Raw genomic sequence first — 64,256 nt, forward strand, 5'->3', positions numbered from 1 at the left:
CCAGTGTCCTCTCCACCCACTGATGAGTGGCAGAAACAAACCAACAAGCAAAAAAAGCACATCTGGAGTTCCTGTCATGGTGCAGTGGAAACGAATCTGACGAGGACCCATCAGGTTGCGAGTTTAATCCCTGATCTTGCTCAGTGGGTTAGGGATCGGGCGTTGCCATGAGCTGTGGTGTAGGTCACAGACACGGCTCGGATCTGGCGTTGCTGTGGCTGTGGCGTGGGCCGGCAGCAATAGCTCTAATTAGACCCCTAGCCTGGGAACCTCCATATGCCACAGGTGCAGCCCTAAAAAGACAAAAACCAAAAAAAAAAGCACATCTGCTTTAAGGACCTGACAATAATTTTCAATAATGTTTGTGGTGAAAATTAACAAATCAATGGCCCCCTCACTAAGACCATAAAAAACAAATTCTCAAACACTGTATCATTGAACAGGAGGTTCAGAATGCCGGCCTTCTGTTGCACTCCACCTCTCCCTATTTTGATACCTGGGGAGAGTCACCTAACCCGTTTTTGACCTTGGCTTTCTTGCCTGTACAGTGGACACTTATAATGCTGCCTGTACTTGCCCCACCAGGATATGGAAACAGAAATCAAAAGATGTGGAACTTCTGGCTCCAGGGAAGCAGCAGCCTCCATGGAAGGGGTCATCAGGTAGTGGCTGTCGTTCCGGGATGAATGGCAACTTTTGGCATTTATCCCAGGATGTGTGGGATAAATGCAGCCCAGCTCAAGGATGACTCAGGTGCTCCAAATGGAGGGTCAGGCAGGCTTCTGAAGTGGTTTATTTAGATGGGAATGTCAAGAAAATGTAACACTTAGAGGGAGCTTCCCAATGATGAAGGATTCGTCCAGGGGAACCAAGGGGACCTTCCTTCCTCTTTCCGTGTCAAATATCTGGAGAAGGATTCTGTCGGCAGGCCCAGGATGGAGGCGCTGCATGCGTGCTTGATTCGTATTAACTGGGGATCAGCTGGAAGCGTTAAGGACCAGCATGGAACAGATTAGCATGCAGGGAGCAACCCAACACATCTCCCCACTTCATGCATCAGGAACCCAGCTTTGCAACCACATGTCCACCACACCAAGGACTTTGCTATAAGAAGTGCCAGCGTGGTCACACGAAATATCTTTCTAGGACATGAATTAAGCATGTGTTTCTGCCAGGTCTGGCAGTTTGCTGCAATCCTGCAAAGAAAGAGCTGAACTGGCTTTGTTCTCTTTAATGGAGGAAAGATCTGTGAGCAGAAGGCATTTTAGGAAGAAAGAGGCTCCCAATTGGCCACTAGGTGGCGGAAGAGTTCTACCAATGAGCCCACAGCTGGCGATGGACCGTTTAGGGAAATTCTGGAAAGGAATTTGAAGCATCTGAGAATTTCAAAGAAGAATTGGGCCTTAGATATCTTCTAGTCCAGCCCTATCATTTTGCTGCCAGGTAAGTGGAGCTCAGAGAGATGAAAGATCTTGCCTGGTGTAAACAACAAGTTAGTGCAAAACTGGGCATAGAAAAGCAGGTGTACTCCCTCTGGGTTAGTTCAGTCGAGCCACCATGCTTTCCTTTCTCTCCTTAATGTGTGTCTAGGTCATTACTAAAGCCGGAAGTGGCTTTGGCGTTGAGGAATAAACACAGGAAGGACAGGAAGGAAACTGGAGTTGCCGGGTCTCTTCCCCAGCAGCGTGCTGTGGGCCTCTCAGCTGCCCACGAGCCTGGGCCACGAAGTACAGAGAATCCTCCTGTGGTCCTACCCACGCAGGCTCAGTCCTGCCCTGGGCTGTCATGGATCAGATCGTGAAGCTCAAAGGCAGATGGGATCCAGCACATAGACTGCGATGCTAGGTCCCCTCTGCCCTCACTCGATAAACGCAAGTCCCTGTCCTAAGACTTGGGTTTAGCTACTAGGGCAACATGACAAATGGAGGGTGAGCTCTGTCACTACATTTCCATCCAAAGACCGGGGGCATCCAGAAAGTGAACCTGCCCTTGCTTTTATTTTTCTACATCCTTTATTATTTTACCCATGTCCTACCATGTTCCAGAAAGGAATGAAAGTACAACTCAATAGTAAGCATGTTTCACAGAGACCAAGAAATATTTGATGATAATGATGATTCATTCGACAGAATCTATCCAAAAATATTTCATGGATGCCAAGCTTGTTTTTAGATATGTCTACTTTATTTGACAGTCCATCAACCAGAAATCACATGGATCTGGCACATCTGCACTTTTTCTGCCAAATATTAATTCATATTTATAATAAACATGGCATTTACACTAGCGGAGAGGTTTGGGGTTCTGGTTTGCGCTTTCTACCACTTCTGCCCTGTGTAATATTGGGCCATCACGTTATCTAGTATAGGGGATGTATATGGGCAATCCCTATACTCCTCATCTCTAAAACCAGAGTCATGTTTTCACTCTAAAGTGTCTTACAATGATAGGTAATTCTACCTAGTATCCAGATTTTCTCGTCTATGTACCTTTCTCCATTAAAAAGAACCAGGGCTCCTTTGGGAAAGTGGTTACAATAGGACTGAGGTAGGGAAAACCCAGGATAAATCTGGAACACCTTGGTGGTCCAAGCAAGTAAGAAAGTACCCCCCAAAGGACAATAGCATGTCAAAAGTTCACAGGAGCTAATCGGAAAGGGCTGCCAATGCCAGAACTAGAACAATCTGAACAGAAAAAGAAATATAAATAGTATTGGATTTTAATGTATAGATTAAAATCTATTCCTGAGTCAATACTGACAGAAATAAATTGCCAAATGAATAAATAAATGGAAGAGAAGGAACAACTCTTCTTTATAAGAGGAATTAAAATTAATAAATGAGGGAGTGGGGTTTGGGATGGAAATGATCTAAAATTAGGCTGTGATGATGGTTGTACAACTATAAATATAATAAAATGCATTGAATTATTAAAAAATAAATAAATGAGGGAGTGAGACACAACACAGATAAAAATGACCTCTAGAGCACCACAGGTGGAGTGCCGGCCTTGGCTCGGTGGTAAAGAGCTCAGACTAGTATCCATAAGGATGCAGGTTTGAACCCTGGCCTCACTCAGTGGGTTAAAGATCCCACATTGGCACGAGCTATGGTGTAGGTCACAGTCACGGTTTGGATCCAGTGTTGCTGTGGCTATGGTGTAGGCCAGCAGCTGCAGCTTCAATTCGACCCCTAGCCTGGGAATTTGTGCAGCAGGTGCAGCCCTAAAAAGCAAAAAAAAAAAAAAAAAAGGAAAAAAAAGAGAGAACACAGGAGGCAAGATCCACAGATGGACACTAAAATTTGTGGCAGAAGTTTGAAGGAAAACAGTTTATTTAAATAGTTTGGAAGTATTTCCCCCAAGTCACATTAATTACAAAGGGAAAAATAATACCTTGAGAGTGGGGAAACCCCACGGACACCGTTTGCACCAAATGTTCATGGTCAGCATCTCCAGTAATGAGACACGCTGGTGTCATGGACCCCTGGGAATGACGGACTGAAAAGGGCACTTCACTTCTATGCACTCGTGATAAAAACCCAGGGCCTTTGCTGTAATCATCAGAAAACATCAAACCCAGAGTTCCATTGTGGCTCAGTGGGAATGAACTGGACTAGTATCCATGAGGTTGTGGTATCAATCCCTGGCCTTACTCAATGGGTTAAGGATCTGGCATTGCTGTGACTGTGGTGTAGGCCAGCAGCTGCAGCTCTGATTTGACCCTAGCCTGGGAATTTCCTTATGCTGCAGATGTGGCCCTAAAAAAAAAGACCAACAAAGACAACATCAAAGCCAATTTGAGGGGTATGCTATAAAAATAACCAACCAGAAGTTCTCCTGTGGTGCAGCACGTTTAGGATCCAACATTGTCACTGAAGCAACTAGGGTCACTGCTGTGACTTAGGTTCAATCCCTCGTCTGGGAACTTCCACATGCCATGGGTATGGCAAAAAAAAAAAAAAAAAAAACCAAAACCAAGCAAACAAAAAACCTGACCAGAATGCTCCAAAATCATCAAGGTGATGAAAGACCAGGAAAGACAGAGGAGCTGTCACAGATGAGAGGAGACTAAAGATATGTCCATGAGATGGTATGTAGGGTCCTGGATCCAGCCTGGGACAGGACACTGGTGTTCCTGATGGAGGGGACATCACAAGATGTAGCCCCTGAGCCCTGTGGCAGGAAGGGGCCTGGATTGGCCTCTATTACTCTGCTGTACAAATCTTACCACTGTTTACGTGTGCCACGATGGGAAAGAAGTCAGGCGGCACTCAGGTTGAAGACCAGACCCTTCCCATTCCCTCTCCTGCTTCCACCATGCTGATCAGCAAAGGGCCAAGAGCAGCCTCTGAAATCAGTGACCACCCCTCCCCCGACCCCCAGGCTGGGGTTGGTGTGTCCTGGGCAGACCCCTACATCTCCAGGCTCCAGTTTGAGCCTCGTGTTATTTTCTGGAGACAGTCCAACATTTGCTAAAACATATAATGTACTAGAATAAGGTCTGGGATAAAACGCACCTGGGTTTAAACCCCACTCACAGCTGTGTGATTTGGGGTAAGTATTACTTAACCTCTCTGGTTCTTGGCTTCCTCATCCATCAAGGGAGGATTAATAATGGCACTTACATGGAGTTCCCGTCGTGGCGCAGTGGTTAACGAATCCGACTAGGAACCATGAGGTTGCAGGTTCGGTCCCTGCCCTTGCTCAGTGGGTTAACGATCTGGCGTTGCCGTGAGCTGTGGTGTAGGTTGCAGACACGGCTCGGATCCCGCGTTGCTGTGGCTCTGGCGTAGGCCGGTGGCTACAGCTCCGATTCAACCCCTAGCCTGGGAACCTCCATATGCCGCGGGAGCGGCCCAAGAAATAGCAACAACAACAACAAAAAAAGACAAAAAAAAAAAAAAATAATAATGGCACTTACCCTTAAGTGTTGATTGCAAGGATTAAAGAAGACAGGTAAAGACTCAGTTAATAAATAGGTTGTTTGCCTCCTTCTTTACTTGTGCCTTTGGTTCTGCTGGCAAATTAATGGCAGGTGAGCCTGGAGGCATTAGGCTTCTGTTTAAAGTGAGAGAGAGTGAGTTCCTGTCGTGGCACAGTGGAAATGAGTCCGACTAGGAACCATGAGGTTGTGGGTTCAAGGCCTTGATGACACTCAAACTGCCAAACTAGGCCCAGACTACTTACCTCCCAACTTCATGTTTATTACACATTATTCCCAATATGTTAATAGCAGCCAATGGAAATTCCTAACTGATAAAAGATTACGGGAAAAAGACGTGAGATAAAAGAAAATTTGATGGGAGTTCCCACAGTGGCTCAGCAGATTAAGAACCCAAGAATATAGGTTTGATCTCAGGCCTTGCTCAGTGGGTTAAGGATCTGGTGTTGTTGCAAGCTGAGGGGCAGGTCGCAGATGAAGCTCAGATCCTGAGTTGCCATGATTGTGATATAGGCTGGCAGCTGCAGCTCCTATTTGACCCCTACCCTGGGAATTTCCATATGTGGCAGGTGTGGCCTTAAGAAAAAAGAATTGAGGAGTTCCCATCGTGGCTCAGTGGTTAACGAATCTGACTAGGAACCATGAGGTTGCGGGTTCGATCCTTGGCCTTGCTCAGTGGGTTAAGGATCCGGTGTTGCCGTGAGCTGTGGTGTAGGTTGCAGATGTGGCTCGGATCCCGAGTTGATGTGGCTGTGGTATAGGCCGGTGGCTGCAGCTCCTATTCAACCCCTAGCCTGGGAACCTCCATATGCTATAGGAGCGGCCCAAGAAATGGCAAAAAGAAAAAAAAAAAAGAAAGAAAGAAAGAAAAAAGAATTGATGATTGATGCCGATCATCACCACGATAAGAAGAAATCCCTTTGCTGGTCTTGACCTGTAAATTTTCAATGCATAAAGAAGAACTCTTCTAGGTAAGAATCAATGGAAAACATACACACACACACACACACACACACACTGATTCACTTGCACAGCTGTGGGATTGAAGGCTCTGCAGGAGAAGAGCAAGTGATATTGGTGATATTGCCTGGTCTAATTGTTAAGAAGCATGGTGGGAGTATCTTATTCTTCTCCTCAATCCTGGTTCAACATCTATTTCCAAATCTAGTTATCTCATTAGCAAATATAAGAGAATGACTATAGCTACCCAGACATCAGATTATCTTGGTTATTATAAACAATTTGGGAGGAGTTGGACCTAATAAAAACATCACTTTTTCTTTTAAGCAATTTTCTTAAAACTCCTCTGTGAAAGTCATCTCTTTCCTCTTGGAAAAGTCTATAAAGATCTTACCACATATTTAGATGTTTTATCAAAGCAACAGACAGGTTGGCTCATGCTGGGCTGGGAGAACATGCAAATGCATTCTTAACCCAGATAGAAACATCGCTGGGTAGGCTGTAAAACATCATTAGTTAGGGTTTTAATCATAAATGCCAAAGTCCCATGAAAGTGTGATTCCAATTTTCATTTTTTTGTATTATACAGAACAAGAGGTTACCAGACCATGTAAGAAGAGATTCTGCATTGTCTCTGGGGTTAGTTCACTTATCCAGCCATCGATCCCATCTATTTATCTACCAACCATCAACCCACCCAAGCATCCATATTCATCCATCCAACTGTCTACTCACCTATTCACCCAGTCATACCCATTTATCCATCCATCACATCCATCTACCTACCCATTCAACAACCCATCCAACCATTCATATCCATCCAGCCATCTACCCAGGAACACCTACTCAGGACACTCTGTGCCAGGCATAGAGCTTACTAATGAATGAGACACATCCCCTTGCTTTGAGGAGCTCCTGGAACAGGAGCTCAAATAAGGATATAAACTACTCAACAATGTAGTTGAGCCTATGAGACTTTACCTCATTTCCCAGCACAAGCATAAATTGGTTAACAGATATTGAAAAGTAGGAAGTTAAAATGCAAATAATAGTAGACCCTTGGGGTTCTTGCCATGGCAGAGTGGGTTAAGAATCTGATTGCAGCAGCTCAGGTCACTGCAAAGGCATGGGTGGGATCCCTGGCCTGGCGCAGTGGGTTATAAAGGATCCAGCGTTGCAGTCACTCTGGCATAGGTCACGGCTATGGCTCAGATTCAATCCCTGGGCCTCAAACTGCCATATCGTGGGTGGAGTCATAAAGAAAAAAAAGTAGATCCTTATTTTCCCTAGGCATTAGTAATAATTATCATAGTTTCTTATTTATAGAATGATAACTTTGTGCCAGGCACTGGACATGCACTATCTCAGTTCATCATTACAATGATTTCTTGAGATAGGAATTTGTGTCAGTTAGAATGGCTTAACGGTGGCCTAAACCATGGAGTCATTTAACCATCGCACCAAACAGAGAGATGAGCAGTTCCAGAGAAGGTCAGCAGCTCAAGGAAGTCACCATGGGAACTCCCTATAGAGGGAAACTTCCCAGGCTCTCTGGCAGCCCTCCACTTGCAGCCCATTGGCCAGAACTGTGTCGCCTCAAGCCCCAAAGGAGAATGGGAAAGCACGTGTCTGTTACTCTCCACTTCTAGTGTGAGGCAGTCAAGGAAGACAGGGTGGGGCATGTAGCATTGTTGTTTTTTTTTTAATAGACAAAGAAGCTGAGACACGGGGAGGTTGCATGTCTACTTGCCCAAGTCACGCAGTTGGAAATGGCAGAATTCAGATTAAAATTCAGGAAGGTCTGATCTTGGACCCAGACTCAGTCACTGGATACTTCCCTCATCTGCTGTACAAGACTGTGTCAAAGTTAACCACTTGCCCATTCGTCATATTTTCCCACTCTTCTCGTTAACCTTACCCTGAGGTCCAGTGTTGTAAATTTTTTCTATAAGGCAAAGAGGCATGTGTGATGTCTCCCCAGCATAGTGAGGGAACCGAAGCGACCACTGAAATAATAAAACTCCAAGGATGGGAGCAGCTGAACTGAGTGATAATGAAGGCATGTATGTGGACTAAGACGATGCAGTGAAACAGTAAGTTCAGCACAGTGGCTGGAAAACTATGCTTCAGATTGGAATGGTGGATAGATGTTTGCTGTCCACACATTTGTACCTCAGTCAACAGCTTTAAGGTGAAGGGCAGGTCTCGGCCACCTAGCGACCTTACCACATTTTATCCCTTGAACAGGGCACCGTTTTGATGATTTCGCTCCATGATTTTTAACACTGCTTCCATTGGAAAATGCATTTTAATTTCTGCCAGGGTATGTCAAGACTCCAGTGGCCCTCTGCATCATGATGATTCAAGGCTTCTTCTAGTGAGTGGATGAGGAACCATGGGTGGGAGAAATGACTTCTTAACTCCGAGGTTGTCAAGTTCAGGTGAACCACAAACCTGAGGCATAACAGAGAAGAATTACCGCAATTGCATGGGTACCGGCAGAGAGGGTATGAGCTCCAGGTGAACTGGGTACCTATAAGGGGCTAGAAGTGCCAGGCTGCCCAGGAGCTACAGCTCAGACCCAGATGGGTGAAGCAGGTGGAGTAAAGCATGCTAGCTGCAGAACCCAACTGATACAGAGTGCCAGCTGCGCAATCCCTAGACCCCTCTGGCCCAGCTTCACCCTGACTCCTGAACTGCAGCTCCCAGGACAGCCTGGCACCTCTGCCACTCTGGCTGCTGAGGTTAGATCACAGGGAGACGTTGGAGGCAGGATAACACCTCCTCAGAGACATCCAATCCTCGCCCCAGGAATTCATAAATATGTTCCCTCACGTGACAAAAGGACCTAGCAGACATGATTAAATTAAGGAACTTAAAATGGAGGGATTATTCCAGATTATTCAAGGATCCCCCATGTAATTGCCAGGATCCTCATGTGGGCAAAAGGGAGGCAGAACATCAGAGAGAAATTTGAAGATGCCGTATACTGCTGACTTTGAGGATGGAGGGAGAGACATGAGCCAAAACATGGAGGCGAGTCCCAGGAGCTGAACAAAGATGAGAAAGGATTTTTCCCTTAGAACCTCCAAAAGGGACGCAGCCCTGCCCGCACCTTCATTCAAGCTGCGTATGACCCATTTTGGACTCCCGTCCTTCAGCATCACTGTAAGAGAATACATGTGTTTTGATTTAAGCCACCCAGTTTGGTGGTTAGTTACAGCAGCCATAGGAAACAAATACAGGGGCAAAAGTAGAGGCAGGCACCCTCTTGAATGCCTGCAGAAAAGGAAGAGGTGGTCGAGATGAGGGGAACGCGGGCAGGGAAAGCGGAGGGGGGTTGAGTGAGGACCCAGCCTCAGCCTGCCCGTGCTTTCCCTCCACTGCCATCTCCCTTAGTAAACTCTCCTCATCCCCCACCCCAGACCCCTTCCCAAAGTAGGTGGGAGAGTCACCCACCTCTGGCATCTGTGCTAGAAACACAACAGAAACCTTCTTTCAGGGCTGAAGGGCTGATGGCAGCCTTTGAATTCAGCAGCTCCTGCCCATTTCCTGGGCCACACTGACTTATCCCATTGTGTTTCTCTTCCAAAGTATTTTCCTTGCTAGAGTTTTTGAGGATCTGGCTGATGGGACTGCTCTTGGCGGCTTCTCTGGGGGTCTTGGTTCATTAGAGCCTCCCGGGTTCTTCCCAGCAGGAGCTTTTCAAAAGCATCATTCACATGGCAGCTTCCTTCCCTCTGGGAGCGCTGGCATCCTGGTTCTGCTCTGGTCCTGTCACCACCACCCCCAACCCAGTCCCCTGGCACTGCAGACATCCCAGGCGGCCTCTCCCTTCCAGTTGGAGAAACCATGTGCCCTAGGGTTTTATACAGATTGCATTCCTTCGTAGTGGATGGTCTGGGTTTGGGAAGGAAATTACTTTCAGAGTCTATGAAGAAAGTGAAAAAATACCTCGAGTGAGTAAAACCTGGTTCAACCTTAACTCATGAGGTTTCCTCGTTTTATCTGAGTTGACTGAGATCACAGTGCCCTGCATGGGCCACCGACTTGGGTTAGGACCTGTCACAAGCTTCAGTCACAAATTTCTTCACCGTGGTTTTGCTTTATTTTTTTTCAAGAACATTTTGCTCTCCAAAACTGCTGGTTGAAAATCAGATTGAGCTTCACTCTTAAGCCTCCAGAGCACGTTCTTAATTGAATGTGGAAGACGGCATTAGATGGGATTAGATGTGCAGACAAGCAGCAGCATTTGAGGTGCAGAACACTGCAAACTAAGATTCCACATCATAATAATGCCTCAGTAATTTCAAATATCAGTGGAAGGTGTTTAATCCAGTTGCATTTTGTTCTTAAGATCTTTTTCTCATTATTTACCTAGAGCTGCAAAAGATACACGTGGACACCTCCACGAGTCAAATTCGGATGGAGTCAAATGGAAGGCAACAGACAGCTGGGGGAGTTCCCTGGTGGCCTCGCACTTAAGGATCTGGTATTGTCACTGCTGTGGCTCAGGTCACTGCTGAGGTGTGGGTTCAATCCCTGACCTGGGAACTAACTTGTGCTGATAATGACAGAGAACACATTTACACTGACCGAAAATAAACAGCCAGGGCTATGTTATATTAACAACAACAAAAAGTCACTCCCTTTGGAAGCTTCTAGTGAAATAATGGGAAAATGGCCTGCACGCTGTCACCTCTTTCCTGTGACAGCTGCAGATCACATTAATGAACCACCATACCTTTCCTGCTAGACCAAAATGTTGCATTAAACTCTTTCTCTGCATAGTCAGACAACAGGGTTTGGCATGCAAGATAAAACTCATACAAGCATGCAAATTAGAGTCAGCATTGGCAATTTCATTCAAAATCCCTTCTGTTGCTGAGGATTCAGCTCACTCGGATCCTATGCGTCTAGGGTGATGTGTTCAGCACAGGGAGAAAAGAGATGCAGTGGCTGTTATACACTCCCGGCACACCCCAGGGCACAGAAAGATAAGGCGAAGCAGGGGAGGGGTGGGTGTGAGGTTAGCAGAACAGTCTTTCCTTGAAGAGCCTTGAATGCCACACTAGGAGTTTTCTGCAGTGAATGGAGAGGTGATGAGAGCTTGTGAAGAGTGGCCCCAGGCTCTCCATGTTTCAGAAGGATCCCTCTTTCAGCAGCACACAGAAGGTTTGCACAAGGGTGAGCCCAAAGAGTCAATTATCTTAAGGGAGAGAACACCATCCTTTCCTCCCTGCCACGTCAGAGAGCAGAGCCTTATGCTCAGCTCATGTCCCAACTGACAACCTTCACATTGACCTTGATGTCTCTTCCTGAATGTGGGAGTCCCTCTCCTGTTGCCATTCTCCCCAAAGTCAGGAGGCCTCTAGGGACCTGTCCCACTCAACCTCTAGACTGCAGGCTCCCTGAGGGCAGAGACCAGGGAGAATCCCCCTCAGTGTTCCAGTACCAGCCTATTCTCAACCCACAGCAGGTGCCCACAGATGTTTGTTGAACTAATGCATTGTAGGAGGTTCCTCTTTTTATTAAATGTACCTCTACTGCATGTTCCGCCCCAGCTGAGCAGATCTTGGTATTTTCCAAGCAGGAAAGATTTTCCCCAGCCTCCTTTCTTTGAAGGAAGAAGAATCCTTCACTTGAAGAAAAAGGCTTCTCTCCTCCATTCCCACCAAACCCCATTCACGCTCATCCCTTCAAAGAAGTCCATTGTGAATAATAGTCAGACCTGCCCATCATTTCAGAACCTGGTCTCTGTAGGTCTGTGGGGCGTGCACTCATTATATGCCCCTGCCTCCAGGGAAAGCTTTACTGCCCCTTTTGTCTCCAGGGGCTTTGTAAGCTCAGACTCATGAAATGCTATAGCTGGAAGCAACTGTACACAGGCAACTTTGCCATCTTGTGGTGGAGGAAACGAAGCCCTCCTTTACCCAGCTTGTGAGCGGTGGAGTCAGGATTAACTCAGTCCTCTGACCTCGCCATCGCCCACAAAAACTCACAGCTGCCTCTTCTATTCACTGGGTGCAGGATCCATGAACTCTCCGCAAATGGTTGTTAATGGATATGACAACCATACAGAGATTACTGACTTTGAAAGGAACAACATTTTTTTTTTCAAGTAAAATCCATTTCACACTACAATGGCATGGAACATGATTTTTAGGGGATGGTGTCAAGTGCCCTAGAGGACATTTGACGGTCTTGTCTTATGGTGTTTGCATAAATTCCAGTTGACTGGAGGGCAGAGCTGGTAGACTGAATGAAGTAACAGTTACAAAACACCTGCTATGGCTGGTCCTTACTTGGGTCTCAGACTGGTTATTATGTTGTTGTTGATGTTTCCAGATGCTACAGCTCAGGCCTGGAATGCTGCCATTCACCCCTGAAGGATCCAGCAGAAAGCTGCCAGGGGGAATGGGGGCTGGACTGATGGCTGAAGGGGAGAACTATCATTTAAGTCCAGCTTGGGGTCAGGACCAGTGCCAGGAACTCACATGTCTCACTGATTCCTCTCAAACCCAGAGAGGCAGGCATGTCATTGCAGTGGACTTCGTTATATAACACACAGCACCTCAGCCTAGATGTCAGTTACACTCTGCTGCCAGGAAACTGCTATAAATTGTATGTTGTATTCACTTGTTTATCTTTGCATTATGCACACCGTTTCAGAAGATAAATCATTTACATTAATAGGTTTCCTTTCTGTAAAAGGGATTAATAATAGTTTCTACTTAATGGTATGTTCATATGTGTAAATGCTCTGAACAGTGTCTAACACACAACACCCACTCCGTTCCTTTTTAAATTGTAATTACTATAATGATGATGATTGATATTGTTTTGGTTTATTTAGTGTTACATGTTGTTTCCCTTTCCAAATGAAGTTAATTTCTTTTCAAAGTAGTATAGAAACAACAAAAAATAGGGAATAGCTATAAATAATATTAAGCACTTTTAATACATATGCACATAAGACAACTACACACACACACACACACACACAAATCTGTTTCCAAAACCCATTTTAAGCTATTGAGAATTTAACCCAAATAGCAGTCATTCATTGAATCATTCACTCACTTATCCAATAAAAATTATTGAGAACTGATGACTGTGCCAGAACTGCTAAGACTGGCTGAAGTGTTGAGCAAGGCCGTGCTGCCTTTTCTGAGCTCTCCGACACTTTTCACAGCTTGAAATTAGTGACTTTGAGAAGCGGGCAGGATTTCTGTAGGAGAAACAAACCTGGCTGGCTGACATAGAACAGTCTCCTGGGGTCCCTCATCTGATACTCTTTTCTCAAACACCTTGATGGCATTCAGACCTTGGCCCTCCCCACTCCTACCCCCTCTTCCTCCCCAACCTGGGCCAAGGAGGTGGGAACATCCATGGCTCCGTTGGACTTTGTAAGGAAATTTGGGGATTGTGTGAAAACCAGGATCTTACCTTCTAAAGGACAACACGATGGTTTCAGCAAAAAGCTCATTCACTGATTAAATATGAGAAAAGCACTAGGTGGACTATTAACCGTTGACAATTAATCAGACTTCATCCATCTGGTGGCCAAGGCCAGCACTTGTACCCAGCCATGACCAGGGAACAATTCGGTGCCTCTGAGCCACCGCAAGGCCTGCCAGCAAGCTCTGCCCAGATTGCCGGGGAAGGAGTTGTGGGTGTGTATTATTTATGTTTCCTTTCAAAACAAACCCAACAAAAGAACAAAGCTCCCCTTCTGCTGGCAACGTTCACGGCCCCGACATATGGTGCTGCCGGCTTCTTTCTGCTGAGGAGTGGGCGTCCAGGTTGTGCAAAGGTACTGCCTGCAACCATCTGCTGAGTGCCAGCTCTTTTCACTCACAGCTGAGTTCTGACTGTGAGACAGGGAACGAGGGGAGGGAGAGGAGAAAGGCTTGGGAAGAAGACAGGATTTTGTGACAGAGGGGATATGCCCGGCCAGATTATTATACACCTGGTCCAAGACCATCTCTGAAGCCTGAGATCGTGTGTGTGTGTGTGTGTGTGTGTGTGTGTGTGAGAGAGAGAGAGAGAGAGAGAATAAAGAGGAAGGGCAGGGGTCTAAAGAGAAGAGGGGAGGGGAGCAGGGTACCTGGAAGCCTAGACCTACAGTCAGAGCTCTTTGCAGTCTCCTGATCATAATTTAACTCTAAAAGATATGTTGATATTTCTAGCCTCTCACATGCTTATGAAAACAGTTACAGTGAAAACACCCACAGTGGGTGAAAACAGTTTTCAAGAATAACTTGGGTCACAAGATTGATGTTTAGCAAAACGTGGCATAACCATAAGCCTTTTGTGCTCATGTGTTCTGAAATGAAAGACGTGGAGAACCCTAGAAGGGCTTGTGCCAAGAGTTTGGCCCTTTGGAGGCAGTAAACTTTGCCTCTATGCACCTGTAATCTGGCACACGGTAGGGTAGGAGGGAGTAGTTGAAGTCACAGAGAACTGAGCTGGTGTGTGTGTGTGTATTTGTGTTATGTGCTTGAACGTGTACACAACATGGGAAAAATTCCTTGAAGCAATTAAATATACATACAATGTATGTGGGGCGTTGTTTTATTTGCTTTGTTTGTTTTTGGTCTTTTTGGCCGTACCTGTGGCAAATGGAAGTTCCTAGGTTTAAGGGTCGAATCAGAGCTGCAGCTACCAGGCCCCACCACAACCACAGCAACGCTGGATCCTTAACCCCCTTGAGGCAGGCCAGAGATAGAACCTGCATCCTCATGGATACTAGTCAGATTCTTAACCTGCTGAGCCACAGGGGGAATTCCCAATGTGTGTTTTTTAATGTTATATACTGCATGCTGTAGTGTCCAAAGTGACCCATCATACTCTGGGAAAGACACAAACATATATAGATGGATTTTTTTAATTTATTTATATAGAATTTAAAAATAATACAAATGGAGTTCCCATTGTAGTGCAGTGGAAACAAATCCGACTAGTATCCATGAGGATGCAGGTTTGATCCCAGCGTTGCCCTGAGCTGTGGTGTAGCTCGCAGACGCGGCTCGGATCTGGCATTGCCGTGGCTGTGGTGTAGCCCGGCAGCTGTAGCTCTAATTAGACCCCTAGCCTGGGAACCTCCATATGCCACAGGTGTCTCCCTAAAAAGCGAAAACAAAAGCAAACAACCAAAAAACTTAAAAGATAATACAAATGAATCTATATACAGAACAGAAACAGGCTCACAGACATAGAAATTAAACTTGTAATTACATAGATACATATTTTAAAAACCAACTTGAAACATTCATCCTCAGAGATCATGAAATCCCCTAAAGACAGCTGTAGCCTTGGCTCAAACTCCAAGCAGTTGGAATTTATTGCCTTAAGCTAAGCTTAACTGGGCTGTCAGGGTTTCCTCCCCCTTTGCTTCTCCTCCCTGAAAGCAGCACCTCTCACCTGGGACTGTCACAAGATGAGCCCTTTTCTTCTTGCCCCCAGCATGCTCGGGGACCAGAGCCTTTCAAGGGTTGATAATCCCTCTGCAAAGGCAGAACAGGTGCAGATAGTATTTCTCTAAGCTAAGATTCTTTTACCCTTATACTTGAAAAAAAAAAAAAAATGAAGAAATGTGAACACTTTCATTTTCTTAAGGGCATTACTCCTTTCAAGTAAAAATAACAGAACAGTCTCTGGCCTTTGTCCCTACCATCTTCTCTGGGGGGACTCTGAAGTGTGGTTCAGGGGTCACCGACCCTCGGCTTCTGGATCCCCTGGGAAGTGTTCCCGGGCAGTGATGTGAGAAGTTACCTGGGTGACTGTGACACGCCCTGCTCCTGCTGTTTGCCTGCTGGAGCTCATTGAATTGTCTTTCTCCCCAGCCAAGGAATAAAATCTGAAAGTATAACATTCAGTTTTGGAAGAAAGAGGAAATCCAGCACATGTATCTGAAAACAAGCACGGCCTCCTTGCTGAGTCCAGATGTATTTCCAGAGACCGCATTGTCTCCTGCAAGGATGCTCCATCGCCCTGGGAAGTGGCTTTGCTACCGAGCAGCTTGGATGGAGGCCTCATAGCAACGTGAGCATGTGCAGATCCCAGGACCTCAGAGTTGTGGGAGAACCACCCCTTAAGAGCAGGGATGGGACCCAGACCCGCCAGCAGGCACTGCAAGCTTCCAGTTCGAGAGGCAAAACTGAGCAACCGTCCTCACTGAAAAGCTAATAGAACTCCTTTTTACACTTTAAAACACTAAAAATCATTCTTAGCTCCCAGGCTGTACAAAACGAGCGTCAGGCCGCCGTTTGTAGTATCCTCAGCAGCCTCCCCGCGTGACACTATCCAGACATTGCTTAAACAGCTTCTCAGCCACAGGATGCTCACCACCTCTCAAAGGCACCAGATCTGTTCAGGAGCAGCAAAAATGGTGAGCACACACTTCTTTCGCCTAAGCTACCATTTGTCTCCTGTCATCTTGCTACCGAAGCATGACTTTCAGAACTGATTTTGATCATTTGAAGAACTGACTTAAATTTCTAGCAATGTTTTTTTTTTTTTTCCCCCAGTGGAAATCATCCTCTATGACCTATTTCCTTTTGCCTGGCAGCCACGGAGGAAACTTTTCTGTGATGGTTCTATGGAAATAAATGTCTGCATCGGCGCTATAAGGCAGAGGAGCCCCGAGGACCTGCTGGAGTCTGCAGAGTTCTTGGCCCTTAAGCTAAGTGGGCCTGCACCCCAGTGTTCTGTGAATTCTGGTTTCTTTTTTCAGTTTTTCATCCTGATTCCTATTACAGAGACATCACCCCTGTCCTTTCTCACTGTCATCTGCTGCTACTGAAGCAGTTCTCTCCTTCTAATTAGCTGCTTCTAATCTTCCAGGGGACTAAAAATGAGCCCACCATGAGGGGGCAGACGCCAGGACCTCTGGGACCTTGGTATGTGACTTAAAGTACTTTTTTTTTTGCTTTTTAGGGCTGCGCCCACAGCGTATGAAGATTCCCTGGCTAAGAGTCAGATGGGAGCTACAGCTGCCAGCCTATGCCACAGCCACAGCAACACTGGATCCATGCTGGTCTGCGACCTACACCACAGCTTAAGGCAACGCCAGATCCTTAGCCCACTGAGTGAGGCCAGGGATCGAACCCACATCCTAATGGATACTAGTCAGATGCGTTTCTGCTGAGCCACAGCGGGAACTCCAGACTCAAGTACTTTCATCAATGAAGTAGCTAAACCACTCTGAGGTAAAGTTTCCTCTTTCTCTCTCCCTCTCTCCTACCTCCCCATTCTTTTAATACCAAGTAGGTTCTTGAGTAAATGGTAAAATTTGCCAAAAGCCTTTATTACAGTTTGTGTAGTTTACTGATTATAAATTCCTGGAGAGGGGTGACTTTCTTCCTGAACCTTGTAGCCTTAGATCCCAGCCTAGTGCTTCCTATACAGTAAGAGCTAAGTGTTTCTGAAAGACTGAAAGAATGGGAGGTTTGAGGAGAGTGCTGGGTTAATTTGTTTCAACCTACTTTAATTTTTTTTTCCATTTTAGTGATGTACCTGCACTAGATGGAAGTTCCCAGGCCAGGAGTCAAATCAGAGATACAGCCGCCAGCCTACACCACAGTCATAGCCACAACAACACTGGATCCAAGCTGCATCTGCGACCTACATGGCAGCCCATAGCATCACTGGTTCCTTAAGCCACTGAGCGAGGTCAGGGATCAAATCTGCATCCCCAAGGATGCTATGTCTGGTTCTTAACCTGCTGAGCCCAACGAGAACTCCCCTACTTTAATTTTTAGTTGAAGATTTTTTTGTTTGTTGTTTAATTAATAGTAAGATTGAGACTATTGTATAGTATGGCTTAGGGACCCACAGAAATCAACCCTTAGGGGTATAATTTGATATCAGCAGAGATGGCCAAAAAAAAAAAAATACAAACTAGAGGTTGGCAAGGGTGAGGAGGGAAGATAGGGGTAGGGAATTAAGAGGTATAAACTACTGTGCATAAAATAAGCTATAAGAATATATGGCACAGCAAAGGGAATATAGATAATATTTTATGAGAACCTTACATGGCATACAATCTATAAAAACATGGAATCACTATGTTATATACCTGAATCTGATATAACATTGTGAATCAACTGTACTTCAATTAAAGAAGTAGAGATAGCCAAACGTATGCTGAGTATGCTGTCTGTTTCCGCAGACCTGACATTGACTGTCATTAAACACAGATCTGTGGGATTTATGTAAATGTGAGCAGCTGTGTTGGTCCTGTTGCTGAGTAAGTTCAGGGCTCTTGGCTTGGCGTGTGGAAGCAGAGAAGTGGGCTCTGTTTGTAGTTCCGGATGCTGGGAGGCAACAGTGAGCTTTAACTAATTACACCTCGCATCACCCCCAGGAGTTAGGTAATGATTATAGACGTGCTTGGCTGAAGTAACTCAGAATGTCTTAATAATCACTTAATAGAATCTTATCATGAGAAGCAAATTGCATTAAATGGGCAAATGAAGTTGACTGTGAGAAGCAGAGTTGGGAAATAAAATGCTATGGGGGGCTTTACAGGGGAAAAATCCAATTAACACCTTTTAAAAAGAGTTGGCCCGTGGCTTTTTCATATCCCTTTCAGTGCCTATCACAGGGTTCTGCCCTGAATAAACACTTTTGCGATCGATGTGAAAGAAATTATAGGTAAAAATAAATGATGTGGCGGGATACATGGGGGGTGGGGTGGCGAGCACAGGGAGGCAGACGTAGTAGCCATCTGATAGCACAATCCACTCAGAAGCAAAATGCCAAACAATCTGATCGTGGATCTACTGTGGCAGGGTTTACAATAAGGACACTTTTCCCCCTTATTCTTATTTTAATTCTGGGAGGCCATGCCTGTGGCATGTCGAAGTTCCCTGGGTCAGGGATCAAACCTGTGCCACAGCAGTAACCCAAGCCACAGCAGTGGCAGTGCTGGACCCTTGAACCGCCAAGCCACGAGGGAACTCCTTGTTTTCCTTATTTTATTCTTAAATAAAATGGCTGTTTTGGCCTGTCATGGCTCAGCAGAAACAAATCAGACTAGTATCCATCAGGACAGAGGTTCCATCCCTGGCCTTGCTCAGTGGGTTAAGGGTCCGGCATTGCCACGAGCTGTGGTGTAGGTCGCAGACGCAGCTCAGATCTGGCATTGCTGTGGCTTTGGTGTAGGCCAGTGGCTACAGCTCTGATTCAACCCCTGGCCTGGGAACCTTCACATGCCATGGGTGTAGCCCTAAAAAGACAAAAAAAAAAAAAAAAAAAAAAAAAAAAAAAAGTAAAAATAAATAAAGAAAGGCTGTCTTTATATAAAATGTCAACCAAATAGATTGTGTGTGTAATGGATGAGCCCCCCATTTATTCAGTTTGGGGAACCCTAGTGTTCAAAGAGTCAAGCCTGATGTTAAAGCAGCAAGATAACAAATTTGGTGAAAGGAGAGGAGAGTTCAGGACAGGTAGGGTCCATATAGATACCCTAGGGAAGGCAGCTGGAATTTGGGTCACACGTAAAGATAAGGACACTCCATGGAAGCCTCTGGGGGAGCCTTGGGACTTTGAAAGTAAAGGAGGGGTGGATTTTACTCAGGAGAAATGATTCTGGTCAGCATCAGAGCTGGCTGTTAAAAAGAACCAGAGGTGGCAGAAAGGCGTGGACAAAATCCAGACTGTGTGTCCAGGATACACAGATCCAACAGGCAAGAAGCAGGGGCATCGTATGTAGGGAAGCCTGCTGGACTGGCAGTGGGGATGTGGATGAGATTCTGGGGGCAGCAAAACAGGACCAGATCAAGGAGGCTGTACGTGAGACCACATTAAAGCCTCAACAAAAACTGTGCTCTGGAAATTGCACAAGATCATAGAGTCCAAAAGTTGAATCGTATGCCTTAGTTGTCTGTCTCTTTCTCTCTCACACATACACACACACATAATACACACTGAAAATACACCAAACTGCTCCAAGAGGACCTCCTAAGGAGAGATGAGTAAAAAGGGGTAAGAGAGATGAGAAAACTTTTGTTTTTCTATGTACAGTTCTGTGTTATTTGATTTGCTTCCCTTTTATAAGGGACATGGATTCGGATAAAACCACCACCACTTTTTACTACTTAAAAAAATAAAATGCAGAGTTCCTGTTGTGGCTCAGTGGTAACAAACCCAACTAATATCCATGAGGATGTGGGTTTGATCCCTGGCCTCCCTAAGTGGGTTAAGGATCTGGGGTTGCCCTGAGCTGTGGGGTAGGTCACAGACACGGCTTGGATCCTGCGTTGCTGTGGCTGTGGTGTAGGCCGGCAGCTGCAGCTCTGATTTGACCACTAGCCTGGCAATTTCCATGTGCCACAGGTGAAGCCCTAACAAGACAATAAATAAATAAAAATGGGAGGCGGTGGAAGCAAGTACCCCTTTCCAGAAAGGGCACTCCCTTTTCTGGGAGAAATTCCTTCCCTAATTTTTACTCAAAGGACAACATGGCCCCTAAAGTTGTGTATACTGCTTAAGAGGGTGCCAGATCTATTTTTCCTCACAATGCAAATGACTTCACCTTCTTCGCAGGAGCTCTGGCAGCTCTGTCAATCCCAGCAGCTTTTTTGTAATCCCTATTTGCCTGCATTTCCTTTACTTAACGCTTCCATTTGCCTGCCCTACAGGCATACCCTGTGCAGCCTCCCTAAATCATCCCACTTTCTGTGTCTTGAGACTGAGGCAGGGGCCCTGCCATTCCCAACTAAAGGCATGTCTGCTCTTATGTCTACTGTCTGCAATGGACTGACCTCAGGGATGCATTTTTGTGTCATTCTAATTGAGCACGGAACATTGTTCTTCTGTCCAGTAGGGGCGACTAATGAGAGAAAACAAGCAGGTGCTATGGGCAATCAGGTTCACTTTTCTCGAACCCAGGGCGAACAGCGATGGAGAAGTGAGATAGAGAATGGGGAGACAAAGTCAGCTTTTCCAGCGTCACTCTAAGACGTGAGCTGCCTGCTGCAGCTTCCAGGCCAACGTGAATTGTCCTCAGTGGCTCAGCAGCAACACCCTAAAGTGTTTTAAGACCTTGTGAAGTGATCAGGTGGGAATTACCCATGCTTCCAGAATGCAGGTATGTCTCTCAATATGCAGATTCCTACTGACTCCTTGGGGAATTTTAATAACAATTCATTTAACCAATTAGAAGGTGAAGCAAATTAAATATGGTAAGTCAAAGCAAAGCTTGAAAAACAAAGTAAAAGCAAGCAGACTTTGAAAGCGTGCAGATTTGGAAATGTAAGGTTTCCAAATGATTAGCAAAAAAGGGAAAAGTTACCATAGTAACGCCCAAAGCTGGCCTAGCTAGCTGCCTCAACACGCCTTCAAAATGTCCTGCTTTGTGGAGAAGCAGAGGTGGGAGACATTTGAGGGCAGTTTGGGGATTTTTTTTTTCTTTTCTTTTCTTTTTTTATTTTTTGGCCTAGCCCTGGGCATGTGGAAGTTCCCAGACACCACAGTGGTGACCTGAGCCATAACAATGACAATGCAGTTTCCTTAACCCACTGAGCCACCACAGAACTTGGATTTTTTTTGTTTTTGTTTTTGTATTTGCTTTTTGCTTTTTAGGGCCGCACCCATGGCATATGGAGGTTCCCAGGCTAGGGATCAAATTGGAGCTACAGCTGCCAGCCTATACCACAGCCACAGCAAGGAGGTGTCTGCGACCTACACCACAGCTCATAGCAATGCCCGTTCCTTAACCCACTGAGCAGGGCCAGGGATCGAACCCGAAACCTCAAGGTTCCTAGCTGGATTCGTTTCCGCTGAGCCACAACAGGAACTCGTGGATTTTTTAATAGAGAAAAGAAAAAGTAGTTCTCGTTGTTGCTCAGCGGAAACAAATCTGCCTGGCATTCATGAGGACTAGGTTCAATCCTTGACCTCGCTCAGTGGTTCGGGGATCTGGCATTGCCAGTGAGCTGTAATGTAGGTTGCAGACATGGTTCGGATCTGGCCTTGCTGTGGTGGTGTGGATCAACGGCTACAGCTCAGATTTGACCCCTAACCTGGGAACTGGGAACCTTCTTGTGCCGAGTATGCGACCATAAAAGGACCAAAAAAAAAAAAAAAAAAAAAAAAAAAAAAGCAAAGAGGAAAGAGAGAAAGGAAGAAGGAAGGGGGGGAAAGAGAAAGAAAGAGGGAGAGAGAGAGAGAGAGAGAAAGAGAAAGAAAGCTAGCTAGTTTAGTGGATTGTGATTCACCTTTAAATACCCTGAACAGCCCAGTACTGCCGAGATTTCTGGAAAGGAACAGATGCCTTTGGAAATAGTGCATGTCCGCTTGGTGGCGCTGTTGTTCTACTGCTGCGTTCTGCACAGGCCTTTCCTGCGCTGGTGGAAGACTGTCTTCGCAAGTGGGTGCTGTTTCTGTGAGCCACCCTTAGCATTCATTTATTCAGAAAATATAAAGTATCTACCATGTGGGGCTCTGGGAATAAACTGGTGAACAGAACAGTTTGTGGAGCTCCTAGTCTGGCAAGAGAAACAAGCAATCAAGTGAAATATTTATGCATTGTGATTAAGTCTGTGAAGGAAAAGATGGGAATCCTGTGACAGAAATAATGGCCAGCAACTGTCTTTATGCAAGACAGTCAGGGAAAAGCTTTCTGATGAGATTTTAGGCTGCACCCCTCAACCCTCATTCCACCAAGGGATGGAGGAAGAGCGTACCAGCACAGGGATGGTAGGGGACCACCTTGGCTGGGGCACGGCAAGAAAAACAGGAGTGTGGGGAAGCCAGGCCATGCAGAAACCTTTCAACTTGGTAAGACCTCAGTTCACATTTTATCCTTAAGGCAAAGAGAAGCCTTTGAAGAGTTTCATCAGTAAAGTGAGATTATTCAACTTAAAGGGTTTGCTTTTCACACTGTCTTGTAATTCCTGTTTTAACAACTCCAACTTTAGATAGATGAAAATACTTTGAAAAAACTGTATTCGGTATTATAACAATTTTACATTTTTGCACTGCTATGGTTTTTGTAATACAAACTGTAGGATATAAACCTTAACAAAAATTTTGCTGGGGGAACAGAGTTTAAGAAGTTTGAGAGATGTAGACAAAATGTATGGTGAGAGAGAGCACTAGATTACAGTGACAGTCAGCAAACGGTCAGCTGCCTTGCCTCTTAGCACTTCGCATACTGTGTTGTCATTACTCTCTACTTTGTTGTCTGCCCCACAAGACTCTGGAATTCAGAGGCAGGGACTGTCTAATTCACCTTAGTAACCATAGTGATTCGCAAAGGATCACAGTAGAATCTCAGTAAGTGCTGGATGGGTGGACAGAGGAATGGGCGAATGGCTGGGGGGATGGAGGGAGGAAGGGAGGGGTGGATGGAGGGATGGATACATGGATGGATGCAGGAATAGAAGAATGGAGGAATGGATGGGGAAACAGAAGGTAAGAGGTGTGGGAATATCAATGCTGGATAAATGAGTCTTTACAGAATTTTAGTGACACTTTCTCAAAGGTAAATCATTCTCAGCTTCCAGGTATTTCTCTGGCCTTCTTGTGTACATACTATATATCAATCATGCACCTGCTATATGCAAGGTACCATGCTAGATCAGGGACGCAAAATGAGTAGACATTGTAACAGTCCTCAAGCTACTTACAGTCAGTAAAGGAGATAAGGTCAAATCACAACTTATACACCGTTTAGAGAAGTGTTACGTGTACAAAGTGAGATGTGGGTTTAGTGCTGCAGATGTGGAGAAGAGGGAAAGAGGACTTTGAACTGTAGGAGGTAAAGGAAAGTTTCATGAAAGTGACATTTGAGTTTCATCTCAAAGGAAGGGCAGTGTTCTTCTATGAGCTAAGAGCTGGGAGAGGTCGCTTGTTCCTGATGGTGCTTTGCTAACAGGGAAGAATTCAAAGCCCTCTCCCATCCCTACTCATCTTGTGAGCACAGGGTGCTGCCGCCTTAGTGCATCCAGACAGCCCAGCTTCCCAGACTGTGAGCTGTAGGCCACGGTTGATGAGGACACTCTGGGGGTGGATGTTCTGGATCACAACTTTCCCAAGCAGTCTTTGTGGCTTCCTACTGGGGACCTTTTTTTTTTTTTTTTTTTTTTTTTGCTCTTTAGGGCCATACTTGCAGCATATGGAAGTTCCCAGGTAGGGGTCTAATCAGAGCTGTAGACACCGGCCTAAACCACAGACACAGCAACTCGGGATCTGAGCTTCATCTGCAACCTACACCACAGCTCATAGCAATGCTGGATCCTTAACCCACTGAGTGAGGCCAGAGATTGAACCTGTATCCTCATGGATACTAGTCAGGTTCATTAACCACTGAGCCACGATGGGAGCTCCTGGGGACGTTTTTCATTTTGCTACTGCAGTATTTTTCCAAGTGTCGACCACAGTCCATTAGTGTGTCAGGTAATCAACAGTGAATGTGACCAGCGTTTTGAAAGATGGAGTAGCATTGAATGGAAACTATTAAGGTATCCTGCATAGTAAGGGAAATCTCATTTGGGGAAAGATTTTTAAGTTAAATGTAACATGTCAATGGTGGCAGCCCTGAGAGGTGATCCTTTTCTTTTCTTTTTTTTTTTTTTTTTTTTTTTTTGTCTTTTTGCCTTTTCCAGGGCCTCTCCCATGGCATATATTGGTTCCCAGGCTAGGGGTCTAATCGGAGCTGTAGCTGCCAGCCTACACCAGAGCCACAGCAACGCCAGATCCAAGCCGTGTCTGCAACCTACACCACAGCTCACAGCAACGCCGGGTCCTTAACCCACTAAACAAGGCCAGGGATCGAACCTGCAACCTCATGGTTCCTAGTCGGATTCGTTAACCACTGAGCCACAGTGGGAACTCCAAGGTGAGCCTTTTCTTTAAGGCTCTAGAGGGACAAACTTCCCTGGCAGAATATTGGTATCATACTTGCATGGTGATTACACCTTTCACAGAACCAGGAAAGAGCTCCTAATGAAACTTAGATCTCCATTAATGTCAATGCCTGCCATCATTTAGAGGAATCAGAATACATGTTTGTGCCAAACAGAAACATTTTTGGAAAACAGATGTCTTTTTTTGGAGCGCCATTAAAATATTCTCAATTTCCTATCCCGTGCGTGTGTGCACACACAGCCTCCCACGACTGGCCAAAGAAGTTCTGGGTCAACGTTCTGAGCATCATGCCTCACTGGGCAGGGAAATACAAGTCAAAGTACCACAAAACGTTTGTGCCAGGAAGTCAGCCAGCACCTCACAAGGCATGATGCCTTTTAACATACCTCCCTTTTGTCAGAATTGTTTGCAAATCTGTGATTTCTGCCACTAACAGATGTTGCAATCCATAAACTACTGTTTTCTATGTCATTAATGTCTCTTAGAAGCCTTCAATTGCAAGCCGTGGAAGCACAATTCAATTTGGATGGAACCAAGTAATGTCGTCGGTTGACTAATCCTTTGATTCAAAAGAGTTACAAGGGTCCAGTAAGGGCAAAGCACTTTGGGGGTCCCTTGAGAGACAGGCCCATTCGCTGCCCTCAGCAAGCTCAAGTCACATGGAGAATTCCGCAAGTCACTGTGGTTCTCTTTCTTTTCGGAATGGAAATACAGAGAAGAATACATTTGGAGCAAAGAATGGACTGCATCCTTTACGAAACAAATGAAGGCACCTGAATAATTGCATTGCAGCCTCAGCAGTGCAAGTGGTACCATATGGCCGTTTTAAAGTGGTGGGCCCTCCTTTATAGAAGATCCAAACCCACTTCAGGACTTAAAAAGCAAAAGTGCATTATCTACGGTGCAAAAGGCCACAAAAGAATATGAAATGCAGGCAAGCCTCCCGCAAGCCCAGCTGCTGTCTGCTCCACCTTCCTAAATGCTCATGGGCTGAGTTGACCTAGAGATGACCACTCTTCTGTCATCGCCCATCTGGTTCTGCCCACGGGAGTGCTTGATGCTGCCTGGTCTCAGCAGATAAGATGACCTGACTTGGTCATTCTACACCGTCTTGCATCCGAAAAGCTGGGGAGGGTGAGTGTGAGCAGTGGGGCAGCCTGTGTCCTGCCTCCTGGAAGGACTAGTTTTCTTGTCGCTGATGAATAAGATCATCTGTGTACACACTGGGGACTGAAGCTGTAGATAACTGAGCAGAGCTGACCTGCCTGACAGCCTTGTCCCTGACCACGACAAACTCTGACGTTCCAGTATATGTATGTCAGGAAAGACAAAATGTTTCTGCCACAGAGTTTAAGCTGAGTGAATAAAAATGGAGTGAGCAGAGGATGGATGAAGGTAAAAGAACCACATGACTTCAGTGTGTTGTGACACTTCATGTGTGAATGTCCCCAAACGCTTCTTTGAAATTCGCCAGATATTAAGGGATTAATAAATTATCTGGGGACATGGTGTCTGTGGGAAAGGAGGAACTCATAAGGGCCTGATGCACCCTATCGCTTGATAGGAAAGGAGGGGTGTGTCCTGTATACCACCATCAACATACACCGCACCTTTCCTCCTCCCTTTGCGGTGTCAGTGTGGGATAGACAAATCTGAGCTTGTAAACAACTGCAGCCTTTGTTTCGGGGACTCTGGACCTTTCCAGTATTTTTGCTCCTTAGGTCAGGCTGCTGACCTGGGCAATGGGTGGGGCTGGGTGCCTCCAGATGGCAGCTGCTGACAGCGTCTGCCCCAGACTGCGTGGCCGGCTGTGCCAGATCCCATAGAGCTGCAGGTTAAGCCAAGCAGATTCCCAGGCTCCACCCAGACCTGCCCCACCATGGATTCTTATTCCAGCTGAAATGTGCAAACTATTGTCTGATGAGAAACCAACATCAAAATTATCTGGTGAGATTTGAAAATTACTGGTTCCCAGAACAATTGATCATAATTCCGCAGGAATCTGAGATTCTAATTTGCAGCCAGAGTTGAGAATGGAGCAGTTCATGACAACAAGCAGTAAGTCTTCTCCAGGCGCTTTAGGGGAGTAAGCTTGGGAGATACTCCAGGTCCCTTTCCTGGTTCCTCCCTTAGGCCCTGAGGCAGATTTGGGACAGGACCCTGGACTTCTTGTGACCCAATGTGGGGCCTAGCCAGGCATGGCATGACAAAGCCACAGGGTTCTTTCTGGGAATGTCTGGTTTCTTCCCTGGGGTCTGGAGAGGGTTTTCCAGCTACCAAGGACTTTCTCACTGGATGGAGGAAAAGTGGCGAGGCTTCTAACTTCCTCACATGGCTGGAGAGCAAGGAGACCAGTGAGAATTAAGTTTCTGGGAAGATGTGTGAACTGAATTTGAATAATAGCATTGGGATGCAGAATTTGTTTTTAACCAAAGTAAATTTTTTCTTTTGTCTTGCCTGCCTGAAGTATAATAGCAGGAATAAATTCTTTCACAGAAAGGAAAATTAAAAGACTTTGATTTCGAAAGTAAATGCAAGTGGTAAACGTAAAGTGTCAGTCCCAGAGAGACTCACCTTTGGAATCATTATCTTTGACGTTTAAAACCCTGATATTCTGGGAGTTCCTGTCGTGGCGCAGTGGTTAACCAATCCGACTAGGAACCATGAGATTGCGGGTTCTATCCCTGGCCTTGCTCAGTGGGTTAAGGACCCAGCGTTGCCGTGAGCTGTGGTGTAGGTCACAGACGCGGCTCAGATCTCGCATTGTTGTGGCTCTGGCGTAGGCCAGCAGCTACAGCTCCAATTCGACCCCTAGCCTGGGAACCTCCCATATGCTGCGGGAGCGGCCCAAGAAATGGCAAAAAGACAAAACAACAACAACAACAACAAAAAACCGTGATATTCTCTTAAGAGTTCACAGAGTCCAGCATCGATTGGGTTACACGAGGTGCTTCTCTAATACATCTCCTTCAAGTATCTCCATACCTATTACCTATCAAATACTTGTTGAGCACTGACTGAATCCCAAGCACTGTGCCGGCTTGGGAATACAAAAGGAGCAGGACAAGATCTTGGTCCTAAACAGAATGGGGGCTGTAGATAAGTGACAAATAAGTACAAAGCAAGGTGACGTTATCACTTAACATGAACAAATATTAGTTGCTATAGAAGTCGAAGGAACTGTTAATGCATGCCTGTCTGAAATGGTCAATATGAGCTGGGTTTTGAAGGGTGAGTAGGAGTTTTCCAAGTACACCTAACAGGGCATGCCAGACAGAGAAAGTAATACATGCAAGAAGGGTGGTTGAGCAGGTCATCTTTGGAAAACTGTGTGCATTTGTTTTCTATTCCTGCTATTAAAAATTACCATAAACTTAGCAGCATAAAACAACAGGCTTATTATTTTACCATTCTGGAGGTTAGGAATCTAATGTTAGCTTAAATCAAGTTGTTTGCATTTCTTTCTAGAAGTGCAAGGGGAGAGTCTGCTTCTTTGGTTTATCAACTTCTAGACACTCTGCCACATTCCTTAGCTCATGGCCCCCTCCTCCATCCACAGGACCAACAATGGCAGGTCAAGTCCTTCTTACACGACATCTCTCTGACCCTTCTCCCACCATCACAGCTCTCTCTGACCACAGTTGAAAAAAGCCCTCTGGCTTCAATGGTTCATGTGATTAGGTTGGGCTCATATGAATAATTGAGGACAACCTTCCCATCCCAAGGGCCATAACTTCAATCACGCTTCTGAAGTCCCCTTTGCCATGGAATGTACCATGTTCACAAGTTCTGTGGATTAGGTTGTGCACATATTTGGGGGGCATTATTCTGCTACCATACGATGCATCAATTTTCTGAATGACTTCTATGAGCCATCATGATGAGAAAGGGGAAGTTGGAGCCAAATAATAAAGGCCCTTATATGTCAGGTTAAGGATTATTCAGTTAGGTGACCAAGAGTCACTGAAGTTTTAAGCAGGGGATTTCTCTCTTAGAGATCAATTGGCTGGACTGGCTGATCAAGAGTCTCAATGTGTGTTGGGGGGTGGGGTTGCTTGTTACTAGGATTGACATGCAGGCTTAGAGATTCTGATTTAGTAGGTCCAGGAACATATTTATGACCAGTCAGGTTACCAATGCAGCACTAGAGAAGTTGGTTGAGAATACGGCAAGGCTGGAAGCAGGGAGACCAGGGCAGAATCCTGTTGAGAACTAACAAATGAGTAAGATAAGGTAGGGAACATCTCTGCAGATGGAGCCCAGTAGGAGGGTTTTAGCAATACTTAATAGGAAAATTGGGCAGAACTATTGGTGGTTTATTGAATGCAGCCCTGGCGAGTGGAAAATACATATTTTTTAAGAGTCAGATGGATGTAAGTTCGAATCCTATCCCCACCTGCCTCTTATTAGCAGTAGCTGAAGTAATTAATGTCATTGCTGAAATAATGACTCTGAACCTGAGTGAGGGTCTTGGACCATTTTTTTTTTTTTTTTTTTTTTTTGTCTTTTTGCCTTTTCTAGGGCTGCTTCTGCGGCATTTGGAGGTTCCCAGGCTAGGGGTCCAATCGGAGCTGTAGCCACTGGCTTGCACCACAGCCACAGCAACACAGGATCCGAGCCGCGTCTGCAACCTACACCACAGCTCAGGGCAATGCTGGATCCTTAACCCACTGAGCAAGGCCAGGGATCAAACCCTCAACTCCATGGTTCCTAGTCAGATTGGCTAACCCACCATTGGAAACTCCTGTCTTTGACTACTAAATAAGGACAATAGTATACACTTTGTAGATTTTGTAAGGATTAGCAATAATATAAATGGGATGCCTAAAGTATAATAGGGACTCAGAAATGATCACCGATATTATTATTATTGTTTTGCTAGTGGTTGATGTTACATGAATGTAAAGGGTGATGATGGTAGGAGATGGGACAAAAAAGAGAAGAATGACGATGACTCCCAAAGTATTGGGCTTAGATGAACAAATGGGTGGAAGGGCCATTCTCCCAGAAAGAAAATATAGGAAGAGTAGCACGTCTCGAGGGAACAGAGCTGAATTTAAATTGTAAAGTTGAGTTGAAGCTGAAGGTAGGATTTCTACATGGAGTGGCCAGAAGGTGGAAATATATGCAGGTCTGAAATCAGAAAAAAAGAAAATCCAAGAAAGAACTAGAACAACTTTGCCATGGATCTGAAAACTTTTAAAAAATGCCTTTCAACACAAGCCACAAGACCTTAGGAATGGAAAGCTCTACAAGTTCATCAAAGCCTTTTTACGCTTAAGTCACTTTGTGTATTATAACAATGCAAACGTAATTACAGCGTTTCTGTTTAGGCAATAATACCCTGACAATTGAAAGGCATACTTAGAGGACCCTGAAGCCCTGAACATTCACCTTGAGCCCTTGCAGAGCTGTTTGGTTTATGATTTTACAAGGTTTCTGGAAGTGGGGTTGTGAGGAGGTTCCTAGATCGGGCTGTAATTCCCCTGGGATCACGGGGAGATGCCTGAGTCCAGGTCTCTGCTTCCTGCTCTATCATTTGCTTTGTTTTCTTGCTTTGCTAACCCAAGACCAGAGCCCCCTTGTCAAACCATTCCTGCATCATTCCTGGGCTCCCTTTGGGGTCTGCCAGTGATGCTCTCCTTGCTGGAGCTCTGAAGTGCCCAGTTCCTCCTGTCCCTGGATTCCTGGACTTGAGAAGGGGTCAGTGTGGTGTTTCTCACTGACTTCTGTTGCCTTTGGGTCCACCAAGTCTCCCAGATACCTTGATTCTTGGGAATTGTCTTTCAGGACCCAACTCTTCCTTTTGTGTTCAAAGCATCCATAGTCCTTGATTTAGGATCACCTAACAGATGGCCTCATCTGCTTTCCTTTTCAATCCCTCTGGCCTGCCACCAGTAGAGCCCAGGACTGGTAGTCAGGATTCCTAGAGAGAAGTCCCTGCCCTCCCACCTTCCAGTTGGATGACTTGAAACAAGGCACTTAACCTCTCTGTGCAGCAAATTATACTCACTCTCTATGTCCTTTTTTTTTTATTAAAAAAAAATATTTAGACGTTTTATTTTATTTTGTTTTGTCTTTTTAAGGCTGTATCCATGGTATATGGAAGTTATCAGGCTAGGGGTAGAATTGAAGCTGCAGCTGCTGGCCTACATCACAGCCTCAGCAGCATGGGATCCAAGACCCACCTGCAGCCTACACCACAGTTCCCAGCAATGCCGGATCCTTAACCTACTGAGTGAGGCCAGGAATCAAACCTTCGTCCTCATGGATACAGTTGGATTCGTTACTGCTGAGCCATGACTAGAACTCCTAAAAAACATTTTTTTTACTGAAAGTTGATTTACAGTATTTTGCCAATGTCTGCTGTACAGCAAAGTGATCCAGTCATACATATATATATACATTCCTTCCTTTTTATTATTTTAGCTATAACTCCTTCATTCGAATGAAGTTTGAAGTGGAAGCACAGAATAGGAAAGAGGGAACAAGGCAAAGTGCTCTGGAGAAGTGGGGGTGGGAGTCCCCCAGTCCTCAGCGGAGCCCCGAGGTGAGGCCTCCTGGCATCTTTATATAGAGTTCAGTACAAGAGGCCTTAGGGCTCTCTTGCCACTTCTGAAATTCTGCTCATTTCGACTCCGAACTGGAATCTGTCAGTGGCTTTCCCATAGCCCAGAGCTCATGTCTATACTCATTAATCTCTCATTTAAGGGGCCCCACAGCCTGATTCAAACTGACCTTTCTGGCTTTAAATTCTGTTCTACGTGCTACAGCAACCTTCTGGGCTAATGACTGCTCCTAAATCATATTCACATTTCCTGTCTTTGCACTCAGCTCCTCTCCCAGATTTATTCCCTGTATTAGTTTGCTATTGCTATTGTAACAAGTTATCATAAATGTTGTGGCTTAAAAATATAAATTTTGGGAGTTCCCGTTGTGGCTCAGAGGTTAACGAATCCAACTAGGAACCATGAGGTTGAGGGTTCAATCCCTGGCCTTGCTCAGTGGGTTAGGGATCCTGCGTTGCCATGAGCTGTGGTGTAGGTCCCAGAGGAGGCTCGGATCCCAAGTTGCTGTGGCTGTGGCGTAGGCCAGTGGCCACAGCTCCGATTGGACCCCTACCTGGGAACCTCCATATGCCATGGGAACAGCCCAAGAAATGGCAAAAAGACAAAAAATTAATTAATTAATTAATTTTGTAGTTCCCATCATGGCAGAAATGAATCCGGCTAGAAACCATGAGGTTTCGGGCTCGATGCCTGGCCTTGCTCAGTGGGTTAAGGTTGCGGCGTTGCCGTGAGCTGTGGTGTAGGTCACAGATGCGGCTTGGATCAAGTGTTGCTGCGGCTCTGGCACAGGCCGGCAGCTACAGCTCCCATTAGACTCCTAGCCTGGGAACCTCCACATGCCACGGGTGTGGCCCTAATAAAGACCAAAAAAAAAAAAAAAAATATATATATATATATATATATATAAATTTGTTGTCCTACAGTTCTCGAGGTCAGAAGTCTGGTGTGAGTTTCAAGGTTTGAAGGGCTAGAACATAGGTGTTGACAAGGGCTGCAATCCTCCCCTGGAAGCTCAGGGGAGAATGTTTCCCCTTTTTCCAGCTCCTAGAGTCGACCCCTTCCTCCCTCTTCAAAGCCAGCAACGAGGCTTCTCTGTGCCTTTTTTCTGCTGTTACATGTCCTCTGACTGGCCTCTTCTGCCTTCCTCTTCCACATTTTTTTTTCTTTTTAGGGTCGCACCCACAACATATGGAAGTTCAGAGCCGCAGCTCCCAGCCCATACCACAGTCACAGCAACACGGGATCTGAGCCACGTTTGTGACCTACACCATAGCTCACAGATCCTTAACCCGCTGAAAGAGGCCAGGGATCGAACCCGCATCCTCATGGATACTAGTCAGATTTGTTTCCACTGGTCCACAATGGGAACGCCTCCCTCTTCTACTTTTAAGGTTCTTTGTGATTATACTGGGCTCACCCAGAAAGTCCAGGCTAAAGTCCACATCTTAATACCTTTCATTTAATCACATCTGTGGAGTCACATAACATACTCACAGGTTCCCAGGATTAGGACAACTTCGGTGGCCTTTATTCTGCTCACCTCACACCCAGGACCCATTCACCAGAGTCACATGTATGAATCGAAAGCTTGACTGAAGGATCAGGACCAGGCAGGGAGGGAGTGATGCTTTCATTGCAGCCACACAGACTACTTCAAATGGACTCTCAGACATCGGCCTTTTGGCCATCCCACCACTGAGGGGTTTTCCCTTACCGTTCCACCCCACATGACACCCTGCCCCTGTTCTACTCCTCTATGCCCTCCTCTTGTCCCTCACTCCTTTGTCTCCCCACATTCTCCTCTCCCTGACCCCCACATTGGCAATGAGAACTCCCAATTCTTCTCACTCTGTTATGGCAAAACAGTGAAAATTTCTCCAGCCATGACTTCCAAACTCAGCTCCCATGAAAAGGCTCAGGTGGAAAAAAAAAAAAAAAAAAAAGCTTTCTTTTAACAAAAGCTAACCTCCTTAGAATATGATTGTGATTGTAAGGATTTATAATGGATTCCTCCAGTGTCATCACATAATGACATGTTGACTTGTCCATGGACATGGTGCCCCTACTGATATCATGGCCACATTTGTGCATTTGCTTGTCTTTCTTTAGATGAAGAGATCTCAGATATATACCTCAGGAATTACTGCCTGCTGGGGCAAAAGAACAGAAACTGAAGTGGGTGCTTTCCCTTCTCCTAATTGAAAAGGAGAGACTGATGAGTGATGAATCTAAGGAAAAGCATGGAATATTTAAAGATTAGTTCAAAGCTTTAAGTCATATCTCTCCATGGTAGTCAAGTGCTAACTCTCACTAGACTGTCAGAACTTAAGATTAGAGACCATAACTTACTCAATGTCATGTCCCTAGCATCCTAATATAGAATCTCTATGTAACGGGACCTTAACACGTTTTGATGGATATAGTAGAGTAAAAATCTGTTATTTATAAATATTGATATATAAATTCCACCCCCCTCCCAACAAATGTAGTCTTCTTTTCCTAGCTCAGAAAGGGAGTTACCCTCTGCCTCTGCTCTGGCACTTGAGAAGGTAGACTGTGTTTCTTGCTGCCACTTGAGGATTGGTGTTCAGGGAGTTAAGTAATACTGCTACAAAGTCCAAGCTTATACTGCTTGCTGAATGACAGGCCAATAAATTGAGAGACGAGTTGTTGGATCAGAGAATAGTTACCTTTACTCAGAAAGCCAGCAGACTAAGAAGATGGTGGACTCAAGTCCCAAAGAACTGTCTTGCCAGAGTTAGAATTCAGGCTTCTTTTATACTGAATGGGGAGGGAGTAAACATTTCCTGGTTCTAGTCACATTCTAAGGGACGTGTTAATTTCTTCCTTCCTGCCGTCACTCACAGGTAGTCCTGGTCAGGATGTTTCCTGTGGGCTAAACAAAGGAATTTTAGCTCAGTGCTCATTACCTGGGAGGGAGGGTTTCCAGAGATGGGCCATTATGTATAATTTAAATACCCTTTTAGTGATTAACTTGTAATGGAACACATAGCTTCTCCCCTATTAGGATAGACAAAAGCCCTCCAGGGTGGGTGTTGGAATGGACATTGGAATAAGGGAAGAAGTGTTAAAAGCCACATATTAGTATTTACATCTGTGCTAAACAAGCTTCCAAACAGTGAACTGACAGGATTTACAGCAAACTATTAATCTTCATTCTCTTCCTGAGTTAAAAAATGTTTCTTCTCCACAGTGAATCACCCACAGACACGGGCTCCAAAAAGCTGCACTCTGTAGCACCCCAAGAAACATAGGGGAGACAAGTGAAAACTAATTCTCTCTCCTGTAATTCAGTATAGCATTTCCCACATTGTTCCATATGGTTGGCAAATATAATACTTTTCCAACATAGAGTTTGAAAGCAAAGTTGGAAATTTTTCTTTCCATAGCAGGGAGCGTCTGGAGAGGCCCTTAGTGGGAAGAATGTGAGGGTGAGGGTGCATGCCTTTCCCAGTAGGTCCTGTAGAGATCAGGAGACCCCTGCTCATTGTGGTCAGAAAAGCAGCAACTTTGAATGTGGAGAATGAGTACTACCAATATCCTCAATAATTGGTTCTTCATTCATTCATCCATTCAAAAAATACTCATTGTGTGTCTGCTGGTATCACGGCTAATGCAATGATGGAGAGACGCCCTTGTGAATATGCAGAAGAGTATTACTTAATCCAGGCCTGGGTGGCATGGGGAAGGTGATGCCAGAAAGCTGGTACCAGAATCCGGGTTCTTGCTCACACATTTTTTTTTTTTTTTGGTCTTTTTGCCGTTTCTTGGGCCGCTCCCATGGTGTATGGAGGTTCCCAGGCTAGGGGTCTAATTGGAGCTGTAGCCACTGGCCTACGCCAGAGCCACAGCGCCTGTGACCTACACCACAGCTCATGGCAATGTGGGATCATCAACCCACTGAGCGAGGCCAGGGATCGAAGCTGCAACCTCACAGTTCCTAGTCGGATTCGCTAACCACTGAGCCACAACGGAAACTCCTGTTCACACATTTGAAGAATGAACTCTGCAAACACACAGGTAGCAAGCGAGCAAAATCTTTATTACAGGAAAGCAAATAGCTCCCAGGGCTGCTGGGAAGGGGGGAGAAGAGCTCCCCACTCTCTATTGTCCTATAGGGGTTTTTATCCCTTAAAGATGGAGGGGGTACCAACATGGGACCCAGAAAGATGTGGTTTTCTCCCATTGGCCTTGCCCAATTACCTCTATCAGTCTTTGTCCAATAGGGGTCTTAGGGGTGGAAATGTCCCCATAAGTTTTATGATTTCTTCCTCCTTCTCTTTCCTTAGACTGAGTCATCCTTCCTATCATTCCTTTTCTGTCGGTTGAGGAGTAGGCTAGAGATTAAGGTCCATGTGGGGGAAGGCCTTGTTTACTATTTTACAATAGGAAAATAGTAAACAAGGCCTGTGGGGAATTACTTTCTGGAGCCCTTAAACCACAAATGTTAATCAGTAGCCATATGGAAGAATACATCAAAGCCCATGCTCCTGCACTGACTACTTGGGTTAGTATTCTGCTTCAGTGGCAAGGGGGATGGGGAATGGGGGGTGGAGGGTGGGAGGCGGTGGCTAAAGAGCTGGGTCTTAAGGGATGAGTAGAGAAGAGTTGTGAAGCAAGGGGACAGTTCCATAAAGATGATTCCAAAGGAGCCAGTGGAAAGGGAGAGATGGGGAGAGAGGTCAAGATGTCAGACACAATTAGATCATGGAGAAGGTAGGGAGAGTTTAGGGTCAAGCACTCAGGATTGTTAGTTGACAGGGAGTGGAAGAAAGTTTTTTCTCTATCCTCTGACTCTAGCAAAGATACCTCAAAATAGTATAATAAACAAAAGTAATCTCTAAGGACCCAGGGAGGGAACAGAGCAGAAGTGAAGGATGAAAGGATATCAGGAATTCATGGGTCCCACCAGGAGGCAGTCCAGGAATGCTCTGCCTGCAGCAGAGAGCGGCAACACTTAGAAGCAGGCACCAAACCTACAAAGAAGGGGAGGACTTTGCCAACACACTCAAGCACAAAATACAGGTTTGGTTCAAGAACCACACATTTTACTGAGATGTAATTGACATGAAGCGCTGTGTAAGTTTAAGGCGTAGAGCAAAATGATTTGAATTCCACAGCTTATGAAATGATTACCACGAGTTTAGAGGATGAAGTGCACGTCATGGCTCAGTGGAAAAGAATCTGACTGGTATCCATGAGGATGCAGGTTCAATCCCTGGACTTGCTCAGTTGGGTTAAGGATCTGGCATTGCCATGAGCTCTGGTGTAGGTCCCAGACACGGCTCAGATCTGGTGTTGCTGTGGCTGTGGTGTAGACCAGTGGCTACAGCTTCGATTTGACTCCAAGCCTGAACCTCCATATACTATGGGTGTGGCCCTAAAAAATAAAAAAAAGTTTAGGGGATATCCATCATCTCATATAGATACAAGATAAAAGAAAAAAATGTTCTTATGATGAGAACATTTAGGGTTTACTCTCTTAACAACTTTCATATATAACATACAGCAGTGTTAATTATATTACTCAGGTTTGTTCAGTAAGTTCCTAGTACTTACATCCTATAACCAGAAGTTTATATAACCTTTTGACCACCTTCATCCAATTCCCCTCACCCATGCCTCTGGCAACCACAAATCTGATCTCTTTTGCTTAGAATTTTTTAGTTTAAGGGTTTGTTTCTTTGTTTTTAAAGTATAATTAACCTATACTGTGTTAGTTCCTGGTGTACAGCATAATAATTTGCTATCTGTATACATTACAAAATTATCACCATCCCATTGTTCAATCTTGTATTTATCACTTTCTTGCTCTGAAAAGTATTTTTATCTAAAAAATAAACATTTCAGAGTTCCTATTGTGGCACAGCAGAAATGAGTCTAGGAACCATGAGGTCGTGGGTTCAATCCCTGGCCTCGCTCAGTGGGTTAAGGATCTGGCGTTGCCGTGAGCTGTGGTGTAGGTCAAAATTGCAACTTGTATCTGGCATGGCTGTGGCTGTGGTGTAGGCCAGCAGCTATAGCTCTGATTAGACCCCTAGCCTGGGAACCTCCATATGCTGAGGGTGCAGCCCTAAAAGGACAAAAAATAAAAAAATAAAAATAAAATAAAAAATAAACATTTCATTAAAAAAAACCCACTGGGCCAAATAGCAGCAGCAGCAGCAGCAGCAATCACCAGGAAGACCAGCTGGGGATACGGAGCTTTGGAACCTCCATCCTATTGTCCCCAAGTCTGAGGTTCCTGCAGTTTCCCTCTGCCTACCCCTTGGGAATTCCAACTATTCACTGCCAGCCCTGTGAGTCCCTCGCACAAGTGAAACCAAGCAGGGACCTGTGGGCTCCTGGGCACACAAGTCTTTCTGTGTCCCCCATTTCTTATTTTTATGGAATGAACTTCAGCCTCCATTACCTTCCCTGAGTTCCAAAGGGCAGGTTCAAACCATTGCTAATCAGGGAAGGGAGGGGATGCAGAGACCAGAGAGGAGCAGTCAAGAAACAATAGTGCAGCTTTGGGGCAGGGTCCTGGTTCCTCCTCAAGGAATATTCATAACAATATCTTTGAATTCTTCTGCAGAACTAAACCCCTCACAAATGGAAGATGTTAATGAAGCATTCTTTATTCAGGATAGAAGACCACCAAACCATGGAACACCAGCTTTGAAAATAATGCAAGCTCGCCTCTACCCTCATCTTTATCTGTGGCCCTATTTTTCACCCTCAAAACTATAAAACCAATAAAACTAGTGGTTTTTAAAAACTATAAAAACAATCTCTCCTTAGGGGGCATGGTCTTTGAGGCATTAGCCTGCTGCGACCCTCCTTTGTCTGACAAGTCAATAAAGCTATTTTTTTCTCCTTCACCCTAAACTCTGTCTCCTCATTTCTCTGGCACCAGGGAGCCGAGGCCGAGTTCCAGCAACACAGGACTCCAGCGGGGAGTCCGGTGGCCTTGCTTCCAGTCCTAGCCTCTGACTTTCATGACAGAGAGTCTAAGTAAAAATCTAAAATATCTCCTGGCCTCAGGCTCCATCAGGGACTTCAACATCTCCTCCTGTCCATGACACCTCCCTTCCAAAGTAGAGCTGCCCTGCTAGTGGAGAACAGTCCAGCACTAGGATATATCTAAGTTTATGGAACCATTATTCCATTGAAACATCCCCTGCTCCTGTGGGGAGCCATGGTGAAACCCTGTGACCCTGTATGTCTAAGAGATGCATCTGTGTTGTTGCAGCAAGTCGTGGATTGTTCCTTTTCCTTCCTATTTCGTGTTCCACATGTGAATGCACCAGAATCCATTCTTTAGAGGATGGATGTGCATTTGAGTTGTTTCAATTTGTGGATACATAGCTGCTCTGAGAATTCCAAATAATGCTGCTCTGAGAATATTTGCACCTGCTGTTTGACTTACTCGTGTCGAATATCAGTGGCATGTCCGGAGGGGGGTTGCTGGCTCACAGGGCATGTGTACCTTAAGCTTTGGTGGATCCTTACTGCCAGAGTTTTCTAAAGTGATTTCACCAATTTCACCAGTTGCTTTCTTGAGCAAAACATGAGGGCTTCTGTACCCTCTACCAACACTCATAATTTGGAGATTTAAATTTTTGCCATTCTTGTGAACGGATAATTTTCACTGTGATTTTTAAGCTTCATTTCCTAAGTGAATTCTTTCTTTTTCACTTGTTTATTGACCATCAGGATTTCCTCTTATGTGAAGTGACTATTCAAGTTTCTTGTCTACCTTGTTTTATGTATTGCCAGTATTTTCTCTCATTCCATGCTTGTTTTTTTCAGTATTTATGGTGTCTTTCAATAAACAGAATTACTTTGATTTTAGTGTGGTCTATTTCAGTGCTTCTCAAATATCTATGTCAGACACCTTTTTGTTTGTTTTTTGGTTTCCAATCAGTCATAGACTGCTATTTCTCTCTTTTTTTTTTTTTCCCTAGGGCCACTCCCATGCATGTGGAGGTTCCCAGGCTAGGGGTCTAATCAGAGCTGTAGCTGCTGGCCTTCGCCAGAGCCACAGCAACTTGGGATCCGAGCTGCGTCTGTGACCTACTCCACAGTTCACGGCAACGCCGGATCCTTAACCCAGTGAGGCCAGGGACCGAACCCGCAACCTCATGTTTCCTAGATGGATTCGTTAACCACTGAGCCACGACAGGAACTCCTAAACTGGTATTTCTAAGAAATAAAATAAAAATCAATCAATATAAAAATTAAATAAAAAAGACATTAAAATATTTATACATAAGAAGAAGAATTATTCTTTTAAAAGAGGAAGAAAGAGGGAAGTTCCCATTGTGGCTAAGCAGTAATGAGCTCAACTAGTATCCATGAGATGTAGGTTCGATCCTTGGCCCTGCTCAGTGGATTAAGGATCCAGTGTTGCCATGAGCTCTGGTGTAGATCACAGATGCAGTTCGGATCCCGCGTTGCAGTGGCTGTGGTATAGGCTGGCAGCTGTAGCTCCAATTCAACCCCTAGCCTTGCAACTTCCATGTGCTGTGGATGTGTCCCTTAAAAAAAAAAAAAAAAGAGGAAGAAAGAGAATTAAGGACCATAAATATTCCAAAACCAAGTGAGAGATTTCATGATCCCTCGGACTTACCTTTGTGATTATGCAAACCCCAAGGCCCACAGGCTCTGGCTCCCCAGGTCTGGCAGCCACAGAGGCAAGGCCGGGTGATGGTCAGTCAGAGGTAGGGCCAGTCCACTAAGGCCCTTGCCCCCTCCCGCCCTGGCTTAGCTCTTCTGCTCAGCTCTCCACACCGACAACTCAGTCTTTGCCTCAACCGTCAATGGGACCTTGTGATCCAATGGACCTTGTGATACAGAGTCACTCAAGCCTCCTTGCAAGGGCTCTCCTTTATTCGAAAGAAATTGTCAGACCTTGAATCCTGTGACAGTTCTCAGCAGATTTTTCCTGGTGTAGGCTGGCAGCTGTAGCTCCAATTCAATCCGTACCCTGGGAACTTCTATATGCTATAGGTGTGGCCCTTAAAAAAAAAAAAAGAAGATCCCACCTTCACGGGTTTACCCCCCCCCGCTTCCTTAGTGGGCTCCTGGAAAGACAGTGTATTTTTCAAGCAATGGTAAAGAGAAAACAAGAGTGTGGAAGCAATTATTGTAAAAATGAAGCCAGTTCTCTACTCCCACCACTCCCCAAACATGATTTATGCACTGGCTTGGAGGACCATAATGTATGCAGTCATTTCCTATAACCATGACAAATAACTACTATGAGGTCAACATTATTAGAGCTGTAAAGTAAAATTCCAGAGTCAGCGTGAAGCTTGTATCTTCACAGCTCAGGCAAAGAAGCTAAGGCCCAAGACATTTAAGTAATATCATTCAATCAACAGTAATTCTTTATAACTTTTTATTATGAAATAAAACAAAAATACAGAAAACCACACAAAACAAATATATGACCTTCTTTCAAATAAGAATTCTGGTTCTCAAGAACACAGTAGATGATGGGATTAGAATATCTCCTAGGTATTTGCTTGATTTATCCCACATTACAAGTCTCAGAACAACAGTGCCACTAAGATTACTGAAAAGATTCTAAACATTTTTCTTACAAATATTATCTCCACTCCTTTTCTCTAACATATATATGTATGAGTTCCAGTTGTGGCACAGGGGAAATGAACCTGACTAGTATCCATGAGGATGCAGGTTCTATCCTTGGCCTTGCTCAGTGGGTCCAGGATCCAGAGTTGCTATGAGCTGTGGTGTAGGCTGACAGCTGTAGCTCTGATTCTACCCCCTAGCCTGGGAACATCCATATGCCATGGGTGTGGCCCTAAAATCATAAATAAATAAATTATGTGTGTGTGTGTGTGTGTGTGTGTGTTAACCTTGGCTCAGCAGGTTAAGGATCTGGTGTTGTCACTGATGTGGCACAGGTTCAATCCCTGGCCCAGGGACTTCTGCACATTGTAGGCGCAGCCAAAAAAAACAAAAAAAAAAAACCAAAAAACAAAACACACCCACATATATACTCACACCACACATAGTTGCTTTATATCTGCAGCATCAGAGCATACAACCCTAACATGACATGGTGCTGTCATGGTGCTGTCTCTTTCTTATTTGTCAACCATGGTGCTATCTCTTTCTTACCCCTCCTTAAGTTTGAATTCTATAAGCAATTGCATATTTAGAGCTCATCACTGGTCCACACGATGATCATTTTGTCTGTCTTAGGAAAGGCTCAGGGGAACAATATTCTCTGGGTTCAGGTTGTGCCTTTTATACTTGAAAGTCATTTTGCTGGATATAAAATTCTTACTTGTGTTTCTTTTCTTTCTTCCATTCTTTCTTTTTTTTTTTTTTTCCTTATCTTTTGGCTTTTTAGGGCTACATCCATGGCGTATGGAAGTTCTCCCGGCAAGGGTCTGAGGTTTGGATCTGGCATTGCTGTGGCTGTGGTGTAGGCTGGCAGTTGCAGCTCTGATTTGACCCCTAGCCTCAGAACATCCATACGTCATGAGTGCAGCTCTAAAAAGACCAAAAAAAGAAATTTAAAAATAAAAAATAAATAAAATGACTCAAGATAGCCTAACATCCTATATCTTCCTCTTCTGTTTAATTACTTATTTTTCACATAAGGTTTAGAAACTGTGACAGGTTGTTCCCTGACATCTCCTGGCTCCATTCTCCTCCATCACTTTGATCTGTACCTCTCTTTCCTTTATCTCCATTGTCCTTGACCTGCTCAACTATGGTTCTGCTCCCTAAAGTTCCTCATCAGGATAATTACCTGTCCTTTTATTCCCAGAAATCTGGTAAGCTCTTGAAGAGTTTTGAGCAAAGAAGTGACTCAGTCTAACAAGTTGTAAAATGATCCCTCTGGGAGTCCCCGTCGTGGCGCAGTGGTTAACGAACCCGACTAGGAACCATGAGGTTGAGGGTTCGATCCCTGCCCTTGCTCGGTGGGTTAAGGATCCGGCATTGCCGTGAGCTGTGGTGTAGGTTGCAGACGTGGCTCAGATCCAGCATTGCTGTGGCTCTGGCGTAGGCTGGTGGCTACAGCTCCGATTCAACCCCTAGCCTGGGAACCTCCATATGCCGCGAGAGCGGCCCAAGAAAATGGCAAAAAGACAAAAAAAAAAAAAAAAAAAAAAAATCCCTCTGATTGTTCTATGGAACAAAGACTGCAGGGGAGAACACTGAGATCAACAGGGAGACCTGGTAGGAAACACCTACCGTACCAGGATTGACAAAGTGTATGCAGGAGAAAACTGCCACAGTAAGAAAACCTCCTCTAGGAGTTCCCATTGTGGCACAGTGGTTAATGAATCCGACTAGGAACCATGAGGTTGCAGGTTCAATCCCTGGCCTTGCTCAGTGCGTTAAGGATCCGGCATTGCCGTGAGCTGTGGTGCAGGTTGCAGCTGCGGCTTGGATCCCGAGTTGCTGTGGCTCTGGTGTAGGCTGGGGCTCCAGCTCCGATTAGACCCCTAGCCTGGGAACGTCCATATGCCACAGAAGCGGCCCCAGAAATGGCAAAAAAAAAAAAAAAAAAAAGGACAAAAAAAAAAAAAGAAAAAGAGAAAACCTCCTATAGTTGCACAACAGGTAAGTGGTGAACCTGACCTTCAAACCCAGGCATTTTTACTTCAGTACCTGTAATAAACACTTACCATTGAGCCTGTTCAACATGTTTTAAACACCCTCCCTACCTTTTGATAGTTTTTCACATTATGAGCCCTTGCAGCTAGAATGCAGAGGTATGTAACTAAAGTGTCACCATCAGATGCACCCAGATTTAATGAATAATATAGGATGATGCCCATTTAAGTCTTTTATTATATATTTTTGTCTTTTTAGGGCCATACCCATAGCATATGAAGATTCCTAGGCTAGGGGTCAAATTGGAGCTGTGGCTGCTGGCCTATACCATAGCCATAGCAATGCAGGATCCGAGCCGCATCTGTGACCTACACCACAGCTCACAACAAGGGCAGATCCTTAACCCACTGAGCAGGGCCAGGGATTGAACCCACATCCTCATGGATACTACTTGGGTTCGTTAACCCATGGCAAGAATTCCTATTATATATTTTTATTGAAATAAAATTCACCCTTTTAAACTGTGTGATGCAGTAATTTTTAGTATATTTTCAAAGTTGTATAATCATCACCACTATTTAATTCCAGAATATTTTCATCACCCCCCAAAAGAAACCTCGCTCTCCATATTCCTTTTGCTCTGGCCCCCAGCAATGTTAATTTTCTTTCTGTCTTCATGGGTTTCCCTATTCTGGACATGTCATATAAAGCACATAATATACAGTCTTTTGTGTCTGGCTTCTTTCATTTTAGTATAATGTTTTTAAGCTTCATTTATGTTATGGCAGGAATCAATACTTCATTCTTTTTATGGCCGATAATATTGCATTGTATGGATATACAAAATTTGTTTATCATACATCAGTTGACAGACATTTGGGTTATTCTCATGGCTTGGCTATTAAGAATAATGCCGCAGGAGTTCCCGTCATGGCGCATTGGTTAACGAATCCAACTAGGAACCATGAGGTTGCGGGTTCAGTCCCTGCCCTTGCTCAGTGGGTTAACGATCCAGCGTTGCTGTGAGCTGTGGTGTAGGTCGCAGACACGGCTTGGAACCAGTGTTGCTGTGGCTCTGGCATAGGCTGGCAGCTACAGCTCCAATTAGACCCCTAGCCTGGGAACCTCCATATGCCGTGGGAGCAGGTCAAGAAGTGGCAAAAAAAAAAAAAAGAATAATGCTGCAATGAATGTCCATGTGCAGATTTTTATGTTAACTCATGTTTTGAATTTTCTTGAGTAGGGTAAGTTTGGGTTTCAGATAAATAATGAATAATATTTTAATACAAGTATGGCTCAAAGATTGAATGGAATAAACATATATTTAAAAACTAGGTACTATTTGGAGTTCCCATCGTGGTGCAGCAGAAATGAATCTGACTAGGAAACATGAGGTCGTGGGTTCAATCCCAGGCCTCGCTCAGTGGGTTAAGGATCCAGCACTGCCATGAGCTGTGGTGTAGGCTGCAGAGGCGGCTTGAATCTAACGTTGCTGTGGCTGTGGCACAGGCCAGCAGCTGTAGCTCTGATTGGACCCCTAGTCTGGGAACCTCCATATGCTGCTGATGTGGCTCTAGAAAGCAAATAACAAACAAACAAACAAACAAACAAACAAAAAACCCTATATACTGTTTGTCTAAAATTCAGGTTTAACTTGGAATTCTGTATTTTATCTCTCAACCTTTCCCAGGTAAGGCTTGGACAAAGAAGTGAGAAATCCAAGGCAGTGCCAGTAGCTAATTCTATCAAATATTTAAACAAGAATAATACAAATTCTACACAACCTCTACGAGTAAATAGAAGAGGAAGGAATATTTCCCAACTCATTTTATAAGGCCAACACCATCCAGACACTACAAGCAAGGAAAACTATGGACCACTTCCACCTCAGAAGCAGAGATGCAAAAATCCTCAATGAAAATATTAGCAAAGTAAATCCAAAAAATACATCAAATACATCAAGAGGATAATAGATAACAACAAAGTCCCAGATCTCTCAGACTCAGCCCTGCTCCCTCAACCAGGGTAGCTCTGAAAGCTCCTCTCCGGAATTCAAGTCTATGGCCATACCTTTCTGAACGTACCAGAGCTTGTCTGGAGTTCAAGACTGTCCAGGATGCCTGGTTCAAACACCTCCATTCAGAGCTCAGATTTTGCCCTTAGATTAATCTGAAAGAAACATACTGATACTGGGTTGTTTTCCTTTTTGGTGGACTTTTCTTCCCCAGGATGAGTATATTAAGATACTCTGTTATAAACAGTGGTGTGAAAATCATAAATGTACATACATAAGTAGGATTTTTGTTTGTTTGTTTTAGTTTTTTTTTGCTTTTTAGGGCCACATTCACAGCATATGGAGTTCCCAGGCTAGGGGTCCAATCGGAGCTATAGCCTCCAGCCAACACCACCACCACAGCAATGCAGGATCCAAGCCGCATCTGCAATCCACACCATAGTTCACAGCAACGCCAGATCTTTAACCCACTGAGCAAGGCCAGGGATTGAACCTGCAACTTCATGGTTCCTAGTCGGATTAGTTTCCACAGCACCATGACAGGAACTCCTGTCAGTAGGAATTTTATAAAGACATTTTGTGTCTGTAGGAGACTCAAAATCAAGGAAAACTAGTCTTCTGTGGAACACAGTTTTCCTTTCACTTTTTCTTACGGAGAATTCTAAATCCTATAATTGATTGGATTTCTCACTGTCTTTTGACCACAGAAACATTACAGCCAGATTTGTGGCCCACCTCTAGCAAATATGTAAAAAATGTGTGTAATATTTTGTGTGCTAATATTACCTCTGACTTTATTATCCTCTTACCCCCCCTTTCTTTTCTTTCTTTTATGGCCACACCTGCTGCATATGGAAATTCCCAGACCAGGGCTCGAATCAGAGACGCAGCTGAAGGCTACCCCACAGCCATGGCAATACCAGCTCTGAGCCATGTCTGCAACCTACACCATAGCTTGTGGCAACACTGGGATTCTTAACCCACTGAGCGAGGCAAAGGCTCAAACCCACATCCTCACAGAGACAATGTCATGTCTTTAACCTGCTGAGCCACAATGCAATCTTCTTAATTAACCTCCTATCCGTAAGTAAGAGTCTCCTGCTTTTATTTATTTATTTATTTATTTATTTTTGTCTTTTTGCCTTTTCTAGGGCCGCTCCCGTGTAACTTTTATATATATATACATATATATGTATTATATATATATATATATATATGTATTATATATGTATATGATGCTATTGAATTTCAGACTTTAATTCAACCCCTCTCAAATAGCAAGATAATAACATAAGGAAAAAATAAATCTTTTGGACTAGCAAACTCATAAAAGCAGGAAGCCATGTCGTCATTCAGAAGTGGAAAGGAAAGAGGGGATTGGTCGGGGGAAACTGCTGCTGTCAAATCCTGATTTTTTGTTCTGGGTAGGGGGTGGCATGAAGAAGAGGAGCATGTCTGGCTCTTAAAATGAAGAGTTGGGAAACACAGGTGTAGAAGGGAGGGGTGGTAATCTCTGTTGAACAATCAAGGGTGGACTAAAGTCAACACTACTCATGTTTGCGGTCACATAGCATCTGAACCATTCTTCCTTCCTTTGGAGAATTTCCACTCTGTCACTCCGTCTCCCTCAAGTTACTCTCATAGCCTTCCTTGAAGCCGAGGTTCAGGCCTGAGATGCTGACTCAGTCCTCTTCATGCAATTCTCTTATTTAGAAGTGAGGAAAATGAAGTTCAGGGACAGTAAAGAATGGAGCTATTGGTGAGGGTGGTGTTGGAAACATCCCACATTTAAAGGGCAGTCATGGCAGATTTCCTCACTTCTTGTCCTCACCCAAGAGGGGTCAGCTCTGGTGTCTTCACAGGAGAAGCCCCTGCAGTGTGGTTTGAGTCTTGTTCCTGACCTCACAGTCTTTGGTACCGACCCCCTGAGCTACCCAATATCCTTCAATATCCTTCCTAAATGGATATTTCCACTTAATCTAGACAGAATGCATTCTGTTGATTTTACTGAGAACTCTGTCTGATTCAGGGTAAATAAATATACGCAGATTATGTGTGTACATGAAAATACACATGGCTGTGTTTATAACTAAATAGATTAGAAAAAAACCCTTGAAGTTACAAGCATGATTTACTTACTCCAAATATATTCTTCTCAGTTTTCAATTTGTCTTTCTTTTGGAAAGAGAAACAACTCCTTGTTCTTAAGATAGTTGACTTCTAAAATGATCAAGAAAACTTGAATGACATTTGGATAAGAAGGAAAAGCACAGTTCTTTTTAGGTTAAACTTACAGAAGCTTATTACTTTTTTCAGTTTAGGCTACTTCTAGCAACATCCAGCAAGGGGCAGGGCCAGGATTAGGGTTTAGACCCCTCTGCCCCTACCTGACATCTTGGCTGTGACCCATCTGTCAGGTTTGGCTCCCGGACTCAGGGCCTGCTCCAGACATTCTTGGCTTGGGCCTTTGAAATGGGATTCAATGGGGTTAGGAAAGTGAAAACTGAGATGGTTAAAACTGCCCTTGAGACCCTGAGATTATTCCTCAAGAAAGAGTCACATTGGCCTAGGTCTTCATGAGTTCCACAAGCCCGGCATGAGAGAAAGAAGGAAAGACACCTAATCATTGCCAAGGCACCACTGGCCAGGAGAAGGGCCAGAGAGGGTACCTCTGTCTCTGCCCCTCCTTACCCCCAGCCAAGCCCATGTTGGCCGCACAACCAAATATGCCTGCTCTTTTCCTTGCACTCTCCCAGCATTTACAACTGTGCTAAGGGTGAACACCACCGTCCCCACCACTCCTGTGGCCATGGAGAGAAAGGAGTGTCCACTCCGCCATCCGGAAGAAAAGACCATAATCAACTTCCTTCTGCCCCTTCACTTCCTCCTCCTTAGGGATGAAGGAGGACTCACCTAGTCAGTGACTTTGGTGATGGAACTGAACACACTTGACTCAGTCTCTCTTTTCTTTGACACAGTTGTCCAACCTCCAAAGGATGTGTCCCTTGGCCCTCCTCTGTGTTATGTTACAGACCAGGCTGGTTCCTGCTGCAGAGAGGAAGGTCGCATATCTCTGGCAGTGACTTCGTGGATAAATCTTGCAGTAAAGGAAGGATTTTTGGCAAATCTGTTTTGCCACACATCTAAAGCCATTTTTCTATCTCCCATATCTTATTTCTTTATTGATCTGAATTTGGCAGGGCCTAATGCAATGACAGATGGGGGAAGGGAGGAGCAATAATTACACCACCCTCCACAATGGATCAAGTTGGCTGACTTAATCCCTTTTAACCCATGCTGTTCAACCTGACTCATGAAGAAGAGACCAGGTGGCACACTGAGGCATATCGGAGTTTATGGAAGATCAAGGTATCTAATTACTGCCAGACAGATGATGAGAAAGAAGTCTAATGTTACCTTTCAGGTGACCAGAATTCCTAATTCTGGTCATAAAAGTTGGCTTCCTGTGCATCACCAACCCCCAAACAGTATGATAAAACCACCAGCCTACTACACCAAGAAGATCTAAGAGCTGCAGGTGATGAGGACACAACCAGGTGAGGCCATACCTATCATCATGTGTGAAATAAATGTGGATATTGGGGCTCTGTCAGTTTACAAAGATTTGTAAAGACAGGGAAAGATGCTCTTAGGGCATATGTTGGAAAACCAGAATGTTAAACACTTTCTGACTCTACAAATAGATTCAGGAGAAATGAGAAAGACATAAAGTCTAACCCTTCTCCAGTCAAGCCTGGAGACATTAAAAAAGCTATTTCTTTTTTTTTTTTTTTCCCCTTTTTAAAAAATTTTGTAGGGCCTCATCTGAGGCATATGGAGATTCCCAGGCTAGGGGTCTAATCGGAGCTGTAGCCGCTGGCCTACACCACAGCCACAGCAATGTAGGATCCGAGCCTTGTCTGCAACCCATACCACAGCTCATGGCAATGCCCAATCCTTAACCCACTGATTGGAGGCCAGGGATCAAACCTTCGTCCCCATGGATACTAGTCAGATTTGTTTCCGCTGTGCCACAATGGGAACTCCTAAAAAAGCTCTTTATAATTTATGGATTTAAATGCTAGAAGATGGAGTTCCTGCTATGGCATAATGGGATCAGCAGCATCACTGCAGTACCAGTACACAGGTTCAATCCTAGGCCCAAAACAATGGGATAAATGATCTGGCATTGCTGCAGCTGCAGCGTAGGTCATAACCGTGGTTTGGACCTGATCACTGGCCCAGGAACTCCATATGCTGCGAGGTGTTCAAAAAAAAAAAAAAAAAATAGGTAAATACATAAAGTCTAGAAGATCACTTTCATTAGAAATTCGTAATTACTAGTCAAAAATATGAAGAGGATAAAGCTGAGGCAGATTTGCCTCTTCTTTCAGGCAAGAATAGCCAACTGCCAAAATGGAAGAAAGCCATAAATATGAGCTAATTGGAAAATGGATAACAAAATAACCTATTGCAAATTAGTCATTGGATTGAAGGCTATGATTATAGGGTTTATTCCCAACACTGTATAGAGTTACGTAAAAATTACCCAGTTGGACCTGCAATGAGCCCTGGGACTTTGTAGCAGGTGCCTAATTTGGGAGAGAGAGGAAGGTCTCTCCCCTCCATCAGGTCTATGGTTCGTCTGGTGCAGCCTGGGACGTGGTTCCTCAGTTGCTTAAAAATACCCCAGAGGGGGTTGTTATGGCTCCTAGCCAAAGAAGCTGTTTCTTCATTTATACCTTTCCCTATGTAAATTTGCCTAGATACAGTTTTCTATCTCAAGAATTTCCATCACAAAAACAGATGGAAACCTCGTTTTCCATCTCAAAAATGAGGTTTGATGTGAAGTGCTTCTATAAAACAGGGGTAATCCTTATACCACAGGTTGTCTTTGAGAAAGGATATTCCTCCTTGTTTTTCTTTTATATACTGAATTTTCAAAGTCACCAATCCTTCAAAGAAAGCTCACCTGAATAGCCACTTTGTTCAGATTTTTTACGGAAATAGCTTTAACCTCTTAACTATTTGAAAGATAATAGCATTAAGCCATAGCAAGAAAAAAACTCAGTAATTTCTACCAAGGAACCTCTCATTTCAACCAATGACATAATTCATTTGGCTGTAAGCCCAATAATTATCACTAATTAATAGAAATTAAACAAAAAAGTATCAACTTATACTGGTAAAGAAAAAACATTGTCTATGGGGGGAAAGTGTTTCCTTCAGTGAGCTGGAAAATCCTGGGAATCTGTGAAGCTCTGAAGTAAGGTCAGATTATAATTATTGCTTTTTCACTCAGTCCTTAACTTGGGTTAAGAACTACAAGTTCAAAGAGATGTCTGTTTTGAAGGGGGAATTTCTAATGGGTCCAAAGTGTAATCCCCTCTGAGTGTAGGCTGGCTTAGAAAGTGCTTTGGTAGTGGCAACATTTTCAGCTGTGGCAGCAGAATTCCTTTGTTGCTCACGGGATTTGCGTTAGAATGATACTTTTAAAATTCATTAGACCAGTAATAACGCAGCAGCATTTAACCTCATATTCCGATGGCGCAAGGGACTCCCCTCACTGTGCTAATAAAGGGCCTTTTCATTCTAGTCTTTTCCTGTTCAGCTGAAAGCCACTGTTAATGTTTTTTTTCTTAGTCACGCCTCTCCTAACTACACATTCCTTAACCCGTAATAACTGATGCTTCTGGCCAGAACCTTGGTTTAATGGCTTTTCAAATTCACATCCATGGACTGGTCAGGTTGGATCACGAAACAAAACCCCATGCATATTGAGGGGATGTAATCCCCTCCACGGCCTCCCTCTTTGTTGTTGCTGAGCTGCTAGCACAGTGCCTGGCACACTGATGAAAATGTTTACCGAACACATGAATGGATAGGTCAATAAATGAAACCAAAAGACCAAAAGACCAAAAAAAAAAAGAATTCCTGTCATGGCTCAGTGGAAACGAATCTGACCTTGCTCAGTGGTTTAAGGATCCAGTGTGGCCATGATCTGTGGTATAGGTCACAGACGTGGCTCGGGTCTGGTGCTCCTATGGCTGTGGTGTAGGCCAGCAGCTACAGCTCCTATTCGACCCCTAGCCTGGGAACCTCCATGAGTCACGAGTGTGACCCTAAAAAGACAATCAATCAAACAATCAAACAAACCACTAGCATAGCATAGTTTCCAAATGAACTGAAGAATGGGAGATTCATAACTAAAAGTACAGGGAGTTCCCATCGTGGCTCGGTGGTAATGAACTGTCTGGTATCTATGAGGATGTGGGTTTGATCCCTCTATTCCTGCGCTCGCTCAGGGGGTTGAGGATCCTGTGTTGCAGTGAGCTGTGGGGTAGGTCGAAGAGGTTGCTCGGATCCTGCATTGCTGTGGCCATTGCTGTGGCCATTACTATGGCTGTGGTTTAGACCTGCAGCTGCAGCTCCGATTTGACCCCTAGCCTGGGACCCTTTGTATGCCATGGGTGCGGCCCAAAATGAAAAAAAAAGAACTAAAAGCACAAATTTTACTTTTACTAGCTTCTTCTTTTTTTTTTTTTAAGGCTTTCCTGAAAACTCGAATCTCCACCTTTACCTTGCAGTGCAGCAATTGGTGAATAGCATCTGGCCGCATTTCTCTTGGTCTGAGCTTGTTAGCTTTCACTAGTTCTCTTGGAATAGATGTTGTCTCTTTGGAAAATACTGAAGAGGGATGTCTCTTTTGAACCTATAAGCCCACACTGGAGGGTTCATCTGTTCTTTTGGGGGCTGAATCAGGGCGGACACTAGATAGGATTCTCATTGTGGATGTTATGAAGCATAGCCAGGGCTGTCTTAACAACTAATTATGAGACTTTGAAAAGGTTAAGTCACTCAGCTGTGTACTTTTTCCATTCACACATTGTTGGAATGGAAGGAAAAATAACTGACATACTCATGGACATATTCTCCCATCGTTTCCCCTCTCCATTTAGTCAGTTACTCTGTGTCTCAGCATTGCTCAGAGAGGGAATATGATAGGAGAAAATAAAGAAAAGGCACTTTTTCCAGCACTTGAGCTTTAAAAGGGCACAAAAAATGATGTGAGGGAATACAACTAAGAGCAAGGTGCTTCTTCCCAGACTGCAGGAGAAGGCTGTGTCAAAGGGATGGGATAGATACATGGGGCATTGTTTTGGTGGGTTTTAAAGAAAGGGTTCCAGCAGCAGCTCCACGGGCTCAGCTTGGACTGGGGAAGGGAGAAGGGGATGAAACTGGGCAAGACCCCAACTAGGTTTGCAACATTGAGAAGAAGAGATCAGTGTCTTGTCTCCCAGGTAGAGCCATAGGGTGTGGGAAAACCCCAGAGAAGACTGGCTTAGAGAGTCTCAGGGACAGCTCACTGTGGTGGTAGCAGCAGTGTGAGTTCCAAGGGCCCACACTGGCCAGGAAGTAGATTCGAGATCCACCCAACCCAAAGATGGAGAGAAGGATGCGAAGGTGAGTGGGTCATATGGGAGGGTGGATGTCTCAACAGAGGGTAAGTGTGAACAGAAGACATTAAGGATCAGACAGACTCCCCCAGCACCCCATGCCCCCAGCTCCAACACTTGGTTCTATAGATGCCTCAGGAATTTAGGTAAAATACAGGTGAAGGTTTGTGAGGATTTTAGAATTGACTGAGATTTTTTTCTACCACTCTAATAGAGTGGCTAATAGAAAGCGGAATTAAAAAGAGAGCATAATCCACTATAGAGAAATAAGACTACTACTTTTCTTTTCTTTTCTTTCTTTCTTTCTTTTTCTCTCTTTTGGCACAACCATGGCATGTGATGTTCTGGGGCTAGGGATTGAACTCATGCCATAGCAGTGACAATGCCAGCTCCTTAACCAACTGAGCCACCAAGGAACTCCATCACTCCATTTCTTCTATGCTTGCATTTGTAAGCTAAGATTTAGACCCACTGCACTGAATGTTTATAAACTTTGATTTGACTTTTACAGTGTCCTTAAATAAGATCATTTAGAAGTCCTATAGTGTATTTCTAACGGGAATAATTTCTGCTTTATTACTTAGAGCCTGCCCATTAAAAAAAAAAAAGTTTTATTTTGGATAATTTCAAACATAAACAAAAGGAGAGAGAACAGTATAAAGGATGCCCATGTACCACATCTCCAACCTTATTAACCATGGACAATCACATTACGTATTTTGAACCAAATCCTAGACAACATATTATTTTATCTATGTATATTCAGCACGTGTCTCTAAAATAAGGCTTTATTTCACCAACTATCCAGTGTTCAAATATCCCCAACTGTCTCATAGACTTTTTTAAACATTCACTTATTTAAGTCAAGATCCAAACAAGGTCCACACATTGCATTTGGTTGATATGTCTTCCATGTCTTTTATTCAATAGATTTCCCTTCCTCTTTTTGTTTTTTTTCCTTCTGTTTTGTTTATTGGAAAATCCATGGCATCTGTCCTGTAGATTTTTCTACAAGCTGGGCTTTGCTGACCTTCGTCTAATCATTTGGCTTGCTCCCCTGACCATTGCTGATTCCTGCACTTCTTGCTAATCTTTAGTTTTACTTTTTGTCTGTTGACTCTATCCTTTCAGCTGTATCTATACCCACAGTATGAGAGCCCTGACTAAAACCAAAACCAGTAGGTAACAAAAGCTTGATGGTAGGAGGAAGTCATCTTTATTTTTTAATGATTCTAAAGCTCTCACCTGTGAAATCTAAATCTCGTGTGTTCTATTGAATAAACATCCCCACCCCCACCCCATCGCCTAACTAGACGTTTATTTACAGATGACTCACCACTCCTCTCAAAAATCTTTATTTAAACAAAGATAAACATTAACAAGCAGAAAGCATTAATTCGTCTTGGCTTTTGTGCCCTCCTCCTGTGTTTCTAATTTCATTTTGTTTACCAGACAACGCCTGGTGCTCTGGGATCCCTGATATGCTAATCTGTTCCCCATTCACTGTGGGATTGAGGTCATCCCTCAGGGAATAGGCTTTCATCAGAGTAGACTTATTGAATGGCTGATTTATATCTATTCAGGCCTCTGCAGAGCAAAGACAGTGGACTCTTCCCCTGGGGGAAGGTTGGCTGATTCTAGACAGTATTTGATATACTCACAGCTGAGAACCTTTGAAAACAAAGAGGGAGGGAGGGTTTTCTGTTGTTCTCAGAGTAGGTAGTTGGAGTTTACTGATCAGATGAACCGTCCGCAAGCTGAGTTATCCTATAGCTCCTGTGTGTGAACACTGAAAGATCCTGTTACTACCTTAGCTTGGGCCTTCTGGGTGATAGTAGCATTGACTTATACCACTCATTTAGTCTAAAAAAGAAATAAAAGAAATCCAAATTGGAATTGGAATCCAATTGGAAAGAAGAAATCAAAACTCTTTAATACTCTTTGAACCAAACCCTGTTATGTAAGGCATATGTGTGCTACTCAGCTAAATGCTTCCTTAAACTGACTTGGTTATAAATAATTCCCAGTTGCCTGTAGCTTCAGATCTATTTTATCTTTTTGGAGAGTATATTTATTTCTATTGCATCTGAGTTCCGCTTTCTAACAAATGAATTTGCAAGCAGAAAAAAAGCTTGGAGAAATAAAAACCCAGAGCCCTTTTACCAGAGAAAGCACTTTTTATGTTTGAGGGTCAGCTTTTGAAAGAAAATATCAATATACTCAGAAGTGGAAATTGGTGAATATTGTCAGATTCACTATCCAGACAGGGATAACAGAAGGTTGTCGCTTGGTCTAAATCCCCTCTGAAAAGATGAGATTTACTCTACAACTGACAACCAGTGTGCCCCCACACCTGTAATGATTGGAAGGGAATGGAAAGTAGGCTGCTTGGGAGGGGGTGGGGGCATAATCACTAACTTGACAGACTTGGCCATTTACAAAGTGCTGTCTTACATTTTCTCAATTGGAATGGGATACTAGCGCCCCCCACCCCCATCCTCCCTCCCTGCTTTTTTCTCCATTTTGGCCAAAGGTGCAGCATATGGAAGTTCCTGGGCTAGAGGTCAAATCAGAGCAGCAGCTGCCAGCCACAGCCACAGCCACACCAGATCTGAGCCATGTCTTTGACCTACCCCACAGCACATGGTAACACCAGATCCTGAACCCACTGGGCAAGGTCAGGGATCAAACCTACGTCCTCATGGATACTAGTCAGGTTCCTTACCTTTGAGCCACAGTGGAACTTCCTAGGCCCCTTCTCAACAGAAATAAACAAGGTAAAGGGAGCTTAAATGACTCTTCCAAAATTACACAGTCAGGAAGTAACTTTGGATCCCCAGTGCAAGTCCTCCAGCCCCTACCCTAGAGCCTGCTGGCTTTACAGCAGCTCCCCCACCTTCCCCTCTGACTCTGAGCTGCCCAGTCTGGTTACTGTAAGGACACCCACCGAAGTTAGGTCTTTCTACTTATTTCCTTTGGTGACTGCGTGATACCTATCTGCTAATTTACAGGGTATCCTTGGGTTAGTTGCTAGGCTTTATTTTCTTAATCCTTAACATTTCTCCTGCTTCTCAAATGCTCTAATTTGTTAAAATGAAAACTTGAGCTTTAAAGTATTGTGAAAATGATAGCTACCATTTCTTGAGCACTATTTAGAATTAAGAACTATATTGAATCTTCTTCATGCATGGTTGCTAGCTTAATACAGCTCTGCAATATTAACTTTATTTTCTGGAGTTCCCGTTGTGGTGCAGCGGAAACAAATCTGACTAGGAACCATGAGGTTGCAGGTTCAATCCCTGGCATTTCTCAGTGGATTAAAGATCTGGCATTGCCATGAGCTGTGGTATAGGTCGCAGATGCTGCTCAGATTTAGCGTTGCTGTGGCTGTGGTGTAGGCCGGCAGCTGTAGCTCTGATTGGACCCCCCAGCCCGGGAACATCCATAGGCCGTGGGTTCAGCCCTAAAAAAAAAAAAAAAAAAAACCCACTTTATTTTCTGGTGAGTCTCCTGTGCCACAGAAAAGCTAAGCAGCCCCCCAAATCCAGATACCCCACCATCCCTTTCCTGAATCACTGCAGTAGTCTCTTAATTGGTCTTGTTTCTGGCTTTGGTGTCACTGCTTCCCTTTTCCACACAATATTAGGAGAAATCTTAACATTTATACTTAAATAGGTCCCTGCCTGATGGCTTTGCATTCTACTTAGCCGAGCAAGGCTCACACTCCTTACCATGTTCCTCCTTCATACAATGTGATAGTCAGACGAATGCTCCTCCAAAGTTGTCCACGTTCTAATCCTCGGAACCTGTGAAATTGTTACCTTACATGGCGAAGGGGACTTTACAGATGTGGTTAATGAAGGAACTTGACGTGGGGAGTGGTCTTTTGGGTGATTATCCCAGATTATCTGAGTGGGCCCAGTGTTGTACAAGTGTCCTTTTAAGGAAAAGAAGGAGGTGAAAGAAGTTGTGGCACAGCGGGAACATGATGCTGATTGAGACATTTGAAGATGCTAGGCTGCTGGCTTTGGAGATGGAGGAAGGGACCACATGCCAAGGAATGCAGGCAGTCCTCTAAAAGCTAGAAAAGGCAAGGAAAATAAAGCCAATGGAAGGAGTATGACCCTGTTGACACATTGATTTCAGCCCAGTGAAATCTATGTTTAATTTCTGACGTCCAGAACTGCAAGACAATAAATGCATGTTATTTTGAGTCACTAAGTTTCTGGTAATTTGTTACAGCAGCAATAGGAAACTAATACATACTTTCTCACCCAACTACTGTGCCTCAAATGCACCAGGTATGTTCTGGCTTCAGGACTTTTGCACCTGTTCCCTCTGCCTGGCGTGCTCTGCCCTGAGATTTTTAGAATAACCACATCACCTGAGGCATCCTGCCTACCTGTTACTCTCTGTCACATATTTTATTTTCTTTATATTATTAACACCATCTGAAGCTACCTTGTTGATTGATTGTTTTCTTTTTGTCTCACCCAACAGCAAGCATAAACTCCACAGGAGAAGGGTCTTAGCTTTCTTCGTTGCTATATCCTTGATGTTTAGGACATTGTCTGATGCAGTGTAGGCAGACCAAGAGTGATTTTGGAGGAAGGTTAGGTGTGAAAGTAGCAGAACATATACGCAAACTCAGATCAGTCTATACCTTAGCATTTATAGGACGGTCCTATTACTAAGCCACCTACCTTCACTCTGTAGATGGTCTCTTCCGGAACCTTGCCAGATTTGGAAATGAGGGAGAGGTGAAATATATTCAGAGGAATACTCTTACCAAATCTTTTCCCTCATTGCTAGCGCTTTCTGAATCACCATAGAAGACTTCCAGGGGCAGAAGAAAATAGGTCCATTTCCAAGGTCCTTGTTGACTATCACACCCTAAGACCTTTACAATATCTAGTATATCTTTATTGTATATACAGTAAACCCGATATTTATAACCTTTTTTTTTTTTTTTCTTTTAGGACCACACCTGCAACATATGGACGTTCCCGGGCTAGGGGTCTAATCGGAGCTGTGGCTTCCAGCCTATACCACAGCCACAGCAATGCCAGATCCAAGCCACATCTGTGACCTACATCACAGCTCATGGCAATGCCAGATCTTTTAACCCACTGTGAGAGGCTGGGGATTGAACCCAGGTCCTCATGCATACAAGTCAGGTTCGTTGCTGCTGAGCCACAACAGGAACTTCTATATTTTATTTTTGTAATCAGAAAACTTGAGAGAGTACCCTTCATGGAGCAGTGGAAACGAATCCGACTAGGAATATGAGGTTGAGGGTTCAATCCTTGGCCTTGCTCAGTGGGTTAAGTATCTGGCATTGCCATGAGCTGTGGTGTAGGTCGCAGACGCGGCTTGGATCTGGTGTGGCTGTGGTGTAAGCAGGCAGCCACAGCTCTGATTAGACCCCTAGCCTGGGAACCTCCATATGCTGCAGGTAAGGCCCTCAAAAAGACAATAGACCAAAAAAAAAAAGAAAGAAAGAAATCTTGAATGTCCAGTCAGCTCCTTTCCAAGAGGCCAGATCCAAAGAAGAAAATTCAGTGATTCCTTACAAATGGAGATCTGTCCTCTTTTCCTGCCTTATATGAGTATTAGCAGTAATAGCAATACCATGCATTTATATGGCTTAACATGTCTTCTGGGATTTATCTGGGAAACATGAAAGTGTTTTCTAGACATCAATTAATCATCCCAGTGTATCTCAGAGAGCCAGAAAATGTCAACAAAGAGCAGTGTTGCGCCTTGGCAGGAGCCTGCAAAAGCATTTCCCAATCTTAGCGCTGTGGTAGTTGGTGTAAGCAAGAAAGGGGGATGGAGAAAAGATGGAGTGGTTCTAGGCACACCAGGCAAAAAGCACTTCTTCCCGGGAATGGAGTGCTCTGTCTCCATCAGTAATCTCACAAATGAACCTCATTGAGTTATATGTCTGTCCCTTAACCAGTTACTATGGCCAGAGGGATGCAGTACTCTGCTTGGTCAAGACTCGGTCAACGTTAGGGTAAGAATCAATGCCACTGTAATGCTTCAAGGAGAGTTGAGATGCTTTTCCAAGGAGATCAGGAAGCTGTTACCAGGAGCAATAGATGCTGGGCAGGCAAAAGCAGCATATGTCCCCTAACTACACCAATTGCTAAAGGTGGCGTTTTAGACACAAGACTCTTAGATAAGAGATATTTTTGAAGTGTTTTTTTTTTTTTTTTTTTTTTTTTTGAGTCCTCAGATAACACCATGTTATCACCAGCATACTTAAAAAGCATTAAAGAGCCATCTGGTCTGGGTTTGACTATTCTATCCATATTGCTTGCAGTTCTAGCTTTAAATCTCTTGGCTTGTAAAATCAGGTAGCAGCATTTAAATATGCTGAATTCTGAAAATGTTGGGATTATAAATAGCTCATCATATTTTATAAAGGCAATCACACTGTTCTGAGAACTTTGGTGTCTCAAAATCTTCAGCATTATTTTGTTTAATTGTCTTGCTTTGTTTTGTATAATTGAGAAAAGAGGAAATTTTATCAGCAATTTTCCCAACTAAACCAATGAAATAGCAAGACTTTTGATACAGATAAAACTTCAACTGTTTATTTTTGTTTCTTAAAGCTATTTTTGTTTAAATAGTTTAGAATGTGTTCATATTTTTTATTTTCCATGCTAGGTTTGTGAAAAGGGTATTAAATTTAAAATGTGTTAAATTTAATGCTTTATTTCCTATGAAAATGAAAACTCAAGAGTATTAATTGTCCTGCTCAGATTTGAATGTGTCTCAGGGATTGCCAATTCGCAACATATAAATTAGATTCTTTTTTGTCTTTTCCTAAGTTTTACTTTAAGGGACTTCATCTAATATTATTTTATAAAAATATTATTTATGAATTTTTTATTATTTATATTTTATAGGTGATTGGACAAGGCATTGAAATTTATTTCACCAACTCCATTTTGGTTATGGAATAAACTGTAATCTAAACTATACTAAAGGAGTGCCTGTGGTGACTCAGCCACAATGAACCCAACTAGAATCCACGAGGATGTGGGTTCTATCCCTGGTCTTGCTCAGTGGGTTAAGTATCTGGCGTTGCCATGAAGCTGTGGTGTAGGTCACAGACGTGGCTCAGATCCAGAGTTGCTGTAGGTGTGGTATAGGCTGGCAGTGGCAGCTCCAACTGGGCCTGGGAACTTCCATATGCTGCAGGTGCGGTTCTAAAAAAAAAAAAAGGAAATAAATTATACTACAATCATGTCTTCTAGGACCTGCCCACCACCCACTTTTCCGGGCTCCCATTCCACCTTAGGAAACTTATTAGGGTATGTGTTTCCATTTCGCCAGCAACCCTTTTTCTTTGGTAAAATCACCAGCTTATTAATTGCTCCTCCTTTACTATGGTTGGTTCTGGTGGGACTGCCACTCACGGTAACACTGCCTCTGCAGAGGATTGTGGTAGGTGATCCAAGCTAGGCTATTTGACCACATTCCTCAAGACACAGTGATTGGTTCAAGGAGTGGGCCCATCATCCATACTGAAGCAAAATCTCTTCAGAATTTTCTGGACTAGATACCATTCTTATCTGCCTTTGGTAAAAAGCAATTGTAGGCAACCCAAGAGCTACCTGCATCCATGTCCCCTACCTCATGGGGAGCTCTTCTCCTCAGTGGGACAAAATGAGGCCAAATATACAGAAGGAGGCAAGAGTCGGAGCAGGAGACAGCGAGTGCCGACAAATATTTTTTATTGGACCCTTGTCTATATAAACAATTTGATTCAAAAATGTGTTACAAAATTCTTGGGCCCAAGCCAAGTCTAGTATTTACTGCAGAAGATTTAGAATACTGGGTAGAGAAGAGGCACTTTCGGATTTGTTTATTGTCCAGCCAGTTTACATGAAGAGCCTTTGCTGTATCCAGACACCACCTCCTTTGTTCAGGAATCTCTTCTTCAATGTGACTGTCAAATGCACTGTTCCTCACTCATATCATAAACATTTGTAACAAGGTGGCAGTACTCTTTTTTTTGTCTTTTGTCTTTTGTCTTTTTAGGGCCACCCTCACGACATATGGAGGTTCCCAGACTAGGGGTCAAATCGGAGCTGTAGCTGCCTGCCTACACCACAGCAACACCAGACCCTTAACCCAGTGAGTGAGACCAGGGATCAAACCCATGTCCTCATGGATACTAGTCGGGTTCGTTAATCCCCAAGCCACGACAGGAACTCCGTAGGTGGCAGTACTCTTATTGTTCATACTGCCGTGGCTCTTTAGAATCTCATTTGTATTGAAAGAACACAGATCTTGTCCCTGCAAATTCTGTAATATCGTATATTTAATACTGTATGCACCATTACCCATGAAGGTCCATTACCCATGGTGCCGCTCATGAATACTGTCTTCCAGTGATTCTCTCAGAGGTGGTTACTGTGTTTCATCTGTGAGGACCACAAATGCAAGCCTTATCCAGACAGTGCAGTGATGGACCATTTTCTCTTCATATTAAAGTTACCATTTGTAATGTTATAGCATTAACAGAGAACAGGACCTCTCCCAACCACATTTTTGTTGAATTCTTCAGGCCACCATCACTCCATTCATAGAGTGATCTTTTTCCATACTGACCATATCCCTACCTTCCATATACTTCCACCAGAGTGATAGGCTCATGGGAGAGAAGATAATTGTGGTCCCATCTTTACAAGGAGTGTATGTCTCTTGTGTTGCATGGCTTAAGATTGACTTAGAAGAGTACAACATCACTGTATCAGTTGAGAATAAGAGGATGTGCTCCAAAGGCACCAATGGCTTTGTAGGACAATGATCTCAAAAGCCCTCAGAGAAGAGGCATGGCCACCACCAGAGTTCTGCTTGGCCCTTGGTAAGGGGTCTGATAGGTAAGTGAAGTTACTGCCCCAGGTGCCAGTGGTACAGGCACACAGGGTAAAGGATGCCTGCCACCATCATCTCACCTTTTCATGCTGTAGACTGAAAGCATCACTGTGGTTGAAACTTGGATGTGCCTCAGAAAACTAAATATAGGAGTATCATATGATCCAGCAATCCCACTCTTGGGCATATAACTGGACTAAACTTTCACTGAAAAAGATACAGGAACTGGAATGTTCATCACAGCACTATTCACAATAGCCAAGATGTGGAAACAACCTAAACGTCCATTGACAGATGAGTGGATCAGGAAGATGCGGTACATATATACAGTGGAATACTACTTGGCCATAAAAAAGAACAAAATAATGCCTTTTGCAGCAACATGGATGGAACTAGAGACTCTCATACTCAGTGAAGAAAGTCAGAAAGAAAAAGACAGACACCATATGATATCACTTATATGTGGAGTTGAAAATATGGCACAAATGATCTATCTACAAAACAGAAAAGATCATGGACTTGGAGGACAGACTTGTGTTTGCCAGGGGGGAGGGGAAGGGAGTAGGATGGATTGGGAGTCTGGGGTTAGTAGATGCAAACTGTTGCATTTGGAGTGGATAAGCAATGACATTCTGCTGTACAGCTCAGGGAACTATATCCAATCACTTGTGATGGAACATGATGGAAGATCATGTGAGAAAAAAGAATGTATAAAAAAATAAAGTTTTATTGAAGTATAAAATAAAACAAAAAACAAAACAAAACAAAACAAAAAGAAACTTGGATGGGCAACAGATGACACTAGAACCCTTACATGCAGCACAAAGTCCAGAAATAAGTAGTGGGTTGTTAGTCACCTAAAGACCTGAACTTACTCCAACTAAAAAACTGGAGGATCAGGAAGCTTCCACTGAAGCTGTTGAAGTCACTAAAGTGTGAGCTCTTTTAAGGGAGCAATTTGGTTTGTTTTTACTGATGTGTTCTCAGCATCTAGAATAGTACCTGGCACATTAGTAGAAGCTCCACAGTGTTTGTTGAGTGGATGAAAAATACATTGTCATAACTTCGGTCCAAGGACCAGGAAACGAGGATCAGTGGGATATGGATTCTGGTCTGCAGTCACTGTAACTTCCTCTTGACACCTGGACACTGGTGCTTGGACATTGGAAAGTTGAGTATAGTCAGTGCCACCCCTGCAATTACCTCACAATATCCACAAACCAGAGACTCAAATCATGTTTGCAAGTAGAAAACGGTCAAAGCAGTAAGAATTATCTGTGCCTCATTTTTCCTTTCAAATCTCACACTGGCATATCTAATTAATGGATCTGAATTTGCATTCAGGATTTTCCTGCAGGAGAGGTTGGCATAATATGTTTGCTTTAGGCCTCTGCCTGCGGAACTCTCACTAAAATGAGTAGGCATGGAAGATGGGAACCACTTGTCAGCATTAAGTTCAAAAGAAGACTGCTTGGGGACTAAGTCCCAAAACACTCTGTATCCATTTTGTATTGCTACAATTACAAATTAACTCAAACTTAGGAAATTATACAACACATATTTACCATCTCACACTTTCAGTATGTCAGAAGTCTAAGCACTGCGAAGGGGCCAGAGGCTGCACAAGCTGGGTGTCAGCTGGACTGTATTCTCATCAGGGGCTCACCTGGGGAAAGGTCTTTGTGTTTTCTCATCTTATTGGCAGAATTTATTTCTGTGAGCTCGTGGTGACTTTCTCCTTTAAGGTCAGCAGGAAAGAGAATCTCTGACCTTTTTTTTTTTTTGTCTTTTTACAGCCACACCTGTGGCATATGGAGGTTCCCAGGTTAAGGGTCTAATTGGAGCTACAGCCATCAGCCTACACCGCAGTCACAGCAATGCCTACACCACATGGCGATGCTGGATCCTTAACCCACTGAGCGAGGCCAGGGATTGAACCCACAACCTCATGGTACCTAGGCGGATTCATTTCCATTGCACCACAACTGGGACTCCGAGAATGTCTGAGCTTTAAAGAGCCTGCATCTGATCAAGCCAGGCCACACTCAGGATAATCTCCCTTTTAGACAACTCAAAATCAATTTATTTGGGACCTTAATTACATCTACAAAGTGCTTTTTACTGTTGCCATATTTTTATTGCTAAACACTAGACACATGTTCCACCAACACTCAAGGGGAGTATGTTTTATAACACACTCAGGATATATTGGGGGGGGGTCACCTTAGAGTGTGTCTACTATATACGCCGCAATTTAAAGGTCAGAAAAAGAAGGAGAAGCAAGGCAAGAAGAAGAGCGGCCTATGAGAAAAGAGAAAAAGGGGGGAAATGAAGATTACTGCAGTTTTGGAGATCAATTAAAGAAATCATTTTAGGGAGTTCCTGTGGTGGTGCAGCAGAAACGAATCCGACTAGGAACCATGAGGTTTCAGGTTCGATCCCTGGCCTTGCTTTGTGGGTTAAGGACCTGGCATTGCTGTGGGCTGTGGTGTAGGTTGCAGATGCAGCTTGAATCTTGTCATTACTGTGGCTGTGGTGTAGGCTGGCAGTGTAGCTCCCATTTGACCCCTAGCCTGGGAATCTCCATACGCCATGGGTGTGGCCCTAAAAAGCAAAAAAAAAAAAAAAAAGAAATCATTTTAATCGTGTTATATACTGTCCAGAGGCTACGTAAAATGAGAAGATGAGGATGAAAAGTGTCCATTGGGTTTATCACTGTGACCTTGGCAAAAGTTTCAGTAAGCCGGATTAGAAGCTGATTCAAAGAGGAAAAGGGAGGTAGAGCTGTGGAGACACAGAGCACAGACAATTCTTTAAAGGAATTTTTCTGTAAAGGGAAGTGGAATGGATGGTGGTGGAGGAGATATGGAGCCAAGAGTGAGTTTTTAAAAAGTGTTGTTAGCTAATGAGAATGACTCAATAGAGAGAAAAAA

General features: G+C 44.1%; 1 long non-coding RNA gene across 1 annotated transcript; it reads left to right on the forward strand.

Moving 5' to 3' along the window:
- On the forward strand, nucleotides 13,298–27,399 carry LOC110261202. The gene is made up of 5 exons (XR_002345110.1): nucleotides 13,298–13,718; nucleotides 15,751–16,295; nucleotides 16,435–16,806; nucleotides 20,801–20,999; nucleotides 25,267–27,399. It is a non-coding gene; the product is annotated as an uncharacterized LOC110261202 (long non-coding RNA).

The sequence above is a fragment of the Sus scrofa genome, chromosome 6 (genome assembly GCF_000003025.6).
Source record: "Sus scrofa isolate TJ Tabasco breed Duroc chromosome 6, Sscrofa11.1, whole genome shotgun sequence".
Lineage (NCBI taxonomy): Eukaryota > Metazoa > Chordata > Mammalia > Artiodactyla > Suidae > Sus > Sus scrofa.